The following is a 72089-nucleotide window of genomic DNA, read 5'->3' on the forward strand; positions in this document are numbered from 1 at the left end:
GTGGTAAGGAAAAACTCTCTCTGATGATTTGAGGAAGAAACCTCAAGCAGACCAGACTCAAAGTCTGCTTGGGCCAGGCTACCGACACACTTGACAATACAAATATACAGAAAATGTTTTTGGGAGTCCATGCTGGTGTACAGGACGGGAGGCCTGCAGAAAAAGACACCCACTCCCACTTCTGGATGGAGCCGCACCTCAGTCAGAGAGAGGAAAAAAAAATCAGAATCAGGCGGCAGAAAGACAACAAATAAGGTATAATTTGTCAGCATTAAGCAAAAAGAAAAACAGAAGAAATACTAAGGTGCTCGCCGGCCACCAGCCCTAAGCTTCACTAAAAGACCCAGACATTAGATAAAGTTGAGGCCACAACTGGCTGTTTACTAATAAAATTAATTTTAAAAGGGTAGGAAGTCAAACATTTTGAAGTCCATGACCTTCGAATGTTCATGCATCCATTTAAAGGTGAAAAGAAATGCTTTTTGAGTATTTGTTTGTGCATTTCTTGGTAAAAATTAAGTGTTATTCATACACTTGCAGAATGTCTGCGTGCAGTGTAGATAATATTATTTGAATCAAATTTGCTGCTAAATTGACATGTAAATCGCCATTGGCTGAAGTCAGTGGAGGGCACTTCCAGTTGACGTCACTGGTTGGGGTCTCCTCTGCTGGGGACGAGTGCAGTTTACTGAGCTCGCTCATTGAAGTTCTATTAGTCTCATTAAGAAACAGGTGGAATATGCTGGAAACCTGCGCATGTTGGCAAAGCCACAAACGGAGCAACAAGGGAGACAATATTTCCTTCCATAAGTAAGTGGTTTTGGTTATTCTTGTCATTTTGTCCATGACATTTGGTTGCTAAACAGGTGTATGATTCCTGCCCATGCCTGTGTAGTCTGAGGACACGGACGACACTTACACACAGAGATACTTTCCTGACTGACATGATTTAATGTTAATTAATTTTATTGGCTCAATATCCAGGTCAGAATGGCATTTTAATATGTATTTTGCGAGTGTTTTTCTGAGTGTGTTCAGTCGGGAATCCCCACTGAAAATGCATTAACATTTGGGAACTTCTTCAATATTTTGCACGGTTAGGAGGCCTCATGTCACTGTTCATGAAGGGACGTTTGCGTCTAGGGGGCAGCATTGGGAGTGTGGACTCTAATCGTCATATATAACCTCTTTGTTGGTGCCTCTGGCAGGGAATCTCAGAATGAGGCTCATCTTCCCCCCCAAACAGTGATGTCACCCGCCTGACCTGCATAAATGGTGGCAGCCGGTCGATGTCAAAGCCTCTCAGACCACGACTAAACAAGGTTTTCTGTAGATGTTTTATGGTCTTTCGGGTTTCTGGAACTATCTAAAGAACACATTTTTTTTGTGTTTATTTAGGCTATAAATGATCAGTGGGTGTTTCTGTTCCCCTTTAAAGTAATAAATAGTCATCTCTAGTTTATCCATTACTTAAGGTATCTGTTGAGGGGACTGTGTACAAAAAATGGCTGTAATTCCTAGATGGCCATTGCAATATTTTTGTTAAACCTCTTTAATTAAACCTGAATTTGTGGTGGCAGTAATTACAACTGTGTTGGTCCTGACTACAAATGCAGTTTAGTTTTATCTGCTTATTTTTAATTTGCTCCATTTCTTGACCCTCGCCCTCTTATATCGATTTTCATAATTTCCAACATTGAGAAAATAAAATGTTATTTTTCCGATTTGTGTTCCACCTGCTGTTGCGCGTGCGACTCTGCCAGCCAATGGAATCGCAGTTCAGAGTTCAGCTGGAAGCGGAAGTTGTTGGCTGCTTCTGTCCACTGTGTCTAAGCTACAGGCTAATTTTGCAGTTTGACGTGCATCTTCGTACTTTGGGACCATTTCATACCATTAAACAAAAACATGAAAACGTCTAAAATGTGCGAGACACGAAGCGCACACTACCAGGGAAATGATTTTCCCCCGGAGCGCCCTTGAAGAAGGGGGAAAACCGCTGTAAAGGAACCCGGAAGTGTTGATGGTAACGAGCTTGTTAGCTTGTTTGTTTAGAAATTTAATGGTCAGACCTGATCGTCTAAAGGCTGGCATTAGTTCTTGTGGCTGCTGTTAAGGCTGTTTACATAACGTGTGTGCCATTCTACAAATTACATTGTCATTGTCGACCTATTGTATTTAGTCCAGTTTGCATCGTTGTGATACGTGTTTTCATTAAGCTGCGCTGTTACACGACTAACATCGGGCTCAAAAACAATTTTTGTCATTTATCGAACGTACAGAAGTAAAGGCCTGCTTGATTGGCATTATTGTGATTAGCTTATACATTGAATGCATTTAAATGTATATTCTCCTGATTTATTTTGACAATGTAAGTCACTGAAGGGATTTTCTTTGGCATCACCATAGTTTTGTTACCTTAGTATTCAAATAAAAGTTTCACTATCTTATAATCAAAAGTATGATCAAAATTTGATTTGTCCTGAAAATATTTAGTAATTTGACCCATGTGGATTGAAATTGAAATGAAGTGGTTATGCAGTTCCTAGACACTCTGGGGTATTTGGCACTTATGTATGAAAGATAAGAAAACAATAATACACAGAACTAGCAAGTCATCCAAATTTATTCTGTGATGTGAAATAGTGTATTGTGTATTATAGTGTGGTTTATGCAACCGCAAATTTCTGTTATGTGTTCAAAAAACCCACGTGAAATATTTACTTTTAAATTTGTGCTTCTTATGTAAAATAATGTGATTTAATATATGTAACATCCCAGTGTAACACGAATGGTCAGTACACTGCAGTTTATATTAGGACGTGAAATGACACTGGGGTGCAATTTACAAGTGTCCAGCTTCCGGCTATCTGTAGGTACCTGTATTGATAATATAAAATATTATTAGTATGTAGCCATGTTAATTATCCTGTAGGGTTAGGGTCAGGGACAGGCAATTGTGCCATGAAGGGCCAAGACACTGCAGGTTTTCCTTGCAACCAACCACCTCAGCAGGTGATTTCATTGATGTGCAGGTGTCTCAGCAAGTGATTTCATTGACGATCAGGTGTTTATGTTTGGGGGAGAAGCTCATCAGAAAACCCACCTGCTGAGGTGATTGGTTGCAAGGAAAACCTGCAACTTTAGCTGAAGTTGTCAATATCAATTGTGTACATTCAGATATAAAGATTACCTGGGGTTTTTTTTCCACATAAAATTGTTTCTTGGTAGAGTACAAGTTGAACATTGTGCTTTGTGTCACTGTGAAAATGTCCCTTTGTATGTTCAGTGTCTGCAGAATGTTTGGATTGCACAATGAAAACTAGGCTTCATTTTTCATGTCATTGTTTGTTTTAAAGCACAGGTAAACAACAGTGTGCCATGAAGGGCCAAGAAAATGCAGGACTTCCTTGCATCCAGTTGCCTGAGCAGGTGATTTGACTGATAAGCTCCTCCTCTCATCTTTAAGTCCTGGGGGGTATTCCACAAAGAGTGATCAACCTAGACTGGCATAAATCCTGAACATAGGGAGTTGGGTGAACCCAACATGACTTAACCAGACTTATAGGTTCCACATACCAGTTATCAATTTGATCAGTTAACTCCAATTTGAATAAACAGGTGCCATGCTCATTCATGGGCAACCTACAAAAATATTATCAATTGATCATCAAAACCATGAATTATAATGGTGAAAAACTTTATTTTATGCCTAGGTTATTTCTCTGAGGGGGAGATGTATGTCCTCGAGGCATATGAGACTGGGTATGATTGTTACACTGCTCATTACAACGACACTGGAAGGTGATGGCGCAGCACGCTGGTTTAGTAGTTAGCACTCTTGCCTCACAGAGCTAAAGGTCCTGTGATCATTTCCTCCTGGCCCTTTGTGTGTGGACTTTCCATGTTCTCTCTATGTTTGCATGGGTTCCCTCCAGGTGTTTTGGCTTCCTCTCACTTCCAAAGATATGCAATTGTGGAGAAGTGGTGACTTTAAATTGATCCATATGTGACTTTAAAAAACAAGAATTGGTTGCACAAGTTTGAATATATTTTGGATCTTCTCTAAGCCACGCAGGGTCAAATTTTACATACGTGCTCACTTATATTTGGTTTAATGTCCCTTAGCTGCACCTTGACCAAATGCTTTTGGTAGCCGTCAAGAAGCTTCTGGCACAATTCTAGTTGGATATTTGACCACTCTTCTTGGCAGAATTGGTAGAGTTCTCTTAACCTGGTTGGTTTCATGGCAAAAACCCGACTTTTCAACATATCCCACAAATTTTCAATAGGGTTGAGGTCAGGGGTTTATATGGGCATTCCAGATCCCTGCTTTATGCAACCCAGAAATAGTTTTGATATGTGTTTGGGATCATTGCCCTGTTGGAACACCCATTTGTGGCCAAGGTTCAACCATTGATTTGAGGTGACATTGAAGAATTTGGAGGTGGTCCTCCTTCATTATTCCATCCACTTTGTGCAATGTACCAGTACTACTGGCAGTAAAACAGCCCCAGAGGATAATGTTACCACCACCATGTTTGACAGTTGATACAGTGTTCTTAGGTTTGAAAGCCTCACCTTTACTCCCCCAGACATACCTCTTGCCATTATGGCCATATAGCTCAATCATTGTGTTGTCTGACTATAAAACCTTGTCCATGTGGGCAGCTACAAATTTCAGTCTGGATTGAAGGTGTTGATTTTGGAACAGGAGCTTCTTTCTTGATTGGCACCCTAATTTCATAGCGATGTAATACTTGCTTCACTGTGGACAGTGGCGCTGGGGTTCCAGCAGTTTCCTGATTGGCGGGGGGGTGGGGGGGTGCTGTAGTGGTTTGCAATACTGCAAGATTTGGTATCAATTTGATTCCACATATATGCAGGCCCAGTATCACAGATACTGATACTTTATAATAATTAAGGTGGATGCATCATCAAATTGCTGAATCTGAATTAATTTTCATGACCTTCAAGTGTTTTTCTAATTTTTCCTTTGGATTATTAATTACTTAAAGCTCAGGATGGAGTTTGGGCAAAATTTATAGGTAAACAGAAAATACTAAAAGTTTTTGCTCAGAAACAATAAAACAGTAACAAAACAATTTTTTCCCCATACATTGTCATGTCTGAATTTTTTTTTCTTAAATAAACAAAGTGCATACAATTATCACTTGAGAACAAATGAAAACAAATTTATTTCAGGTAGTGTTCAGAAACTACAATACAAAAATTAGCTAAAATTTCTCCCTTCATTGTACTTTTATTCTGGATTTTTTTTTCTTAAAATGTACAAAAATGTCACTCCACAACAGATGTTATAAAACAAGTAGAATTTCAAATAGAATGTGTGTTCATGAAATACAGTACAAAAATAAGACAAAATTTCTCCCCTTCAGTGCACTTCTTTTGTGACTGCAGCAGTGCAAACAGAAGAGAAACTAAAGCATCAATCTCATTACACTGGAATTGATCGATATCAACACCAACATTGGTTTCTATATTATCTATATTTGGATTGATCTGCCCACCGCTACAGGCTTGAGCCTTGGTGGCCAATTTTGTCTCATTTGAGGGTGACAGATTTTATTCTTCCAGATCTTGGCAAATTGGTGATGCATCTGACTAACGTACTTAACGTACAGTTGTTTGAACTGATGATCTTAGAATCTGCAGTTGTTTATACCCCCATCACTCTCTGTATGAATGAGCACGAGCCAAGCCAAATCAAGCAGAATGTCAAAACAACCATATTTCGTTCCACATCTGGGAGGGAATAAAAATTGTGGGGGACAGCCATCCGAACACCCAGACTGGGCTCCCTGTGAACATATCCTGAACATAACCTACCCTGTAGCAGGGTATATTCAGATCAAATCTTACTATGGTCATTAATTTAAGATGGGAATTTTTGACCTGAAAATCTCAGTTTACTTCTTATTCTGATTTGACATATACCGATAAGTAAATAGGCCACTGTCGCCAACTGAACAGTTTCCTATAAAAAAAAATCGTTCGCACCTGCCTTCTCTTTGCATGCGTAATTTCGGAGCGACAGCTACGATTCACAGATTATCGCCTCGTTTCTGCTTAAAACTGCACTCCAGTCATCATCTATCTCAGCGACAGATATCTGAAGCTTTTGTACAACAATCATTTAAATGTTAAATGGACTGCATTTATTGAGCACTTTTCCATCTGCATCAGGTGCTCAAAGCGCTTTACAATTATACCTCACATTCACCCATTCACACAAACACACACTCACCGATGTCAGGCTGCTGCCATGCAAGGTGCTCACTACACACTGGGAGCAATTTGGGGATTAAGGATCTTGCCCCAGGGTCCTTAGTGATTTTCTAGTCAGGCTGTTTGAACCGAGGATCCTCTGGTCTCAAGCCCAGTGCTTAACCACAAACCATCACCTCCCCATTTCCACATAAATTCAGCATTAATTTATAATGAAAGACGGAGAAGCGATCAGAGCACCACAGCAGCACGTCTGAGTCTGACTCTTGACACCCAAAGTGATCAAAGGGATTAATGTGATTATTAACACTCAGATGACAAAGTAAAACCTCTTAAATCATTCTAAAGTCAGTTTTAAGCAGAACTGAGGCGATAATCTGTGAATCACTGCTGACGCGCCGAAATTACGCATGCACAGTGAAGGCAGGGCGGACCAATTTTTAGGGGGAACTGTTCGGTCTGCGAGACCAGCTTTGTGTAATACCCCCACCCCAAACATCTGTGGGATCACCTACTGAGGTGATTGGTAGCAAGGAAAACCTGCACTTTCTCAGCCCTTCATGCCCATTTCTAAGGAAAAATAAGATCTTTTCCACAGCCTGTCAGTTATTTTTTGTTTGGATTCATATTAATGCTCATACCTGCACATTGCACACAAGCAGGTGAAATGTAACATACATATACTGTATGCTCATCGTTTCCCTTTTGTTTCCCCAGCTCCCAACAGCCACCAAAACAATGAGTGCCAAATATGGTCTGGTGGGCTATAACAGTTCACGGAAATATATTTCAATATCTATCCCCTCATCCACGGAGGTGATGTCACCCCACATAAAGTCGGTTGAGGAGCTGAGAGTCTTGGGTATTAACCTGAGTAGCTTCAGTGCCCCAGCACAGTTTTTCATCTGTGTGGCTGGAGTGTTCCTCTTTTATCTCATCTATGGCTACTTGCAGGTACAGTTAACAACAATCACACATAGACATAAATTGAGATGTTGACACACGTAAATTAAAATGTCTTAAATTATGAGTGGTGCAGCTGTGACAAGTGTGGGAAATACAAGAGCATTATGTTGGAACATACATTCTGGAATAATTTTTTTTTTTTTGGGGGGGGGGGGTCAGTGTAACATGTGCACCAATTAGTTTTATACTTCAAAATCTATTTCAGAAAGTCACCACTGACTGCTGTGTGTTTTCTTTGTTTCAATGCCCAGGAGCTGATTTTTTCTGTAGAAGGATTCAAACCCTTTGGTTGGTACCTCACTTTGGTCCAGTTTGGCTTCTATTCTGTATTCGGGCTAGTGGAGCTTCAACTCACACCCGACAAGCGCAGAAGGTAGAGCTAATGCAGTGATCTCCCACATTTACTTTTCATTCATAAGTATGTTCCACTGCAGGGAGTATTAGCATACTGATGGGTTCATACCTGACCAGGCACTTTGCATGTCTCCACTGTAGAATCCAGTGCAGAAATGATGAATCTAGAATTTTATTCATCCATGCTTTGGATGGTATGTTGTAGACTTGGGTCTAAAAAAGCTGTGAGTACAATCCAATCAGCAGTGTTTTTCAGATGATGCTTGTAACAATTATGCCGCGTTCACACCGGGCGCAACGCGAGTGACAGCAGCGACAGGTTGCCATGTAATCCCTATGGAACGACAAGTTGTGGCGTCAAGCCACGCAGTGCGACGCAGTGGACGCGAATGAAGCGACGCGAGCGAAGTGATTTTGAGCGATTGGCGCATTTGTGGCGCGATATTGTGTCACGTTGCGTCGCCCTCCTCCCCAAGTTGATAAATCTGAACTTTTTCGTCTTGTCGCGCCACAATGACCAATCAGGGACTGAATATGTAGTGACGTGGAGATGTCTGGAGTTTGACTGAGTCTGGATGTGAACATGTTCTGTCTCTGGTAGCCAGCCTGTGAGCAGGACTTATTTCCCTTTTGTCCTTTATTTCACAATTATGACAGAGTTTGGGGGAAGAGCGAGGAGCAGCCACACAGCAGGGGCAGTGGAGTCTTTTTCTTTTTCAGGCGCGTGCGCAGATGTATAATAAAACAAATGGTGACTGGTTTCTAAACACAATTATGACAGAGTTTTTTGGAGAAGAGCGAGGAGCAACCCCACAGCAAGCAGCAGAGTTTTTTTTTGTTTTTTTAATTGTTTACATGTGCGCGCGTGAACAGGACAGGAGGTCCTCAAACTGGGTCCTGCAGAGGTGGAAGGACCGCTGAAAGAGGCCATCATCCAGACGCAGCTCCTGCAGCAAATAATGATACTCCCCGAATTGGGAACATCTCATGACGTTTGTCAGCTTTCCACAACAATTCGCTCCGTGTGAACAAGGTCCGTCATGTTAACTTGACTGACAACCGGAGCCAGTGAGCGGAATGGAAGCTCCTCCTATTTGATGACGCACTGGAGCGAATTTTTGCAGCGAAAGCAGAGCGACACACCGGGCGATGGTGGCGCGTCGGTTGCGTTTCCAACAGGAGAGGATTTGTGGCGTCTGGTCGCGCACGATGTGAACGCGGCATTAGAAGTATTACGTGCCACAGCACTGCAATTATTTCTCACCAACAAAATGCATGTAAATCAAACGGGGTGGGGGATACATTGTTGTTGTTTCAAATTAAAATCCTGGTGTTCCAATTTTTGAATCCACTTGATAACTTTCTGAAAGAACAGAAGCCAGCACAGACAAAAGAAATGAACTTTGTCGCTTATAATGCTGTATTCACATGGCGACAGCAGAAAAATCATTTATACTTAAACCTTTTTCAGAAAGCAGGCACAACAGTGTTTTACACAGTGTTATTTAACAAGAACACCTGTAATGTCTAGCTGTGATTGTTGCTTAAAGAATCAACTTCTTGTGAAGTTTCAGCTAAATGTCTCGCTGTAAAGTCATGTAACTCATTCCTCCTATCTCATATAGATCCAGACATCGCTGTAGTAACTAAATTAAACTCTGAATGCCCATTGGTGACCATCCTTAAAAATAAATTAACATTCTCTCACAATACAAATTCTGTTTTTACAGTCAGCTGGACTCTGACCAACATGAATGCAGCATTACTGTCTCCAATCTTGCTCATTTTACCTGTTAATACACCCAATCATATTGTCCAGCGATGGTTAATAACATATCAGTAATAATTATTGTCGAACAAACTCACAAACATATAAACACTTGTTTCAATAAACATATCTTTTTGGTTTTCTTTTTGGGACTTTTTGGTCACATTTGTGAGCTTTGATAAATGGCATTTTCTAGAGCATAAATCATAAGTTTTTTGTTTGTTTGTTTTTTTCTCTGAGGTCAAGAGGTCCTGGGACATGTAGTCCAGTGTGGCTTGTATACTGAAAAATAACATTTTTCAGAATTTAATGGAGTCTTCCAAGGCCTAATATGTATCTGTGTTAAAAAAAATTGTCAAAATCCATTAATTAGTTTTGCCGTAATCCTTCAAAGCCTATATAATATGAATTTTGATCCAGAACCCAGATCTGGATCTGGATCCGCATCACCTCCAAAATTCAGTGGAGTCATCCATTCCCTAATATCTATCTGTGGTGAAAATTTGGTGAGAATCCCTGAAGTAGTTTTGACGTAATCCTTCAAAGCATATACAAATTGAAATCTTGATCCATAGTCCGGATCTGGATGCAGATCTCCTCCCAAATTTAGTGGCGTCTTCCATGGCCTAATATGTATCCATGGTGAAAATTTGGTGAGAATCCATGAAGTAGTTTTGACATAATCCTTCACAGACCATAAGTGAAACTTGATCCAGGATCCGGATTCAGATCACCTCCAAAATTTAATGGACTCTTTCATGGCCTAATATGTATCTGTGTTGAAAAATTCGTCAAAATCCGTGAAGTAGTTTTGACTTAAATCCTTCAAAGCGTATATAAAGTGAAATCTTGATCCAGATCCAGATCACCTCCAAAATTTAATGGGTTCTTCTTTGGCCTAATATCTGTCTGTTGTGAAAATGTGTTCAAAATCTGTGCAGTAGTTTTGACGCAATCCTACTAACAGTCGGGCAGACAGACAGATTAATGCAGGTGATTTTATTACGTCCACCAAGGATGTAATAACACCTACATGCCACTGTGAAGTGGATTTGCATTGGATTCACCTTTTTGTTCACCACTGCCATTTTCAATGAATATTTGAGTAGTGAAAAAACATGGAAACCCAAAATATTGAAATCTGTTTCTCAACTGTTGCTGCTCCTCTCCCCCACCCCCACCCCTCTTTGTCTTTCAGGATACCATGGAAGACTTACGTGATTATAGCATTTTTAACAGTGGGCACCATGGGCATGTCCAATACCTCACTGGGCTACTTGAACTACCCTACACAGGTCATCTTCAAGTGTTGTAAGCTCATCCCTGTCATGATCGGTGGAGTGTTTATACAAGGTCAGCTCACTGTACTGGATTGGCATTTAAAGATATACTGATAAAAGCAATGTACCTGCACATACAGACCCCACACTGACAGTAGCCTGCAAATATGAAATTCATTGTTTGAAATGGAGGTACAGTCCTAGACCATTCATCAGGTGTCAGTGTTCTGCAGGTGCATGGCAGCACAGCACGTGATGTCTTTATTTTCTTTACAGAAGCGTCTTTGAATTACATATGTTTTAATGTGTCTGAACAGTGTTTTAAGGATGTCATGAGTAATTTGCAGTACCACGTTCTACGCATTCTAGTTATTGTTTAAATCCAGATTTACTTATGCATAGTTGTTTATTTTGTCCCATATTTTGCAATGTATGGGGTAATGTGTTTCTCCCCATGGTTGCTAGCAAAACATCTTGGCTAGCAGAAAGGAGAGCACAGCCTCCAGCAGGGGCCAGACACAGCTGATATCTAACACAGGCTAAGTAAAGTTGCTTTTTTGATTGTTCAGGTCATCAAAGTTAACTGGATTTTAGCTGGTTTCCTCCTTGTTACATGTATGTCCTTTTTAAGTTGAAGATGTTCAAGACAATAGCTTTTTTGTTTTAAGTTGTTGCTTAATCAAGCTGACTTGGTTGGACTAACCCACTTGTTTGGGCCATTTGATGTCTGCCTTTTCATAATAATTAACATCTCTTTTAGTCTTTTTAATTCACTTCTGTGAGTTTTTTTTTTTCCTGGAATAATTTCAAACCAGAGCCACAATTCTTATTTGTATGGTTGAAATCTGAGGGTTCTGTGTTTACAAATTAAAAACAGGCTTTCCAGGTTCAAAAACTTTAAAAAAGTTAATTTTTATCCACTATATAAAAGACCGATTGAAAATTAAATTTGCATCATTACTGTAAGAGTGAGTATAATTATATTTTCTAAAAATATAACATTATAACATAGGGGAGGTGATGGTCTAGTGGTTAAGGTGTTGGGCTTGAGTCCAGAAGATCCTGGGTTCAAATCCCCTCCTGACTGGAAAATCAGGCTTGGGCAAGGGCTTTAATCCCCTATTGCTCCCGGTGTGTAGTGAGCGCCTTGTATGGCAGCACCCTGACATTGGGGTGAATGTGAGGCATTATTGTAAAGCGCTTTGAGCGTCTGATACAGATGGAAAAGCGCTATATAAATGCAGTCCATTTACCATTCCATTTACCAGCCAAAAAAAAAAAAAAAAACTATATAAATGCAGTCCATTTACCATTCCATTTACCAGCCAAAAAAAAACAAAAAAACTGACAGACTTTGTTTGCAGCACCTCATCATAGTTACTGCACAAGTTACAGGAAGAGTATTAGGGCTCAGAATCAGTCCTCAGATATTCTCACTTCTCTTGGTTCATTCTGTCATCAGCAACCTCCTCAAGGATTGGTGCCCTAAGTGTTGGACAGGTTTTGTGCATTTTCTCCTCTTCCTCTGTCTCTCCCTCTCTGCGCGGATAGATGTGAGGGCCGATTGGAAAAACAGAACGCGTTCACTTAGAATGCAAACAGGAAAGTGACTTGGAGGAGTGTGAGGATGGCTGGATGGGTTTAAGGGAAGGGTGTGGCATAGCGTCTGATGTGAGGCCCTTCAAAGGAAAGTCAGGGAATCAAAGCTGACTGCAGCCAACCTGATGCCGAGTCCCCTTGACGTCCTCAAGGCATCCATCTGTCAGCTTGTTTTTTGGAAGAATCTTTCATCCTGTTGTATTTTCCCTCCTTTTTTCTTTCTTTGGCCAAAGCTCATTGTTACATGCACAATTTCAGAAAGTTTTGGTTTTAGAAGTTTTACCAGTCCTGTATAATCTCTCAAATGTAATCCCTTTGTGATTTACTGTAGTTCAAAATGTGAAAGTAAAGTTCATAATTTCAAGAGATTGTGTTGTACACTTTCAGACATATGATGGGACTCGTTATTATGCTCCTCTCTTCCCAGGTAAACGATATAATCTGATCGATGTGTGTGCTGCTCTCTGCATGAGTCTGGGGCTCATCTGGTTTACCCTCGCCGACAGCAAAGTGGCCCCCAATTTCAATGTCACCGGTAATGTCTTCTCGATTTAACACCACACTCAGTAGAATGACAGAAATTATCCAATGCTAACTCCATGACTACATTGTCATGCTATAGCTTCATGGTTGTTTTGTGATTTTTTTAAAAAAAGTGAAATCTCAGGGAATTTAAATGTTCTCTAAATTTCTCCTTCATATTGAAATATTGGTATTATAAAGTTTCTTTATTTTCACGGTACATCACAAAATCACAGCTGATTTTATTGTTGGTAAAATATTTATTTGGGGGATTCCATGGCATATGTTGCGAGTTTCCTCCTTTAGATTTTACAGGCAACATGAGGGAGGAATCACATGTATAAAAGGTTTAAAGTTGGTGGATTTACTGGGAACTTAGAATTTCTCATTTTCAGCTTTGAAAAATACTTTTAATAAAGGGATGAAAAAAAATTGAGTTCCCACTGACTCATTTTAGCAAACCAAGGAGAAAACATAACTGTAACTCATGTTAGTGTTGACAGCTGACAGACTAGACCGGTATGTTTTCTTACCTGTCCAGCAGGTATCCACTAAACATTCCTGTGAATTTGTCCAGATGTTAGCCTGAGTCCTTCCCAACAGGATCTCTGGTGGCGTGCGTGAGGGCGTGTGTATGTGTCCGTTGCTGTCTTTCTGTTTCCATGTTGCGTTGTTTTTTTTTTTGTCATTTTCTGCCTGAAAGTTCTGCTGTGTTTCTCTGGCTCATTGAAACTAACACTAGCATATGTAACTAGCAGTGCATTTTGACTTTCAAATAGCACTCTTGAGCACTCTTGGAAACCATGTGTCATCATGTCGTGTTGCAATTTTTACCTGCGTAGTTCAACATTCTCAATTTCTTTCCAGGTAAGAGAATTGTCATCATGTTGGTGATATAAGATTTTGAATCCTAAATTTGAATGCAGTGGGAAAAAATTATAGTGGTGCCAAAGAATTTTTTTTATATTCTTTAACTTAAATTTTAAAAAATTCGAAAGAGTTGCAGCTTTAATGCAATCCTACTATTCAGTCAGCACCAAGTAGTCACTTTAGCTTCTTTAACTTTGTGTAGCTGCTTTTCATGCCCAGCATCTTTTGCATTACATGCATTAATGCATTTTTTATTGCCCCTGTTATAAAACCACACAAATCTCACTGAAAATAAAATGGCAGCTTTCCTTACATTATTTTATAAACAGTAGAGAGGTGAGGATTCATCAGTTATAAATTAAATTAATTAATTGAAAAAAAACAAGACATTTGAAGGCATCAACCTGGGCTCTGAAAAAACATAGATCAACAATTTTTCACCATTTTCTGACATTTTATGGCCGTAACAGCTAATTGATTAATCAGTTGATTATTTCTCAATCAATTATGAAAATAATTAGTTGCATTCCCAGTTTACAGAAGAATATATTTTTACTTTTTTCAAAAATGGGTAATTTATGTTATCCTGAAGTAAGCACATTGAATGCTTTGATTTTTGCTGTGTTCATCACCTTATTCTCTTTTGTTTTGAATGTTTGTGGCACACAGGAGTTCTGCTCATCTCTCTGGCGCTGTGTGCAGATGCTGCAATTGGAAATGTGCAGGAGAAAGCCATGAAGCTCCACAACGGCTCCAACTCTGAAATGGTATCATGTTTAGCTCACTGAATACTTGACAAAAACTCTGCTCAGTTAGATGAATGCACAATGTAGACAAATATTTTGGGTTGATATAGAGTGTGAGGCTCTGCATTGATTGAACCATATTGTTGTGTACCAATCATTGACGTAGTTTTGGATGTTTGATGTCGTTAACTGGTCGTATGGGTCTACGTTTACAGGTGCTGTACTCGTACTCCATTGGTTTCATCTACATTCTCACAGGGCTGATCTGTGTGGGTGGGCTGGGCCCAGCAGTGGCATTCTGCTCAGAGGTGAGTGTGCCAAAAGATGATAGGAATAGATACACCGATTATAATGCTGTAATTCACCGCCTGTGTTATACAGGTTAAAAAAAATGCTCTTGGAGAGTGTGTTTCTCTGCCAGGGTCAGTCAACCAACAGGAGAGGATCAGCCATAATTCTGACTTCATCCCCTTCCTAAATCTCTAGAAACCCCTGTGACAGTGTTGACAAAACAATAACATGAATCATTTTAAGGAAGATTTGGTTCACCAACAAAATGTGTTCTGTTCTGGCTTACCATCTCTCTACAACATTTCATCTCAATCTATCTATCACTTTGAGTTGCAGCGTCTGCAGACAGACAGGGGTTATCACATAACCTCTGGCCTCCTCTGTCAGTTGGCAGAGGTAACTAGAAAAACAGAGTTGAACTCAGTTTCAGTACATGTTGGAAAAAGCCAAATGTTTTCATCTAACCATCAGTGTTTGGATTTTTTATTTTCTTCATCTTAGAAGTAAAAGACAAAAATCTACCCAAATATATGTTTTTGACAGTTTTTTTTTTGTTTTTTTTGTTTGTTTTTTTTTATTTTTTTTTAGCAGAATTATACAAATACTAATTCAAATGTATGTTTTTGCTGGTCCACAGGGGGAAAAAATATAGCTGAGCAGAGCCAGAGAAAAGATTAGGGCCTCTATCTTGACAGTGGACTCATAATGCATGACACAAATTCTTTTGGGGCAGGTTCAAGTTCTTTCTGCTACCTAGAACTGAACATAAAATGAACTGGAGTGTCAACTGTCATTTCCTTTAAACCCGAGTGCAGCATGTACACACTGCTGTGGTATTAAGCAGACACAAATAGAAGGTGTGAGAGAATTTGTGGTAAGGAAACTGATCTGCAAAATGATCTTGTGTGCAAATTCCTAAATGAAAAGAACCCAAGACCAATCAGCTGTACTACTTTTAAGGTAAAGTCATAACTGTTCAGTTTGTCCTGTGTGCTGTAATGCAGATGAAGTCGACTTTCTTTTTCTGTCAAGGTTGCAGTGTGTAATTAGTTTGTAATATGTTTTTTATGCCAGGTGCCACTGTGATTGGTTACATTTTTGGTATGCTTACAAAAGCTATCCGTCCATTTTCTATACCCGCTTAGCAGTCATAGAGTATGAGGTGGCGTACACCCTCTGGTCATTTTAAAGTTTCCAATTGGGCACCGCAGTCTCGTGTGAGGGCAGGCGCTAAAGGGGGAAAATATGATGCATATGATGTAATTTCTCTACTTCTGGGAAAAAACCCCAGCATTTTCACTGAGTTTTTGGGCAAATTACACACGTACAAAGTGAAAATGCAAAGAAAAAGCAATGATGCGGTGGGAAAGTAGACATGTGTTGTGGTTTGTTTATGACATGGCACTCAAACATGTCAAGGCGGTTTTGCAGGCGAGAGAACGCAGCTACTGTGGTTAGCTGTGAAGGTTAATGCCGCGTTCATACCGCATGACACACAATGCCACAAATTCACATCTCTCGCCTGGCGATGGACGCGCCACCATCGCCCGGTGTGTCGCTCTGCCATTACTACATGCACACATTACTTTTAATGCTATCTTATGTGTCTAAAAATAAAGTTTTCTCATGTAACAAAAGTTTTTAACTTCAAATTTACAGTAATCAGAAATGAATCTTGAACTAAAGACACATTTGTGAGGATTTTAAGGTGGCCAAGAAAACGGAGATAATCAATAACTCCAAAGCTCCTACCAAAACTAGGAAAACTCAGAAGTAAGTGACGACTGAATAAGTTGATGCATTAATGTGCCATAAATACTCCTATTGTTCCCCCCATGGCCCACTTTCATCACTGCACCTTCTCAGTTTCAGTGGAATTTTATTGACATGGGAAACATATGTTTACATTGTCAAAGCAAGGGGTGGAGCAAAAAAAAGAAAAAGTCCTCTCTCTCTCTCTCTATCCCTCCCTCACTTTCTCTGTCTCTCTCTTCCTCGCTCGCCCTTTTCCTGCTGAGCAAACATGAAGCCTTTCAACTGTAAAATAAACTCTAAATTTCTAAATGTATCATCATCAGCACTCACACAAGAATCTCTGGGTAAACACTGAATAATTTTGGTTGAGTTTTTTTCCCATTCAGTGGAGAGAAAGTGAATCTCTGTTTGGCTGTCCTCTTCAGCTGTGCTCTGAGCTGCTGTTAAAGCATTTCACAGCCTTGGGATGTTGAAGCGGCTGATTTTTCAGTAACAATTCAGTTCATTTTTCGGAAACTCTGTGCTCGGTGGCACAGACCTTTTGAACCCGAGAGCTGGGTGAAAATTTGTCATAACCAAACTCTCGGCCGTGGTGCACGGAAGAAACAGCTCGGCTTCAATTTAGACACCAAGAAGACCCCGCACAGCAGTAAACAGAGCAGGGAGCAGGCAGCACTAAAGAGGTTTCACAGACATGGTTTCTCTCCAGTATCAAAAAATCCCGCAGCTTGGATCGGGAAATTCCGATAAGTGAATTACGTTTGTATCCGAACCCGATACCGATCTGGGATCGGATCGGCCCCAACCCTATGCACCATGGTCTGTCAATTTTCCAACTTGAATAAGGCTGTAGCATAACAAAATGTGGAAAAACTGAACTTCTGTGAATACTTTCCGGATGCAGAATAGGTTGGCAATACACATAATGTAATATTGTACAGATTGACACATTTTGGCTGAGTTATGGCCCTTGATTCACAAACCTAGACGCTGCCAGTTTCATGAGTTGGTGTCTGCATTCTGAAATCAACTATCACATACCTTAAAATGTTATCAGAATATATACTCAACAAAAATATAAACGCAACACTTTTGGTTTTGCTCCCATTTTGTATGAGATGAACTCAAAGATCTAAAACTTTTTCCACATACACAATATCACCATTTCCCTCAAATATTGTTCACAAACCAGTCTAAATCTGTGATAGTGAGCACTTGTCCTTTGCTGAGATAATCCATCCCACCTCACAGGTGTGCCATATCAAGATGCTGATTAGACACCATGATTAGTGCACAGGTGTGCCTTAGACTGCCCACAGTAAAAGGCCACTCTGAAAGGTGCAGTTTTGTTTTATTGGGGGGGATACCAGTCAGTATCTGGTGTGACCACCATTTGCCTCATGCAGTGCAGCACATCTCCTTCGCATAGAGTTGATCAGGTTGTCAATTGTGGCCTGTGGAATGTTGGTCCACTCCTCTTCAATGGCTGTGCGAAGTTGCCACGACGAACTGGAGTCAGGTCGAGACCTCGATGAGGACAACGAGCATGCAGATGAGCTTCCCTGAGACGGTTTCTGACAGTTTGTGCAGAAATTCTTTGGTTATGCAAACCGATTGTTTCAGCAGCTGTCCGAGTGGCTGGTCTCAGACGATCTTGGAAGTGAACATGCTGGATGTGGAGCTCCTGGGCTGGTGTGGTTACACGTGGTCTGCAGTTGTGAGGCTGGTTGGATGTACTGCCAAATTCTCTGAAACGCCTTTGGAGACGGCTTATGGTAGAGAAATGAACATTCAATACACGAGCAACAGCTCTGGTTGACATTCCTGCTGTCAGCATGCCAGTTGCACGCTTCCTCAAATTTTGCAACATCTGTGGCATTGTGCTGTGTGATAAAACTGCACCTTTCAGAGTGGCCTTTTATTGTGGACAGTCTAAGGCACACCTGTGCACTAATCATGGTGTCTAATCAGCATCTTGATATGGCACACCTGTGAGGTCGGATGTATTATCTCAGCAAAGGAGAAGTGCTCACTATCACAGATTTAGACTGGTTTGTGAACAATATTTGAGGGAAATGGTGATATTGTGTATGTAGAAAAAGTTTTAGATCTTTGAGTTCATCTCATACAAAATGGGAGCAAAAACAAAAGTGTTGTGTTTATATTTTTGTTGAGTATACTAAGCACTTGTACAAAAGCAGCTTTTGCCAGTAGGGGATATTGTGTTGTCAGAGAGCGCTCTTGTTTGTTGTTGTTTTTTAGGCATTTTTCCATTGATTAAAAATACTATCCTCCAAAAGGTCCAACACAGTCATAAATAAACTAAACCTGTAAAGGGGCTACACAATTCTCAAGTGGCTGCTGTGTTTGCTATAAAAAAGATACCATAAGTTTAACTCTTCATTAAGACCAGAGTGCTCAAGTGTATCTATTGTATATACGAGGTCTGTTAGAAAAGTATCCGACCTTTTTATTTTTTGCAAAAACCATATGGATTTGAATCACGTGTGATTGCATCAGCCAAGCTTGAACCTTCGTGCGCATGCGTGAGTTTTTTCATGCCTGTCGGTTGCGTCATTTGCCTGTGAGCAGGCTTTGTGTGAGCAGTGGTCCACCCCTCTCATCGGATTTTTATTGCGAATAAATGTCTGAATGATTTGGAGCTTTGCTGCATCTAATTTTTCCAGAAACTGTGAGAGACCTCCAGGTGGACACCATTCGGAAAATTCAGATGGCTTTCAGGGACGATTTTATGGGGATTACACAGATTAAGGAGTGCTCCAGCTGGTTTAAAGACCGCCCACAGCGTCTGAGAGCGCAGCGCACTCCGAGCGCCGATCGACAGGCTGACACCCCGCTGAAACAACCAGATCATTTCCAATGTGAAGGCTTTGTTGATCCGGGAAGTCGTCTGACTTCCACAAAAATGGCATAAGACGTGGACATCAAGACTTTTTCGGCACATTCCACTGTTACAGGAGTTTTTTTCATGGAAAAAGAAGCGGAGGGATGCACCACCGTGCCGCTCATGGTGCGGGAGAAAAGCACCTCCGTGTTGGTCTCACAGGACGGCTTTCAGATAGCTTTCAGACGGCTTTCGGTGGCTTTTCAGTCGTGTGACTATCCGAGAAATTGTGCATGAGCTGGACATGCCAGAACATGTCCTGTGAGGCTTCATCACGGCGTTGTTTTGCGTCAGGCGGCTCCACAGCGACGCTTGGAATTCCTCTGCATGTCTGTCTAAATGTGCCAATAAAGTGCAGATGTCCACGTCTTCCGCAATTTCTGTGGAAGTCAGACGACGTCCCGGATCAACACAGCGTCCAGTTTGGAAATGAACGGCACATTACACTGTTACGGGAGTTTTTGTCATGGAAAGAGGAGTGGAGGAATTCCACGCGTCGTGGCGGAGCCGCATGGCACAAAGCAACGCCGTGATGAAGCCTCACAGGACATGTTCTGGCATGTCCAGCTCATGCACAATTTCTCGGATAGTCACACGACTGAAAAGCCACCGAAAGCCATCTGAAAGCCGTCCTGTGAGTCCAACACGGAGGTGTTTTTGTCCCGCGCCATGAGCGGCTCCGTGGCGCATCCGTCCGCTTCTCTTTCCATGAAAAAAACTCCTGTAACAGTGGAATGTGCCGAAAAGTCTTGATGTCCACGTCTTCTGCCATTTTTGTGGAAGTCAGACGACGTCCCGGATCAACAAAGCCTTCACATTGGAAATGATCTGGTTGTTTCAGCGGGGTGTCAGCCTGTCAATCGGCGCTCAGAGTGCGCCGCGCTCTCAGATGCTGTGGGCGGTCTTTAAACCAGCTGGAGCACTCCTTAATCTGTGTAATCCCCATAAAATCGTCCCTGAAAGCCATCTGAATTTTCCGAATGGTGTCCACCTGGAGGTCTCTCACAGTTTCTGGAAAAATTTGATGCAGCAAAGCTCCAAATCATTCAGACATTTATTCGCAATAAAAATCCGACGAGAGGGGTGGACCACTGCTCACACAAAGCCTGCTCACAGGCAAATGACGCAACCAACAGGTGTGAAAAAAAACTCACGCATGCGCACAAAGGGTCGAGCTTGGCTGATGCAATCACACGTGATTCAAATCCATATGGTTTTTGCAAAAAAATAAAAAGGTTGGATACTTTTCTAACAGACCTCGTATATCCAGTATTCTTTTCTGCATTTTTTAAAAATAATTTCACCAACTCTCAAATATTTGGAGACCCTCTCAATACCCCAGAATTAGAGATGCTGGTGAACCATAATCAATACACTTAAAGATGAGCCGTGGAAATAATAGTTTGAACATGCACTATTACATGATGTTTTTGTGTTGCTACCATTGCGTAACCCCCCTAAATCCATCACAAAATAAGTTTTCTTGTGGCACCATCCTGACACACTGGTTGAAAAGGTTTTTGTGTAAAATGTGTTCACTTGCAGTATGTGTCCTCTCTTGCCTTCCAGCATCCTGTGAAGACCTACGGTTATGCGTTCTTCTTCTCTCTTACGGGTTATTTTGGCATCTCCTTCGTACTGGCTTTGATCAAACTCTTTGGTGCCCTGGTTGCTGTTACAGGTCAGTTTAATAGTAGACTATTCTTCTTGCTAAGATTTTGGTATATACCACATAGCTATTTAAAGGGTAGATTACATTAAGTCAGTCAGTTCATCTAAAATGATAACCACTTATAGAGGGATATTATTTTTTTATTAATAATATACAGCAAATGGTATTAATGATTTTACCCTGAATGAGTTTTCCTCTTTTGCAGTGACCACAGGCCGAAAGGCCATGACTATCGTACTTTCCTTCTTCTTCTTCACAAAGCCTTTTACTTTTCAGTAAGTATCAACACCTTTTGACTTTTTTTGTTCTTGCTTAAAGTAATTGCACACTGTGACTTGCAACCTTTCTTTTGAGTAATAATTTGGCTCTCTTGCTCCCTGATTTTCATCTCCTCAGTCTATTTTCTGAGTTTAACTCATATACCGCTTGGTCTTCTTCTTGTTTTTGCCCTCTAACGTTTCTGTGCTGTCAAAGGGGCCTCATTTTCTGTGGTACCTCTTCTCCTCTGTGTCTCGATTATGACTTTATTCATGCAAGATACAAAAATGCCCTTTTTCTAGCTTTGCTCTCCCTCCAGCTGATACGAGCTCTTAACAGTGACCACCCTCTCAGTCCCTTTTGTGATGACACTTTACACTCTTTGACATCAAGGTTTCATTTACACTGTATGTAATACTACTTATTACTTTGGCTAAACATAAAAACTCACTCTTTTACCTCCACAAGTAAAGAGAAAGTCAGAAACAACGTATTTCCTTATTGTCATACATCTAAAGGGAGTTTGTCAAGAAACACCCATTTTAAAAAGCCTTCACACTAGAAATGACAAAACTACCTGAAAATGTTTGTAACAACATATTCAGGAAACGATTTGAAGCTGGTTATTCATGTCATCCCAGTAAATTTAATAAGCCCTTGGCCTGGTTTCATAAAGCAGTCTAATCTTGTTTAGTCTAATAAACTCACTTAGTTGACTGATTTACTGACTTTAGTCGGATCAACTTTGATGTTACTCGACTACAGTTTTTAGCCTGGTACAGAGGAGGCTAAGCTTATTTTAGTCTACAAAACGTCAGTGTCTTACCTCAAAAACAGGCGGCTGTCATGTACCACCACTTGCTGGAACACTCAAGACCACCCTTACGTCACTCATTTTCCTTCAAAAGGAGAGCTTCCTCAGCTTTTTTTCTGTCTGTCATGATGTGCTTGTGACAGTTCTCACATGAGCCACTGAGCATCGCTGTTACAGTGAGCAACGTTGTGTGCACAAAAAGGCTTGACGGAAGTGTAGAAGAAGAAACTGAAGAGTGAAACTGCTAGTATAAGAGCTAAGTACATGGTTCTGCAGTTCGTATGGGTCAATAAATGTTAATAAAGCCAGTTAATGAAACAAAGGCTGGTTAGTTTATGACAACGGCCAACCCAGAAGTAAACAAAATGGTCGCACATTGGAGCCGTCTCTTGGCAGCGGCACGCACGAGGCCGTTATTCCCCTGAAAACTGTCGACTAAAGTAAGATGGCTAATCTACAAGTTTAATCGTTGTGAAATGGTGATTAGATGGATAATGTTGGGCGACTAACTGTAGTTGACTAAGTAAGTTTAGCAAAACAAAAGATTAGATTGCTTTATGAAACTGGGCCCAGGTGTGGCTTCACACAAGTAAGGTCAAACCTTACCAACCTCTAGAGCAGAGCTCTTCAACTCCAGTCCTCGAGGGCCGGTGTCCTGCACCCTTTAGATATGTCACTGCTTCAACACACCTGAGTCAATTAATGTCATTAGCTGCCCTCTGGAGACCTTGAATGCACACTGAGGAGGTAATTTAGCCATTTAATTTAGGTGTGTTGGACCAGGGACACATCTGAAAGGTGCAGAACATGGCCCTCGAGCACCGGAGTTTAAGACCCCTGCCCTAGAGCAATCAAACAGGTGACAGCGGTAAGGAAAATCTGACTCTGATGATATTGAGGAAGAAACCTCAAGCAGACCAGACTCAGAGGTGAGACCCTCTGCTTAGGCCATTCTAACAGTTAAAATATTTTGCAAAGTTTTACACAACAGAACATAATACAACAAAAGATGAATTTGATGAGAAGTCCATGCAGGCCTCCAGTCCACAGGCAGGAGTCATCCATCATGCCATTCAATGGTCCTGTTCCCGCGGCAGAGTCCATTCCACGTTCCTCGTCTGTTTCAGAAATTATGCAGCAGCCAAATCCAGCACATGATGTCATCCGCACTTCAGACAGAGAGAAAAAAGCAGAATCAGTCGGCCAGAAAAAACTACACCTTAGGTAAAATTCATCAGCATTAAGCAACAGGAAAGCAGAGAAAATACTAAAGTTACTAGCGGCCGGTGATCACTAGCCCTAAGTTTCACTAACAGACGCAGAATTTAGATAAAGTTGAGGCCGAGACATGCTCCGTTTACTAATTAAATTAATTTAAAAGGATAGGAAGCATAGTTCCTCCCGAGGAACTATGATTCCTATCCTTTTAAACTCACTTGGGAGGAGCTCAAAGTCGAGCCGCTGCTCCTCCACATCGAAAGGAGTCAGTTGAGGTGACTCGGGCATCTTTTCCGATGTCCCCTGGACGCCTCGATGGAGAGGTGTTCCGGGCACATCCCATTGGGAGGAGGCCCCAGGGAAGACCCAGGACACGCTGGAGGGACTACATCTCTCGGCTGGCTTGGGAATGCCTTGGGGTTCCCCTGGAGGAGCTGGGGGATGTGTGTGTGGATCGGGAGGTCTGGGCGGCTTTGCTTGAGCTGCTGCCGCCGTGACCCAACTCCAAATAAAGCGGAAGAAAATGGATGGATGGATGGATGGATGGATGGATGGATGGAGGAAGCATAGTACCATGCTATGCTGGTATGCTAGCCACACTAGAGGGAGAATAAATGTGTCTTAAGTTTAGATTTGCAGATCTCTACAGAATCTGACTGTTTTATTGCCATAGGGAGATCATTCCACAAAACAGGTGCATGATAACAGAAGGCTCTGTGGCCCCCACTTTTTATTCACCCTAGGGACACAAAGTAACACTGTGCCTTGAGAACGCAGAGCCCGGGCCGGTACGTAGGGTTTAATTAGGTCAGCTAAGTAGGAAGGTGCTAGTTTGGGAATAATTTTAGAGGTTAATAGCAAAACCTTAAAATCCAACTTCACAGGGACAGGAAGCCAGTGAAGAGCTGCCAAAATGGCTGCCAAAATGGATAAAATCACTCACTACACTCACGCTTTTAATATAATGACTTACAGGCCCCCTGCTGGAATGGTGTGTGAGTCCATAATGTAGTTAGCAACACCCATTGTTCAGTGTTGTTAGCTAATATCCGTAGCTTTTCCAGAAATATTTCTCCTGCCAACATTCCATTTAGGCAGCATTCATCTGTGACTCAGAATACATAAGCATACCAAACAGCATATGTCAGCTCTCCACAGTTTCTCTGTGATTGAAGTTGCACGCACAGCTGCTGTAAGCAGGTAATTTTAATTTGACAAAAAAAGACAGTGGCTGAAGACATTAAAACCACTACAGTTTTCACTCATGGTACCAACATGAGACTTAACTCACTTTTGGTAAGAGCAACATAACAGTTAACTAAACTGACTAAACCAATTGAACTACAAAAACACAATAAATCAGTAACACTAACAACACTGTTAAACTAACATGAACCGCGATAACAATATTTAAAACCTCAAAACACCAAACTCCCATGGGGGGAGTGCCTCACAGATTGAAAATCACTTATATAGGTAAGATAAACTTTATTGATCTCACAGAGGAGAAATTCACGTTACGTCAGCTCTTAAAAAACACAAGATGGGTGCAAGTAGAGGAAAATGTTCATCAAGCAGCGTGTGCAAGGATAAGCAATAATAATACTTGTAACAGTACAAGACATAAGAAAATGAGGTTGAAATAGAATATATATATATATATATATATATATATATATATACTACTATTATCATCATCATTACTATTACTACCCTTTCACCAGACAATAATCAATAGGGAAAAGTGGCTTGACCTGCTTGGTCTACTGCCACCGTGAGCCGGATAAACGGCAGAAAATGAATGAATGAATGAACATGGGTTTGCTTTGTTTCTTTTTTTTTTCTTATACTTTTTATGATGTTGAAAAAGACTTTTATTTGCTAGTGCTGCTTATATTGCAGTTTGGCATGTTTTATTTTGACACCTTGTTTTCATTCAGGCCTGTGGGCAAAAATTCCTTACTTTCCCCCAGATGATGTTTAAATTATTTAAAAAAAAATGTAAAGCAAAGTGATATATGCCCCACCCCTTTTGTTTTGATCCAAATGATAATCCAAATTGTGACTAAAAGCCTTGATTCAAATCATGAGCTTTATGGTCTGTTATGCCTCGTGTCCACATCCCCATTAGTTTCCAGTTTGCTTCCAGATAAAAATCAGGAAGCAAACGGCATCCAAAGCCGCAAAAATGGGCAGAGCTGAAGTGTTTGGTACAAGTCTAATGCCATCAGCTTGCAGCGCATTCCCTGGACATTGCAGATGGCCAGTTGTTGTGAGCTTGCAGATGCCCAGTTGGGTTTCCGATGACTTCTGTTGGCATCAAAATATTGAACAGGCCAAAATGTTGTTCTCAATTGTCCCACTAATCCTGATACTCTAGATAATGTCCGGCTCGCTTCATGATGGCCATCTATACTTGCAGATGAGTTGCGGTGGGCTTTGCGATTGTCCTGTGAGTTTGCCGTTTTGCATTTTTTTTTTCTGTTGGGAACCAAACCACAACCTAACCAGACACATGGGGACAGGGGGTTTTTCAGCACTATTAAAAAGTAAATCATGAAATTATTTTGAGTTTGCTGACCACAGCTGAGCACTACAAACATTGACATTTTTGACTGAGTTGCCACACATGCAACAGCACTGAAATTCATCCAAGTACAGCATTTCTTGTCTGAGAATGTTTGTTTTTATATCACAGCTGTGTGCCCAGGCAGATCAATCTTTGGAATCCTCTTAAACTGGCATTGGCATGCTCTCAAATGCTGTTATCCTCTGTGTTGTATTTTCTTGCATCAGCGTTTGAACTTCCTACTATTTCTTCTTGATTTTTGGCCCTTCATTTAAAATATCTAACCAATCCTTCTGCCCTTTCTCAGGTACATCTGGGGGGGCCTTCTGGTGCTCTTTGGAATCTTCTTGAATGTTTATAGTAAAAATCAAGACAAAATTAAACTGCCATCTTTGAAGGACCTCAGGAGCTGGCTGCTGATAGGAAAAAAAGTCAGATTTATATCACAAAATGTATAGAAGGGACCCACGGTTGTAGCAGAAGTCCTGCACTGACATACTTTACATCTGAAGATGTGCTGTTCATCCACCCGTCTCAGCGTGCTCCAGCCAAGAGCCTTATCACCGACAACACAGAGCCAAGGATGATGATGATGATGAGATTTGGGCACCTTGAATTACGAAGGTCCACAGAGCTACTCTATTCCCCATGTTCCACTACATAGCTGGTGTAGAACATAGTGAACTTACTCAGACTTTTTGCAAGGGGACCAATGGCTGATGAGCTTTTTTTAAAGCATCTCACACAATGAAGAATAACACAACAGACTCTAAAGGGGAGACCGTACTGTCACTAATCAAATTGCACAAGTTTGCACTGGAAAGGAGGGAAGAAGTGGACCAGTTATAGGGTAGAAAATACATTGACACTATAACCTGTTGGGTGCGAAAAGAATGTGTGTGGCCACCCTCAAATGTTTGCCCTGCATGTGCTGAAAAAAAACTGGCATTTTATTGAATTATCTTGACAGAAGTGACTTTTTAATAGTTTATTTGTAACTTATATCTTGTGCCCTAAATAATGGGAAAACATCAGTTAACGTGGTGACATGTTAGAGAAGTAAGGGGCAATTTACTCCCCTTTGCGTCAACGGTGTAAACTGCCATTATTTGCTAACAGTGTGTTTGGGTCAAAGGGTACAAAACAGTTTTACAATAAAACAAATGGACACATTTGTCTTAAAGTTTATCCTGTTTCCTTCCTCCCGTGTGCTTGAGCCAACTCTTGTTCTCCTCTCGCGCTGCTTAAGAGTTCAGAACGTGTTGAAAAGTTCAAATTATGTACATATGTGTCGATTGAATTCTTGGGGGGGGGGGCTGCAAAACTGAAGACAAACGGCAGAGTTGTGTTGAGACTTTCCTGTGCATTTAGATTGTTCCTGTCTACAACATGCATGTGTTACATTTACTCAAATGCAAAGCTTTGTCATAACTGTGCTTATGCCAGACATAACATCACTAATGTTGGCGCTAAACAACTGTTTGCGTACAGTGGTGTTTCTCCCGTGCATGAAGGTTTGTTGAACTACTGGTAGAAATCTGTTTGAAAACTCTTTTGTCCTTGATGATCACAGTGCATGTGTCCCTGCCGTTTCTTGGCGTGAAATAACGGAGACTTGCCAGCTCAGTAGGAGGCGGCTGAGAGTGGCCCTCTCTGTGATCTTAATAGAGGCGCAGATATTACAGTCTCACTTCTAGGCGGGAAACCCTACACTGGGCCAATTAGTAATTTGGTATTTCATAAAATGTGGCAGTTTGTGTGTGATGACAAACTGACAGCGATTCCGTCTCCTCCAGGGAACCTTTGGCAGCTGCAGTATCCATGCTCGGAGGGGATGGGGACGTTTTTCTTCCAAATCACGTGGCAAAGAGTCACATAGATTGGGACCACATACTGTAGAGTGTTGGAAAAGAGAAAATGATTTTTGGATGCACTTGTGTTTGGCTGCAAGTTTGAGTCTGAGCGGGTAAAGGATTCTGTTTTCCAGTACTTTTTGTGCCCAAGCGATCCTCCTGAATAACTGCTGTTTTTCTATGATTGAAGAGCAAATAGAAGATTAAAGGGTCAAGGTGTGGCATCAAAACATTAGTGTGGTGTGATATTGATGTGCAGCACAGAGCATTGTTTCATCGCTACAGGAGAGGCTGTTCTCATCCTGCTCCCTGAAAGGTCATTATGGGATGGGAAAGCCCGCTTGACCCCAGGCAAAGTACATCATTTGTCTTTTAGTACCAGGAGAACACACCTGACAGAGCAGCCTGACCACTGTTAGAACAATAAACATTTTGCCCATTTTTCAAAACCACCTTGCAACGAACATTTTGTTTTCTTTAATTATTAAATGATTTCAGGTGGTGTGTTTTTAGCACACTAAGATTTGTTTCCTGCATGTGGAAAGTATGTACAGACTAAGAACAGAAAGGTGTATTTCTTGTCCTTCCTTTTCTCTCACCTGTTCTGTATTTCTTGCAGCCTATAAGCCAGCTAGGGAAGTGTACAGAAACATTTCTGATGCTTTGAAGGTCCCAATGAGCCCAGTGACCTCCATCATCCATTTTGATTTTCTGTTCCACCAGGACTCTTCCTAGAACTGGCCGCCTGTCTAAAATGAGCTATTGGGGTAGAAGGGCCTTAGTCAGGGAGGTGACCAAGAACTGGATGGTTACTCTGTCAGAATTCCAGTATTCCTCTGTGGAGAGAGGAGAACCTTCCAGAAGGACAACCATCTCTGCAGCAATGCACCAATCAGGCCTGTATGGTAGAGTGGCCAGACGGAAGCCACGGCTCAGGCACATGGTAGCTCACCTGGATTTTCCCAAAATGCACCTAAAGGACTCTGAATACAATGAGAAACAAAATTCTCTGGTATGATGAGACAAAGATGGAACTCTTTGGTGTGAATGCCAGGTGTCATGTTTGGAGAAAACCAGACACCATCCCTACAGTGAAGCATGGTGGTGGCAGCATCATGCTGTGGGGATGCTTTTCAGCAGCAGGAACAGGGAGACTAGGCTGGACTGAGGGAAAGATGAATGCAGCAAACCTTTTCATGATGTCATTATGGGGTGTTGCGAGTAGAATTTTGAAGGAAAAAAAAAAATCAATTTACTCCATTTTGGAAGAAGGTTGTAACATAACAAAATGTGGAAAAAGTTCCCGATGCACTGTGTATGTGGCCTGTCCTGTCCTGTGTGTGCCCTGGCTCACGCACTATTACCTACTGTGATTGTATCTAGCCCCCCCTCGCACACGGTCTCGGATCCACAGAGCCATCCGTTTAGAAATGATCCGGTGGTTTGTGGCTCTCGATGGCGGCACGGAGCGCGGCGCGCCGAGCATCCTTAAAGCCGTCCATAAAGCTGTAGTAACAGTCTTTATTCTCTGTGAAGCCTGTAAAATTTTCACCGAAAGCCAGATAAATTTTTCTAATGTTTTCCAGCTGCCAGTCTCTAACAGTTTCTGAAAAAATTCTGATGGAAAAAAAGCCCAAATCATTCCGCCATTTCCTGACAATGAAAATCCGCCGAGGGGGCGGGACCACTCCTCACTCAAAGCCTGCTCACGGGCGAATGACGCAACCGACAGGTGTGGAAAAACTCACGCATGCGCACGAGGGTTCAAGCTTGTCTGACGCAATCACGTGATTCAAATCCATATGGTTTTTGAAAAAATAAAAAGGTTGGTTTCTTTTCTAATAGACCTCGTATGTGTTGTACTCAGTTACTCAAAAAGTGAGGAAGCTCACATTCAACTGGCACCATAGCACTGATTTAGGTCCTGTCCACACAGAGATGCATTTAGGAATATCCACAAAGGGTTTGGCATTTCTTCCACACAAAACCACCGTATTTGGTGACTGAAAATGCTACTTTTTAAAAACGGGTCCCAGAGTGGATAAATCTGAAAAAGCTACCTTGGCATTTTTGTTTGGACAAGTGATGTCATAGCCCCACCTGTGTAATCTCTGCCGGTCGCAAGACACCATGTAACAAGAAAAATGTTTTTAGAATTAATTTTCTCACTGAGTGTACCGGCATCTCCTACTCATAATGAACAATATGTTGTTAACAGGGTAATTTAACTTTTTCCACAAGCAATTTCCACAATAAGGAATTAAAGCATTTTCACGCATTGTCTCCCAAAACAAAAGTGTTTTATTTGGATATGTTTTCGTCAGGCTGTGATGATGAATCTGGCTGAAAGGACTCAGCAGGTCAGATGAAAAGACTTCAGATTTAATCAGTGTGTCTCTTTGTAAAGTCCTTCCTTGCTTCTGCTGCTGCTGCTTCATTTTTTTTTTTTTTTTTTTGTAGGAACATTACAGCACCACATACAGGCCTCGCATATATACTACACCATTTACAGTCGTTTTCAGTGGTTTCGTGTGGATCCAGATATTTCTTGAAACTGCCGTGTTTATGGAACACTTTTTGAATACAACCATGTGAAAGATCGTACAGAGAGGGTTTTCAATCATGTGACCGATTTGCTGTGGGACAGTTACCGTCTCCATCTTGGATTACTATGTGGCTGGCGCATGAAAGAAAATGAAGAGAATGAACAATTATTACGAACCTTTAAACCCTCGAGGTAAAGCTATTTATTGTGATCGATGTGTAGCAGTTGGTTCAGTGGATCCGTTTGTTATACTGGATAGTGAATTTAATGACGATGTAATGAAGTGGTTGGCAGTTTCACAGCGTAAGCTTTAATATGGCCAGAACCAAGCAGACCGCCCATAAATCCACCAGAGGAAAATCTCAGAGGAAGCAGCTGGCTACCAAAGTCGCACAGAAGAGCGCTCCGGTTACTGTTGGTGTGAAGAAGCCATTACAGGCCTGGCACCGTGGCACTGAGAGAGATCTGCCGCTACCACAAATCCACCGAGCTGCTGATCCGCAAGCTGCCGACCAGTTCAGCCTTGCTGGCCTCCTGCAGAGCATCACAACGGCTCTGAAAGCGGAGGTCGGTCTTGAAATCCTGAGCGATTTCTCTCATCAGGCACTGGAAAGGCAGCTTGCGGATCAGCAACTCCGTGGATTTCTGATTGCGGCGGCTCTCTCTCAGCGCCACGGTGCTGGGCCTGTAACGGTGAGGCTTCTTCACAACATTGGTAGCTGGAGCGGTCTTCCGGACAGCTTTGGTAGCGAGCTGTTTCCTCTGAGCTTTTCCTCTGGTGGATTTACGGGTGGTCTGCTTGGTTCTGGCCATATTAAAGCTTCCCTCAGATCTGCTCTGTCTACTCTGCTGAGCCAGCTCTCTCTGCGCCACTTAGAAAGCTCGTAACACTCCACTGCTCGATGCATAACTGCTGGCAGCCTGTAAAATGACCAACCTGCCTCATTTTTATCACCTGTTTGAACAGATGACGACAGCACAAAAGTTGACCATTGTAGAAGCTTCTGCAATTTTTCGCCAAATGCACATAGCGTATCACAGCTGCCACCACACCGTAATCCAAAATGGCCACGGGGTGCAAAAATCGCGTGACCGATACGTCAAATGAAAACTCTCTATTGGGAAAGTTCCATTTCTGTGTGGACAAGATCTTAATGTAATACAAGATGTAATTTAAACAACACATGAGTTAGACATTTAGCTTGACATCCACTGTTGCAGAATGTCACCATGTCACATGATATTAAAACCTCGTGGGAGCAAAGCACCTGCAGTCGCTCTTCTCAAGTTACACCAACTAACAACCACCTCTCTGTGGTTATGCTAAATGGACTGCATTTATATAGCTCTTTTCCATCAGCCTCAGACACTCAAAGCGCTTTACAATGATGCCTCGCATTCACAATCACACTGATGTCAGGGTGTTGCCATGCAGGGCACTCATTACACACCGGGAGCAACTTGGAGATTAAGGACCTTGCCCAAGGGCCCTTAGTGATTTTCCAGTCAGGATTGAGGTTTGAACCGAGGACCATCTTGTACCAACCCCAATGCTTAACCACTAGACCTTCACCTCCTTATCACCTCTGTGATGACTGAACTTCGCCCTCAGGTCTGACACAGGCTGTTCCTGGTTCCACCTGCAGGCTAAAGCTGTAATCATAGTTCTTTCCTTCTTTAAATCAGTAAACTAACCCCCAATTCTGTAATATTTGTAAAATCTGACAACAAAAACTGTACTATTTTAGTTGAAACTGAAGTAGTTATGAAACATTGAGCAGGGTTAAAGCTATGATAAAAGGTAAAGAATCTTGTATCACCAATTCAGTGCAATATCCAAAAGCTTTCAGTCACCATCATTCAACATATTCTATGCAAATAGATGGGTATTTTGAACATTTCATCTGCTTCAAAATTAGCAAATGCCATGAGATTAGCCATTGTTGTCTCGTCTCAAACACTATGGGAGGTAGTCCTTGTGCAGCTTTCTGGATCTTTGTACTACATCCCAGCAGATGAACTTGTACCATCAATTCAACAATAGTCAATGAAGGTGCTGGCACAGAGTGTGGTGTAGACGACCATCAACAGCAAGTGTGTTGAGAATACAGGAAAGAGGTATAATCATTGTCCTGCTGACAAAAAACCTCTGGGATTAGGAACATTACATTGACAGCTGTTTTAACAGGCTTATTGTCATGTGGTCCAAAGAACGTTTCTCATAATTACAAGATCTCATAATTATGAGATCTTTTCTCGGAATTACAAGATCAGCGATCTAATTTTATCGCGTACTACAACCAAAATCTGCCCTATACTCTTAAACCAACCCTCATGCGATAGAAGAAAAAGTAGGGCTAATAAATTATACACTTTTCCTATCAATTTTACTGCCCTGGAAACTTTGCCAATAAAATCAGGGCGATACAAAAAAAGACATTGAAAATACCAGGCTTTGTATCGCTGTGCTTTTCATCCAATCAGGGGCCCCCATTTCTCATCCCCACCAATGACACACCCTCATTTTGTGTTACCCTGGTGGCAAGTGCAGGATCCTGATACAGGATCCAGATCATTTCATTCAAACAAGATGTCTGATCAAGATGAGAGAATTTTAGCCTTCCTACGAGGGAGAATTCTACAAGTTGAGTCTCATACTGAAGTTGTGAAACATCAAGACGTTACGTATACGTGAACGTCTTGACACTCATGACTTTATAGAGAGACATAAGAACATTCCATAATTTACATATCTACATGATTTACCTGCGTTAATCACAATGATTATTCTTTAACTATTTTGATAATTATATAGATCAGACCTACTGTGTTATTTATTATTAGCACAAGTGTTGAATGAACGTTGTTGGTGTAGTGAGTAAATGAGTTGTTATTAAATGGAGTTGACGATAATTATATGGTTCTTGTTCTTTATTTTTGTTGTAATATGTGATAACTATCTTATCACATGTCTGTTTATGTATCATGCCCTGTACCATGATCCAGGGTTAGGGTTAGAGAGCATGATACATAAGCAGACATGTGATAAGGTATACGTATGAAACACGTCCACATCAATAAGGAAATTAATTGGGTGATATTTATTTCTTAAATCAAATGTAACAGGTTCAAATGCCTTGCTTACTTCTTTCATCCCTTCTGTACTTTTTCCATGTACATTCCATCTGTAGCTCCTTTGTCCTTCACTTCCTTTTCTCCTTTCCTTCCTTCCTGCCCCGCCATAGCCCCCCCTCCCTCCCCCCCTTTTCCTCCTGTACCTCAGACTCATTACTATCCACCCACCCACACCCAGCCTGTGTGAGGAGCTCTCCTCATATAATATGATGGCCATCTGCTCAGCTGAGCCACGCTTCCCAAAAAGCCCTGGGGCTAGATGTTTATCTGTCGTCCCCCCTCTCAAACTCCTTTAAGGATGCAAAACATATCAGTGATCATCGCTGCTACAATTAGCACAGGTGCTGCTGAGCTGTAAAGTGATCAGGAGAAATGGGAGGAAACATAATTGAAGTGGATTAGAGCGGAGAGGTGGGAGGGGAAAAATGAAATAAGAATTCTGGAGGCTTGGACAGCAGCCCTTTTCCTATACCGCTGTTTGAGATTCACTGTGCTGTGATTAAAATTAGCGCACAATGCTGGCGGAAGTCCTGGCAAAGGGTTTAGAAATTTAACAGCCGTCTATTGTTTTTCTATCTCGCTGTTCTATGAACGTGTTCTTCTCAGGCTGAAATATGGACTTGGAGAGTGTGATTTTTGCATGGGATAACCAATATCAAATCTTTTATACAAAGCTGACATGTATTTTTCAGCTTCACGTAAAGAGCTTGTGGCACTGTGTAATGATTCCAGCAAACCGGCGTTCCTGGACCCTTACAAACATGGAAGCAAATGTGTTCCCAAGCACATGCAAACACGCAGACCCATATATACAGCACTGTAGGCTCGTGCACGCATACTGTTTTTCTAGACGCTTTTGGAGAAGGAGAAGGACTGAAATATTCTGCAGCAGTCACTCGTGAAGAGGAATTCTTAATAATAAATATCCAGCCAATAATGAATGTGCTGCTGGCTGCAGTTGTCTTGAGGGCATAATATCTAATTTCCTCCCAATGTTTCATATCCCTACTCCTGCATGTCGACACAGTCCATCATTACACCCCAATGCAGGTTCCTATCACTTTTATTTATTTTTCAAATCAATATATAAATCAAAGCCCGGACAGATGAGATCCAGTAAATTACAGAGTGCCGGACAAATGCAGCACGTTAACCGTGCACCATGGGAGAAGAGTCTCGTGGGTGCAGCCTGGTCTGTGCTGTGCTTGAGGAAAATCTACTAAATGTCATATTAAATCAAAGCTAACTGAATATTACTCAGCTCTGTTTTTAATATAAGTGGGAAAGCTCCTCACATGGAAATGTTGTGGGATTTCGTCTATCTGGAAACATGATCACTGCATCTTCACAATAGGGGTTGTAGAGATTAGTTGACCTTACTGATGTGCAATGATACTTTAAACTAGTCACTGATCACTATGACGTACCCACAACATTGAAAGCAGGGTCATTCCATCTCAAGTCACCCAGAGGCTCCCAGGTCACCCCTCAGTTCTGTTCTGTCAGTTTGAAGTGTTATTCCTATTACAAAGTTATGGTGAAATGCCAAATATTAGGTCTATATCCTGCAAACAAATGAAGTTACAGCCTTTGGAAATTTTTTGAGTTTTTCACATATTGTGAAAACGGTGTTTTCTACCAACTTTACATGTTAATAATGAGCTCCCTATATGCCTCACAGCTTTGAAACTGCTCATGCCAGGTCAACTTTTGGATACACCAAAAGTGCCATAATTTCCTAATTCTACACCAAACGTTTTGGATACACCAAAAGTGCCATCATTTCCCAACTCTACACCAAACGTTTTGGATACACCAAAAGTGCCATCATTTCCCAACTCTACACCAAAACTGCAATAATTTCCCAACTCTACACCAAAGCTTTGAAGCTTTGTAACTTCAAAGCTTTTCAAGATACAGACCTAATATTTGGCATTTTACCCTAACTTTGGAATGTGATTAACATATAAAATTGACAGAATAAAGCTGAGGGGTGACCTGAGAATTATTTGGGTGATTTCAGATAGAATGACCCAGCAGTAATGCCGGAGAGTCTCCCAAGCTGCATTCAGGGCAAGCAGAATGTTCACAAATGTTTGCAAATGACAGTAAACAAATGTAACAGTTAACAAATGTTCTACGTGTCCGAATGCAGCACAAGTCTGTAAGACCTCCAACACCTCTCATCAGCACCTTCCACTTCCTGTTACTGTATTTCATACATGTGCGGGGGTCTGACATGGGCAATGACAATGATGAAGAAATTTCACAGGCCATACAATTGTCACAGTACATGCCACATTACTGTTGCTAGGATGCATTTGTTCACTGTCTTCACCTTTGGGCGGCTGCGCTAACATATGACTTTCTAAGTGTGGTAAACAGTAGATAACATGGATTGCAGTTTTTGTAGGATTACAATGCAACAACAGAGGAAGAACAGTGTGGGTTCAAGCACAGATTTCTAGATGTCTGAACCACAAACATCACAAAGGATTGATGGTTGAATTGGAAAATAACAATTTTCCAATTTGCAGCCTTCATAAAATTGGCCTGGACATCTTTTTTCATTGGGGGGAAAGGAGAGTTATGTATACACAACAGGCACAAGTTGTGTTTTGCTTGAGTTTAGCTTCTTCATTTTATCTTGACATTTCAATGTTTCTTCTCCTTTCACACTTAAAAGGAATGTACTGTATATATATATATATATACACTCAACAAAAATATAAACGCAACACTTTTGGTTTTGCTCCCATTTTGTATGAGATGAACTCAAAGATCTAAAACTTTTTCCACATACACAATATCACCATTTCCCTCAAATATTTTTCACAAACTAGTCTAAATCTGTGATAGTGAGCACTTCTCCTTTGCTGAGATAATCCATCCCACCTCACAGGTGTGCCATATCAAGATGCTGATTAGACACCATGATTAGTGCACAGGTGTGCCTTAGACTGTCCACAATAAAAGGCCACTCTGAAAGGTGCAGTTTGGTTTTACTGGGGGGGATACCAGTCAGTATCTGGTGTGACCACCATTTGCCTCATGCAGTGTAACACATCTCCTTCGCATACAGTTGATCAGGTTGTCAATTGTGGCCTGTGGAATGTTGGTCCACTCCTCATCAATGGCTGTGCGTAGTTGCTGGATATTGGCAGGAACTTGTACACGCTGTTGTATACGCCGGTCCAGAGCATCCCAAACATGCTCAATGGGTGACATGTCCGGTGAGTATGCCGGCCATGCAAGAACTGGGACATTTTCAGCTTCCAAGAATTGTGTACAGATCCTTGCAACATGGGGCCGTGCATTATCCTACTGCAACATGAGGTGATGTTCTTGGATGGCACTACAATGGGCCTCAGGATCTCGTCACGGTATCTCTGTGCATTCAAAATGCCATCAATAAAATGCACCTGTGTTCTTTGTCCATAACAGATGCCTGCCCATACCATAACCCCACCGCCGCCATGGGCCACTCGATCCACAACATTGACATCAGAAAACCGCTCACCCACACAACGCCACACACGCTGTCTGCCATCTGCCCTGAACAGTGTGAACCGGGATTCATCCGTGAAGAGAACACCTCTCCAACGTGCCAAACGCCAGTGAATGTGAGCATTTGCCCACTCAAGTCAGTTACGACGACGAACTGGAGTCAGGTCGAGACCCCGATGAGGACGACGAGCATGCAGATGAGCTTCCCTGAGATGGTTTCTGACAGTTTGTGCAGAAATTCTTTGGTTATGCAAACCGATTGTTTCAGCAGCTGTCTGAGTGGCTGGTCTCAGACGATCTTGGAGGTGAACATGCTGGATGTGGAGGTCCTGGGCTGGTGTGATTACACGTGGTCTGCGGTTGTGAGGCTGGTTGGATGTACTGCCAAATTCTCTGAAACGCCTTTGGAGACGGCTTATGGTAGAGAAATGAACATTCAATACACGAGCAACAGCTCTGGTTGACATTCCTGCTGTCAGCATGCCAATTGCACACTCCCTCAAATCTTGTGACATCTGTGGCATTGTGCTGTGTGATAAAACTGCACCTTTCAGAGTGGCTTTTTATTGTGGGCAGTCTAAGGCACACCTGTGCACTAATCATGGTGTCTAATCAGCATCTTGATATGGCACACCTGTGAGGTGGGATGGATTATCTCAGCAAAGGAGAAGTGCTCACTATCACAGATTTAGACTGGTTTGTGAACAATATTTGAGGGAAATGGTGATATTGTGTATGTGGAAAAAGTTTTAGATCTATGAGTTCATCTCATACAAAATGGGAGCAAAACCAAAAGTGTTGCATTTATATTTTTGTTGAGTGTATATATATATATATATATATATATATATATATATATATATATATATATATATATATATATATATATATATACAAGGTCTGTGAGAAAAGTATCCGACCTTTTCATTTTTTCAAAAACTATATGGATTTGAATCATGTGCGCTTGCATCAGACAAGCTTGAACCTTTGTGCGCATGCGTGAGTTTTTTTTCACGCCTGTCGGTTGCGTCATTCGCCTGTGGGCAAGCTTTGAGTGAGCACTGGTCCACCCCCTTCGTCGGATTTTTATTGTCAGTGAAATGGCTGAGAGGGTGCCGCTTTGCTCCATGAATTTTTTTCCAGAAACTGTTAGAGACAGCCAGTTGGAAACCATTCGAAAGATTCAGATGGATTTCGGTGAAGATTCTGTCGGTATCACACGGATTAAGGACCATTAAAACTGGATTTAAAACGGCCCACGGCGGCGGAGGGCGCAACGCGCCCCGAGCGGCCATTGACAGGCTGGAACGAGCAGATCACTTCCAAATTTAAGGCTCTGTTGATGCAGGACGTCGTGTGACTAGCAGAGAAGTTTCAGAAGAGGTCAGGATCAGCACTTTATCGGCACATTCCACTGTTAAAGGAGATTTTGCAATGAAAGACGTGCGGACGGATTCGCGCGTCGGGACGCAGCCGCTCACAGCTGCTGGACAAACAACACCTCCGTGTTGGAAGTCTCACAGCACAAGTTGGAACTTGCCCAGCTGTTAATTTCTCGGATACTCACTCGACTGAAAAGCCATCAAAAGCCGTCTGAATCTTTTGAATGGTTTCCAACACAGAGGTGTTTTTTTTTTTGTTGCGTGCAATGAGCGGCTCCGTGCCAACGCGCGAAATCCTCCGCACGTCTTTCATTACAAAATCTCCTGTAACAGTGGAATGTGCCACAAAAGTGCTATGTCCAGCTCTCTTGCCATTTCTGTGGTAGTCACACGATGTCCCGGATCAACACAGCGTTCAGTTTAGAAATGATCTGGTCGTTCCAGCCTGTCGATGGCCGCTCGGTGCGCCGCGCGCCCTCCGCCGCTGTGGGCCGTCTTTAAAAAGGTTTTAACACTCCTTAATCCGTGTGACGCTGACAGAATCTTCACCGAAATCCATCTGAATCTTTCGAATGGTTTCCAACTGGCTGTCTCTAACAGTTTCTGAAAAAAAAATCATGGAGCAAAGCGGCAGCCTCTCAGCCATTTCACTGACAATAAAAATCCGACGAGGGGGGTGGACCAGTGCTCACTCAAAGCCTGCCCACAGGCAAATGACGCAACCAACAGGCGTGAAAAAACTCACGCATGCGCACGAAGGTTCAAGCTTGTCTGATGCAAGCGCACATGATTCAAATCCATGTAGTTTTTGAAAAAAATAAAAAGGTCGGATAGTTTTCTCACAGACCTCGTATAATTGTTATTGCTGACTTTGCATTGCAACTTGTTGATTTTACTTGTTTCTGTCATAGATATGGATTAGTTTGTAAGTTTGTATGTGGCTATAAATGATCCAGCATTCCCTTCTTCCAACCAATTAACTATTAATGACATCATCATCTGTTGGTCTACCTTATAGATTGTATATACAATGGACAAATGGCAAATGGTGCAATCTTAGTGCCAGACATCCGCCTAACTGTCTGGCATTACAAAAATGGATCAAGTAGAAGATTGTCATTACCTGCGTGACAAGAATGAAGCCCAAACACACACACAAACCCCTTCTTGCAGTTATCAAAACAAGTGAAGCTAAGGCTAACAGGTTAATTTGATGCATGTTTTTGGACTGTGCTGTGGTTTTTATACAGGATGGCGTGGGTGCAGGTATTAAAAACTATGGCCGCATATTGGTAGAGCAACTGTTGTACCATCAGTAGAGCTAATGTCACCAGAATACCCATTAAATAGTGCTAATATGATGCTAACATTCAAATTAAATAACCTATATTTCACTCAGTAGAAATACTGGAACACTGACTTCTGTTGGTCTGTTAGTATAATTAAGTGGACAGCAAGCTGTATGATCTTAGACATTTGCACTGAAATGCTCAGAAAGCACAAACATGGTTGAGGTCACAACAGCTAGCAACCGCTGCTAGCGGGACCCAGAATCATTTCACTGTCACATTATTAATCAAACTGGCCACACCCCGACTTATTCATACCTTTATGGCTTAAGATAGCTTAAACTGATGTATTATTTTTTAAAAATCCCACCCCTGCACAGTAATGAAGGGAGAAACCAGAGACCAAAACTGTTTTTTGTACCGGGCTATAAGCATGTTTATTTTTGTTGTAAAGTCAGGCTCTGTAACGTGTCGTCTTTGCAGCGAGGATTTGTCATAACGCTAATAGATCTTGATTTTGCATCTTGGAATAAACAATCAGGAATTACAGCAGTTTCTGGCAAAAGAGTTTTTATATGCACTTAAACTGTCTTTCTGCACTCTGCACCCATTTACATCCTTCCCCACCAGGCATTCACATAATTGAACTGGAGGATGCAAAACAGAGCAGCAGCGCTCTGGTGATCCTCTATACGCCGGCCTCAGTATGTGAGTCACCCCCTTTCTATTCCATGCTCAGCCACATGGAAAAACAGGAGGGTTAGGAGGAGAACGGTGAAGAAATGGGGGCATGAGAAGCGAGAAGCAGGTGAAATAGAGCATGGAGAACCAGGGAGAAGAGTCACCGGCCTCATAAACCTACAGCTGCCATTTTGAATCCTCACTGCGGAGTCACAGAGGTGCAAGAGGCAAACCAGTCAGCTTGGGCGTAGACCTGTAACATGAAGGGCAGGCTCAAAGGGCGCACACTCACGGCTACACCTGAGCGTAGCAATCACTGCTATCAGTGGGGAATATGCTACCATCAGGCCCCATAACATCACGGGGCACCTTGGTGCTGACGCCACATGACATGCATATGTGCAGAGGCAGCGTGAGGCGATGCCCGGCCAGGCAGCAGCGAGGGTTTGAAGGAGATTCCTGCTGACAGTGGTCCAAGGGAGGGGAGGAGGTGCTCCACTGGAAGGTGAAACAGCAGGATCTCCGCAGTACATGGTAAAAGAGAGCGGGCCACCTCGGTACTGATTATTAGAGAAAATACTGTCAAACAAAACACATTTCAATGAGTAGCTTGTTAGCTCATATCACATATGGTTACATTTTTGGAAAACAGCCTAACCAGATTTTAAATTTCAGCATGCATTTTTCTTCATGGAGGATTCCTGCAACAGTCTATTGAGAAAATGTGAAGTCTTGAAGTTTAAAGCAGAATTGATGTGAAAATGAAACATTTTCAGTCCAGTAGAAGACCTTTCCAGATCCACTGTGGTTAATCTGGAATTAAACTCGATAACAGCTATATTAAATGTAGGCCGCCATGGTATACTGGCCTAGATGGTGTAAGAATGAGATTTTTTTTTAAACTTAATATTTTCGTTCGTGTTGTGTGTATTTTCCAAAAATCATTCAATTGCAGTTACTGCATGTAATGAAAAGGTAGTGTCCGTCTGTGGTCTGTTGCATTTGTGATATGTGTACAGAGCTGGTAGACACTATTGAAGTCCACGGACTTTTCCACTAACTCTGCAGCAGTACGTTGCACCCTGGTTGCAGCACTAAATACTGTTATGCAGCAAATGGGCAGCAGGTCAGTTTTGGTGGATGTTGGACCTGAAACACAACTGAACTGCCAAATAGGTTGTTAGTAATCATTATACCCTGTTATCAGGAATATTAACAGCACAGCACACTTACCAAAACAATCCAAAACAATCCCAAAAGGTATTGCAAGAAATTTTTATTTTTCCCCACAAGAATTTTTTTTTTTTTTTTTTTTTTGCAAATTAAAAAAAAAATCAACTAAAGGGTAATTTTGGGCTCCATATGTGCAATTATAAATAATGTTTCTAAGTGTAAATACATATCGAAAAGTGATTACTAAACTATGGGCAGTGTTGCCACAGTTACTTTGAAAGTTACTTTATTAGTTACTTTTTAGTTACTTCATACAGCTACTTCATTAGCAGCTTCATGCAGTTATGTTATTAGCAGCTGCCATCAACTTGTAAGTAATAAGTGATGTAACTATTAAGGTAACTAGTAATCTAACTTGGTTACTCTTAAGATTGAGTAATCAGTAAAGTAACTAATCAGCAAAGTAAATAATAGTTACTTTTCTGAGTACTCAATCTTAAAAATAACCAGGTTAGATTACTAGTTACTTTATTAGTTACATTCAGCAGCTGCTGACAAGTTGTCCGCAGCTGTTAATGAAGTAAGTGTATGAAATAACTGTAAAATGTAACTGTTAAAAGTAACTAATAAAGTAACTTTTCAACATAACTGTGGCAACATTGGCTATGGGTTATGCCCACTATGCTAGCTTGTGATATACAGCTGTCAAGATTGCTATGCGACAGGTGGTAGGCCAGGGATAAATGCACGACACAATTGAAAAATGCTCCCTGGGCTGGAATGTCATTTCAGAATGGTTGGTTCGGCCTCTGCAGTCTAGGAGGGTCAAATCTTAGTAGAATGCAGCCTTCAAAGAAGGCAACCCCTGAACTGAGACACAGCCTATGAATAAAGTGGGCCGCTGGAGTACAATTTTATTGTGTATTTGTAGGAAAATGTAATTGGGTAACCATGAGTTGTATGTTTATTTTCGTTTTATGGTCATGATTTTATTGAAAGACTGATTTATAAAGACAGCAAAAGGCAAAATTTCCAATCAAGCTTTGCAAGATAGAAGACTATCACAGTAACCATGTGTCTGTTTGAAGCGATTATATGCAGCATCTCTTAATGCTACTCTGGGAAACAAGATCCCATTTAAAAACAATAGCAAAGCAGAAGGCAGTTTCTCTAATATGGAAACTATAAAGAATAAATAATCCAGTTGTCTGCAATGCCCAACGCGAAGCAATTTAACGCATCAGTGGTAGCCGCCTATTAATTTCCTGTAGAAGCAGAGAGGGGGAGCCCAGGAGCACTGATTGGAGGGACAACGCAGCAGCTTCATGTATCACTTTGGAGCCAAACAAGACACACATGCAAATAAATGCATGTACACGTACCCACACAGGCAAACACGTGCATAATTATGCTATTGTTTCTCACAATGTCAGTAGTTGAGGAGTGAGGCAACACTATATGCCTAATGATAGTGAATTAATATGGAAAACGTACAGACAAAGAGGTCCATATGTGACTCTCTGTCCTCGGGGTGTTGCATTGGTAATGACTCCCCGAGGCAGGACGTCCTTCTACTTCTCCTATGGCGTCACTGAAAATTTCAATCCGCATTAATTAGGAAGATACCAACCAAATGACCCCTCCCCTGCATTCCAAATACAAAAAGAGGACACAGTGGTGCCAGTATCAGTGGCACTGATCCAAACAACACCCCTCCTGCCGTGGGGGAGACAGTGATATTATAAATCCAATGGTATTTGGACATGCGCCACCATTAGTCCCAAATGACCACTGTCGTATCAGCAAGCATCCACAGCCAGAAAACCTGAAATATATAACAAAAAAACAACAGCAAAAACCAGAATGACAGCAGTGCTTCAGAGTGTTACAAATTTCAAATAATTCCATACACTGACAGTAAGGGGTCCGGACAAAGCATCGCCTTTAATCCACAGGGTTTTTTTAAAATCCCCATCAGCTGTACTTTTATAAGGTTGCTGATTTCTCTGCATTTCTCATGGGCTATTTTGTTTGCTCTAAATTCAGCCAATGCACCCAAAAAAAGACAGACATTTGGCAAAGCTACAAAAACACAACGGAAGCACTAACATCTGGAAAAAAAATTACCTGTTGCTGAATTGATGCAGTTATTTTTGGATTTGTGACTGCTTTCTGTATTTTCTGCTTTTGACTTATTTGAAAGTGTTATTGACCACCCATACTAAGACTCAAGCTTTCAATGACTTCCTGGATTCGGCCATCAAAAGTGTATCTTTACATGGTGAAAGTGACAAACGCAGAGAAATTCAGTTATCTCAACATTGATATTCATGTCTCTGTGTCCTTGACATTTGATGTCAACAGATATCTGGCAATAGATTATGGAGTCACAAGGTCAACAGACAGATGTGCTTGGTGATGAGGAAGATCCAAGTCTGTACGGTCCTGGTGCTTCCTGTCTTACTGTACCGATACTTAAGGTGATGACTAGATGTCTCTGATACTGGTGTCTGGAGGATGCTTGGTATTAGGCATGTGAATCTCATCACTGACAATGATTCGATACACTACCAGCGATATGATACATATAGCGATACATGACGACACTGACGATACGATGAAATACGATTCACCCTTGTTCCCGATTCAATGCATTTTGATATGTATTTGATGTCGATTCAATTCCTCACACTACGATACGATGCGATTCAACATGATGCAAAAAATTTATACCAAAAACTTAAATAGAATATACGAAGCTGCAATTCAGTATGATACAATGGTATTGTTCTGATTTCACTGAATCCACAACATTATCCACATAACAACAAAAATACATATTATCAATAGAAATTAACATGTTTTTCACAAGAAACTGATAAAAATGCATAAATAAATAAAAAGTCAAACCTCACAATGTTGACAAAATTTAAATTTTTTTCTTGGTACTGCCCCTAAATCTAGGTCCACACTGATATCTACTGGGGTGTTTCATGGTCCATACCCATTTCCTAGATTACTTTGAGAAGAAAATAGATGACATTAGGTTGAACATATCCCAGCATGCCTTAACCCAGCCACTACACCCTGCTATTGAGGTGGGTGCCACTACTGAGGTATTACCTAGATTTACAGAATTTGATAGTATCTCTCTAGATATGCTGACAAAACTCATAAGGTCAACAAAAAGCACAACCTGTTTATTTGATCCTATACTAACAAAACTGTTTAAGGACCTGTGGCCCACTCTTGGGCCGATTGTGCTGGAAATTATTAATCTTTCTTTAACTTCTGGATCTGTTCCTAAACGTTTCAAATCTGCAGTGATTAAACCATTACTTAAGAAACCTAATCTTGACCCTAGTGTATTGAAAAACTATCGGCCGATATCAAATCTATCATTTTGCTATAAAATTCGTGAAAAAGTGGTGTCACGGCAGCTCATAGACTGCCTTACTGAGAATAATCTCTTTGAGCCACTGCAGTCTGCTTTTAGAAAATATCATTCCATAGAGACGGCTCTCACTAAAGTGGTGAATGATCTTCTGCTTACAATGGATTCGGACACCACTATGGTTCTGCTGCTGTTAGATCTCAGTGCTGCATTTGATACAGTGGATTATCATATTCTACTTGATAGGCTGGAAAATCATTTTGGGATTACTGCCCTTGCATGGCTGATGTCATACTTGACCAGTCGTTCTCACTGTGTTTTGTACAGTAACACTACCTCTAACCTTAGTGACATGAAATTTGTTGTGTGGGCCGCTGAAGAGGAGGTACTGCTGGCCCACCACCACCAGATGGTGCCCTGCTTGGAGTGCGGGCTTCAAGCACAAGAGGGCGCCGGAGCCACTGGGAGTGACAGCTGTCACTCATCCTCAGCACCAGCTGTCACTCATTCATCTCATCACCATCACCATAATGGCCGGACGGCAACTCCACCTCCTCGCCGAGAGATCTTCTACTACTAAGAGGTAATCTTCTCTGCTGTGATTACTGATTATCTAATATTGTTCTGTGTGCAGTCGCGTGCCCGTGAAGACCCAGAAGAGGGACAAACGGGAGCTGCACGAGTAAAGACGTACCTGGAGGTGGAGGTTATCCCTCCCGGAGGAATTAATTGTAAAGGTTGCTGGGTGTGAGGACTCACACTCACCACCTTCTGTTTCTTGTCTGCCAGCAGTACCAGGGCCGACAACGGAGGACAGAGACCACCTGGGGACTCAGGGCTTGGCGGCTTCGGTGTTCTTCAGGCCGTTGGTGGTGGAAGCGGTGTGGGCCCCGGCTCTTCGTTCATCCGAGGTCTCCTATCTTCAAGCCTGCCCACAGTCCTCCTGTGTACAATTGGCATCATTATTCTTGTTTGTATTCCGTTGTGTTCTTTCACAACATTAAATTGTTACTCCTTTTCTTATCCATTGTCCGTTCATTTGCGCCCCCTGTTGTGGGTCCGTGTTACGACACCTTCCCAACAGGATCTCTCGGCCATTCGTCATGGATCCCGAGGGGCGTCAACCACAGCTTGAACAGCCAATGGGAGAACAAGGAGCGCAGGCGTCAGCAGGAGGCGTGGTAAGTGATCTGCAGCAAATCCTTACCGCTTTCACTGCTCAGTTACAGCTGGTAACCGAGCAAAATGCAATCCTCAATCAGAGGATGGAGGCTCTCACCGCCAGAGTGGAAGCACGCGAGTCGAGCGTCGCTGCAGTGTCTCCTCCTGCTGGCCCGGGGCCTAATGTAGATGTTCCACTGGCCGTTCAACTACCCCCCCCACCGTCCCCTGTAGCTTACATAAGTCCTCCCGAACCGTACGGAGGCTGTGTGGAAACGTGCGCAGACTTCCTAATGCAGTGTTCACTCGTTTTTGCACAGCGTCCAGTTATGTACGCATCAGACGCCACCCGGGTGGCTTATGTAATTAATCTGCTTCGAGGTGAGGCACGCGCTTGGGCTACAGCGCTCTGGGAACAGAAGTCATGGCTCCTGACGGGAATTCAAACATGTGTTTGATCATCCCAACAGAGGCGAGACCGCCTCGACCGTGCTGCTGTCACTGAGACAGGGGCGTCGGAGCGCAGCTGATTACGCTGTCGACTTCCGCATCGCGGCTGCGAGGTCGGGTTGGAATGACATTGCGCTCCGCGCTGCCTTCATAAGCGGACTGTCTCCAGTACTGAAGGAGCATTTACTGGCTAAGGACGAACCGCAGGATTTCGACGGGCTTGTCACTCTGGTTATACGCTTAGACAACCGCTTGAATGAACACCGTCGGGAGCAGGCCGGGGGGCGTGGCCGGGCACAAGCCGTCCCTCTCTCTTCCGGGTCTGAAAGGGTGACGTCGTCCCCACGCTCCATTGCCAGTGGGCTCCGTGTGGCTACAGCTCCCCCTGCTGACGAAGCCATGGACACGAGCAGGGCCAAAGTGAGCTCTGATATCAGACAAAGGAGACTGGCCCGCGGGGAATGTTTTTACTGTGGCTCATGTGAACACATGTTAAAAGACTGCCCCAAACGGTCAAACACCAATGCCCGTCCTTAGAAACTGGGCTAAGGGTGGGCCATAACATGTACACGGGGAAACCCCGCAAATCAGCACGAATCCCAGTGATAATCCTGAGTGGGGATTTAACCCTTCACGCCCCAGCACTGGTGGACACGGGGTCCGAAGGGAATCTGTTGGATAGCAGATGGGCAAAGGAAGTGGGGCTCCCTCTAGTGGCTCTGCCTTCGCCTTTGAAGGTACGGGCACTAGATGGCACTCTACTCCCGTTAATCACACACTGGACCCAGCCCGTGACCCTGGTTGTGTCTGGGAATCACCGGGAGGAGATCGTGTTTTACGTGACACCTTCTACCTCCCGAGTGATTTTGGGTTTTCCTTGGATGGTGAAGCACAATCCCCGGATCGATTGGCCGTCTGGGGCCGTGGTGCAGTGGAGCGAAACCTGCCACCGGGAGTGTTTAGGATCCTCGGTTCCTCCCGGGATCACGGCTAAGGAGGAGGTTAAAATCCCTCCCAATCTGACGGCGGTGCCAGTGGAGTACCATGATCTGGCTGACGTCTTCAGCAAAGATCTGGCACTCACTCTTCCTCCGCACCGACCATACGATTGTGCCATTGATTTGATTCCGGACGTTGAGTACCCGTCCAGTAGACTGTACAACCTCTCACGTCCGGAACGCGAATCAATGGAGACCTACATCCGGGACTCCTTGGCCGCCGGGTTGATCCGGAACTCCACCTCCCCGATGGGTGCTGGTTTCTTTTTTGTGGGCAAGAAAGACGGCGGACTCCGTCCATGCATCGATTACAGGGGGTTGAACGAGATCACGGTTCGCAATCGATACCCATTGCCCCTCTTGGATTCGGTGTTCACACCCCTGCATGGAGCCAAAATATTCACCAAACTTGATCTTAGGAATGTGTACCACCTAGTTCGGATCCGGAAGGGAGACGAATGGAAGACGGCATTTAACACCCCGTTAGGTCATTTTGAGTACCTGGTCATGCCGTTTGGTCTCACCAATGCGCCCGCGACGTTCCAAGCATTGGTTAACGACGTCTTGCGGGACTTCCTGCATCAGTTTGTCTTCGTATATCTGGATGATATACTCATCTTTTCCCCGGACCCTGAGACCCATGTCCGGCATGTACGTCAGGTCCTACAGCGGTTGTTAGAAAACCGGTTGTTTGTGAAGGGCGAGAAGTGTGAGTTTCACCGCACTTCTTTGTCCTTCCTGGGGTTTATTATCTCCTCTAACTCCGTCACCCCGGATCCGGCCAAGGTTGCGGCGGTGAGGGATTGGCCCCAACCAAAAAGCCGTAGGAAGCTGCAACAGTTCCTCGGCTTTGCAAACTTCTACAGGAGGTTCATTAAGGGTTACAGTCAGGTTGTTAGCCCCCTGACCGCCCTGACCTCCACTAAAGTCCCCTTCACCTGGTCGGACCGGTGCGAGGCCGCGTTTAAGGAGTTGAAACGCCGATTTTCGTCTGCGCCAGTTCTGGTGCAGCCTGATCCTACTCGCCAGTTTGTAGTGGAGGTGGACGCCTCAGACTCAGGAATAGGAGCCGTGCTGTCCCAGAGCGGGGAGTCCGATAAGGTTCTCCATCCTTGTGCCTACTATTCCCGCAGGTTGACCCCCGCTGAGCGGAATTATGACGTGGGCAATCGAGAACTCCTCGCGGTGAAGGAGGCTCTGGAAGAGTGGAGACACCTGTTGGAGGGAGCTACGGGGCCTTTCACGGTTTTTACGGACCACCGGAACCTGGAGTACATCCGGACCGCCAAGCGGCTGAACCCCAGGCAAGCCCGCTGGTCCCTGTTCTTCGCGCGCTTTGACTTCCGGATCACATACCGCCCCGGGACCAGGAATCAACGATCCGATGCACTGTCCCGGGTGCACGAAGAGGAGGCCAAGGCCGAGTTGTCGGACCCCATCGACACCATCCTTCCCGAGTCCACTGTCGTGGCCACCCTCACCTGGGACGTGGAGGAAACCGTCCGGGAGGCCCAGGCAAGGAACCGGACCCGGGAGACGGTCCGAAGAACAAACTTTACGTCCCACCAGAGGCTAGGGCTGCCGTCTTGGACTTCTGCCACGGATCCAAGCTCTCCTGTCATCCCGGAGTGCGTAGGACCGTGGCAGTAGTCCAGCAGCGCTTCTGGTGGGCGTCACTGGAAGCTGACGTCCGGGACTACGTCTAGGCCTGTACCACCTGTGCCAGGGGCAAGGCGGACCATCACAAGACATCGGACATCGTCTCGGATCGTGGTCCCCAGTTCTCCTCGCAGGTCTGGAGGAGTTTTTGTAAGGAGCTGGGGGCCACCGTACGTCTCTCGTCCGGGTATCACCCACAGACGAACGGCCAGGCAGAGCGGGCGAACCAGGACCTAGAACAGGCCCTTCGCTGTGTCACCTCCGCGCATCCGGCGGCCTGGAGTAACCATCTGGCCTGGATCGAGTACGCTCACAACAGCCAAGTATCATCTGCCACCGGCCTCTCCCCTTTTGAAGCGTGTCTGGGCTACCAGCCCCCATTATTCCCACTTGTGGAGGGAGAGGTCGGGGTACCCTCGGTCCAGGCCCACCTGCGGAGGTGCCGCCGGGTGTGGCGGACCGCCCGCTCTGCCCTGTTGCGGGCCCGGACGAGGGCCAAGACCCATGCAGATCGCCGGCGTTCCCCGGCCCCTGCATACCAACCGGGGCAGGAGGTGTGGTTATCCACCAAGGACATCCCGCTCCAGGTGACATCCCAAAAACTAAAGGACCGTTTCATTGGGCCATTCCCCATCGCCAAAATCCTCAGTCCGGCCGCAGTGAAGCTGACACTCCCGGCTTCACTGCGGATCCATCCGGTTTTTCATGTCTCTAAACTCAAGCCATACCACACCTCACCACTCTGCACCCCTGGACCCGACCCACCTCCTGCCCGGATCATCGACGGGGAGCCGGCATGGACTGTTCGTCGGCTCCTGGACGTCCGTCGGAAGGGCCGGGGTTTTCAGTACTTGGTGGACTGGGAGGGTTACGGACCCGAAGAACGCTCCTGGGTGAAGAGGAGCTTCATCCTGGACCCGGCCCTTCTGGTCGATTTCCACCACCGACACCCGGACAAGCCTGGTCGGGTGCCAGGAGGCGCCCGTTGAGGGGGGGGTCCTGTTGTGTGGGCCGCTGAAGAGGAGGTACTGCTGGCCCACCACCACCAGATGGCGCCCTGCTTGGAGTGCGGGCTTCAAGCACAAGAGGGCGCCGGAGCCACTGGGAGTGACAGCTGTCACTCATCCTCAGCACCAGCTGTCACTCATTCATCTCATCACCATCACCATAAAGGCCGGACGGCAACTCACCTCCTCGCCGAGAGATCTTCTACTACTAAGAGGTAATCTTCTCTGCTGTGATTACTGATTATCTAATATTGTTCTGTGTGCAGTCGCGTGCCCGTGAAGACCCAGAAGAGGGACAAACGGGAGCTGCACGAGTAAAGACGTACCTGGAGTGTGGAGGTTATCCCTCCCGGAGGAATTAATTGTAAAGGTTGCTGGGTGTGAGGACTCACACTCACCACCTTCTGTTTCTTGTCTGCCAGCAGTACCAGGGCCGACAACGGAGGACAGAGACCACCTGGGGACTCAGGGCTTGGCGGCTTCGGTGTTCTTCAGGCCGTTGGTGGTGGAAGCGGTGTGGGCCCCGGCTCTTCGTTCATCCGAGGTCTCCTATCTTCAAGCCTGCCCACAGTCCTCCTGTGTACAATTGGCATCATTATTCTTGTTTGTATTCCGTTGTGTTCTTTCACAACATTAAATTGTTACTCCTTTTCTTATCCATTGTCCGTTCATTTGCGCCCCCTGTTGTGGGTCCGTGTTACGACACCTTCCCAACAAAATTTGGGGTTCTGCAGGGGTCTGTCTTAGGCCCCCTGCTTTTCTCCCTTTATATAGCACCCCTTGGGCACATATTGCGACGTTTTGGGATTACCTTTCACTGCTATGCAGATGATACTCAGTTATATATGCCGATAACTGCTGGTAATCTCGTTCACATAAAATCCTTAGAAGACTGCCTTGCAGCAGTGAGAGGTTAGATGTCTAGAAACTTCCTACTTTTAAACTCTGAAAAGACTGAAATGATGGTTCTTGGTCCAGTGAGACATCCCATCCTGTGTATGGCTGATGCTGAGACCCTGATCCATGCGTTCATCTCTTCTAGCTTGGACTACTGCAATATTCTATTTTCTGGTTTACCGCAGTCTAGCATTAGGGCTCTCCAATTGGTTCAGAATCCTGCAGCCAGACTTTTGACACGAAGCAGAAAGTTTGACCACATTACACCCATTTTGGTGTCTCTTCACTGGCTTCCTTTCCCAGTGAGGTCAGATTTTAAGGTTCTGCTATTAACCTATAAAATTATTCATGGACTGGCACCTCCCTACCTAGCTGACCTAATTAAACCTTACGTACCGGCCCGGGCTTTACGTTCTCAGGGTGCAGGACTACTTTGTGTCCCTAGGGTGAATAAGAAGTCTGCGGGTCACAGAGCTTTCTCTTATCGTGCCCCTGTTCTGTGGAATGGTCTCCCTGCCTCAATAAAACAATCAGATTCTGTGGAGACTTTCAAGTCCAGACTTAAGACGCACTTATTTTCCCTTTCATGTGGCTAGCATACTGGTACAGTTTTGTTTTACGCTTTTTACTCTTTTAATTCATGTTATTAGTAATTGGAGCATGCCGCGGCCTCAACTTCACCTAAATTCTGTGTCTTTTAGTGAAGCTTAGGGCTAGCGGCCGGTGATCACCTTAGTATTTCTTCTGTTTTTCTTGTCGATTAATGTTGGCAAATTATACAGTATTTTTTGTCTTTCTGATGCCTGATTCTGTTTTTTCTCTATTTAAGGTGCAGCTCCATCCAGAGATGGGAGTTGTGTTTGTGTTGGCGACCCTCCTGTCCTGTGCACCAACAGCAATTCTTGTATATTCGTCCGTGAATTGTTCTGTAAATTATTTCTGTAACTTATGTTTGTAGCATGGCCCAAGCAGAGGGTCACCCCTTTGAGTCTAGTCTGCTTGAGGTTTCTTCCTCAGAGGGAGTTTTTCCTTACCACTGTTGCTCTGGGGGTTGGTAAGGTTAGACCTTACCTGTGTGAAGTGCCTTGAGGCAACTCTGTTGTGATTTGGCGCTATATAAAGAAAAATAAATTGAATTGAAATAATACCCTATCTTTCCACTAGCTTTCTTAAAAATCATTTCAGAATATTTTACATAATCCCGGAAGCATAAGAGACCCGTCCAATCACCATCACTGACATCACCTCTTACCTGACATCTACATGTTCTATAATAGATTAACTGCATGGGTTTCCATACCATGATACAGTATTTGGTCATCCCCTTATACCTTATAGTGAGCATCCATGCCTCAAAACCAGACAGTAAAATCAGAAGCACCTAAAGACCCTCATTCTCCTCTAAAGGTGTCATTGCTGCCAAATACATCTATCCACTGACCTCATAACTCCATAAGCTCTTCCCAGGGGTGTCTCAATGTGAAAGGCAGAAGACCCACAGACATGAATGTCATTACTGAGATAAGTGACTGCCTGTGTAAGTTCAGTACTACTGCTACGTATAGATAAACATCTGACGGCTTACTCCCAGAAGTAAATGAAAGTCTAAATCTTAGTCTTGAACCAGGACAATTGTAAACCCAGACAATATGATTCTTTGCTCAGCTTCTCAAGTGTGTCCATTGATTTTACAAACATCATAGCATCGTCTACAAACTTAATTGGTTGTGTCTAACTTGAATTAGGATGCATTAAATGCCAGCAACAGATTTCGTTGTATGTCTTGTGCAATGTCAAGAAAGGCATTTTTAGGTGTTGTGGTTGTTGTTGTTGTTGTTGGAAAAAGTCTCAGGGACTCATTTGCTCCCATTCCAACAACCTCTTTCTTTCTTCTTTCTCTATGCATTCCACTTTTACAATAAATTTTAAATCTGTCAACTTAAAGATTTTCTGTCCACCAATTTTTCATCGTATAAGCAACAGAGTCAGTGGATGAACTTGGTGCCACCCCGATCGCTATTCATTTGACCTGGCTTATGGAATCAATGCACTTTGTTTGATGCATGGTTTTCATTATCACTATCGTCCATCATTACCGTCCTCTTATTACAGTCTTGGGGACATTCGAGACAGTTCAGAAGAGCTGGGGAGAAGGGACCACTGTTCACATGGCCGTTTCTTTCTTTTGGGGGAGTAAAATGTGCCCCACAGACATAATCTCTGTGTTTTCCTGCAATTAATTAATGAATCCCAAGCTAGTTAGCAGTAGGCAGCACTTGCTTCACCATGGCGACTGGGAGAGGGCAAAAGGGGTTGAAGCCAGACTCGCCTCGGTAGCTGCAGGCTTTTAGTTGTGAGCCACTGGATTTGGACTATTTTTAACGAAATCCTTTCATGGATAGATAAATCTGATTTTATGCAAGAAGAGTCTCCTGGGTTTCAATTAACTGGGGGTCATGCTGCAGATTTGTCACAAAAAGAACGAGGGAGACAGAAAGAAAAGGAGGGAGAGAAATACAGAGAAGAGGACAAGGAAAGCCTTTTAATTAATACGGTCTAATTAAACATTTGTGAAATGCATTAACTTCGCTGTATTTTTTGGCGATGAGCAACACTTGGTGACTTGTATGACTGTCCCCTTCTCTGAAAAAGTTGTTTTGTGGTTACATCATGGCTTTAAATAATGCAAAAGATACTTTGGAGTCCCTTTTAACTGCAGTTTGTCTTCCCACAATTGAAGATTCAAAGAAAATTTGTAATTGGGAGTGCTACATTTTTTTCACCCTTCAACAAGAATTCCTCTGGGTGCCACTTGAAAACATTTGACTAAGTGCAAAGATTTGGTGGCACGGGGCAGAGTTCTACCGGAGAAACTAATTTGATTCCTAAAACATGCGAGATGACAGCTTCCCGCTGCACAGCGGAGGTAGATTTGACTTTGAGTCATGACGCGCTGTTTAATCACGGGCCACGAGGCATGGCAAGTCGCTAGACCTGAGGAGAGTCGCATAAAGTGTCAAGCATGCGGGGTGAGAGAGACAGAAAGAGGGTGAGAAAATCCATAACAGATTAAACCGTGTTTAGTCAAAACACACAGTATGATATGCACGTCTATCACCTCGCCACTCTCGCTGGCACACTGTGAGGCATTTTTTTTTTTCCCCCAGCCAGCCCAGCTCACTCATTGTTAAACTGCCCACAGGGCACTACTTAATGTGAAGTTGATCACAGGTTGGAGTCACTTACACATACACATGCGCGCCACCTCCACCCAGTACGCTCCACCCCTGCTGCCACCATGACATTTCTTTACCCCGTTCAATTCCCAGCGGGTGCAGCCATGAAAAACAGTATTATGTCCATCAACTACCCCCCCCCCCCCCCCCCCATGCCTTGTGGAGAGATTATTCAGTTTGCCAGCGCGTGGAAAAAATGTTTGTCCATTTTTCTCTCCAACAGACGAAGAGCAACAGATGAAAGTTAGCTCATGCGCGTGTTTGATTGAGAAGTTGAAAATTATTTGACTGTTTCATGACTGTTTCATGCGTTTGTTGCTAATAATTTAATTTAATTTAATAATAATAATAATTTGTTACTTCTGCAAAATGCAGCAGGGAAAAAAAAACTGCGCCCGGATTGACAAAATACACAAAGGTTTTCCATCAAGTTGCCTCTACAGTTAGACATGTACTCCTCAAATGAGTCTCCATAAGGGCCCATTTCACACATAGTGCAAATTTGGTTGATTTGCGCATAAAGTGCGCATGAAGCAGGAATCGTATGCAAAATGTGTAAAATTGTAGCGGCCTTGTACACCTGTTGCTACAACTATTTATGCACACCAGCGGCTGAAAGACAGAATGTGCACTGTACGAGCCCATCAATCCCTCTCGCAGCAGGTGTTGGCCAAATTCCAGCAGACACACACGAACATCTATCACCGCTCACTTGGCACTGAGAAAATGTGTGGCCATTCACACTGTTAGCATGAAAACAGTCTGCAGACAATCATTGTCGAGCTGGATGTGAAATGTGTGTAAGTGCCCCATGACTGTGAAGTTGCACATGTGGCGTGCCAGAGTGTTGGCTCCCACCACAATACGTGTGGTTTGCGCACCCCCCCAACAGGCGAGGCATCTCTCATCTGATCACAGAGTGATATCTTGGTCTGTGCGCTGACAGGACAGGGGGCGTGGCTGGCTGCCCACAGCTGTTGGAGCATGTGTGTGCTTGTGTGGAAATACATAAAAATGTACCGTCAGTCCATTTGGACATGCAGCAGGTGATCTGAATGTCACGTCTGACAGGACACGCGTGTCGGGCCGTGAGGGCTGTGAGCGGCACGCTGCAGGACCAGGACAAGCCAACAGTATGGCAAATATACCACTTTCAGTCACGTATCAGCAGAAATACGCCGTACCAAATGCCATTTGCTCAGTTATCACAGCGCTTTTTTCTTTTTTTCGAAATACATTTCTCTGCTTGTTGATTTTAGCATTTCATGCTCCTGTTACAAAACAGTGATTGTAGCGCATAGTAAAGTTTCTCTCTGGTATCAGAGTGTGTGGGTTCAAATCCTGTGAGTGGCTTTTTTTTTTTTTTTTTGTTGTTTGTTTTTTAAACCAGGGTTATTTAGCACAAGGTTCTGTATGCATCCCTTTTATGTATTATTTATATCAACCCCAGTGATTCATTAATATACAGCTGGTTTTTATTTTATTTTCCTTCACATTAGCGGTGCGATGTGGTGCGGGTGTACCTGCTCGAAAGACACCATTGCCTGCCACGAACCATCGCACCGGCATCATGCACGCCTGTTTCGTGGTTTGCTCATACGAGCTGTACCACCGTGAGTCACCCTGAATTGTACGTATTCACACTATGTGTGAAGGGGCCCTAAGTAACATTCCAGCAATTTTTTTAACCTTTATTTAACCAGGTTATTCCATTGAGATCAAGATCTCTTTTAGCAAGGGAGACCTGGACAATTATAAAGTATCCAATTCTCCTAACCCGCATGTCTTTAAATATGGGAGGAAACCAGGAGCAACCGGAGGAAACCCACACAAACACAGGAGAAACATGTGAACTCCACACCAGAAAGGCCACAGGTGGAAATTTATCCCATGACCTTCTTGCTGTGAGGCAACAGTGCTAACCACTAAGCCACCGTGCTGTCTAATACCCAAGAAATGCCCATGGATCTTCAGAAGAGACCTAGTACCAAAGACGATTAAACTCGCCCTTTTGGTTAGTGGATAACATCCAAGTCTAACAATCATACAGTAAGACAGGAAACACCACAACCCTAAAGCTCTTGGCCCCTTGATCTCCTGCATATCTGCATCACTAAACAACTCTGTCCAGTGACCCTCATGACTCCATTAGCCTATTCAGGCATTACCAGTCTAAAAGCAATGATCCACAGATAGATACGTCACTGCAGAGGAGATGTAAGTGACAACGCAAATGTCAAAATCAATTGGACGACATGTTAAAAGTACAAAGTTGGTGTAATATCTGATTGAGCTCATGTATGAATTGCATCTATAAACTAGACAAAATCCATTTTTGCAACCCAACTAATTTTACTACAGCCTTGAAGTACCTCTGTTTGATGATGACTGCAGTTGTAAATCAAAGGTCTTGTTCTCTTCACAGTCCTCTGAACAGCTTCGTCAAGTCACATTCCCATTTCCTTTTCATGCCTTGGCTGCTTTCTTGCAGGCATCACATCCCTCTGAGATCCCCCACAGTTACAGCAGTTCAATGTGTTCTTGCCTTCACAATGTCCCTATCCATGTTCACCACCACATCTTCTCCATCTCCCTGCTCTCTTGCATTACCACAAAATGTCCATACCTTTTACAGTTGACATTTTGTTCAACATGTTCCTAAGGGCCCTGTCCCACTGGCGTTTAGGAGGATTTGCGCATGAAATGAGGAGACAAAGCTGAGCGTCCGCAACAAGGTGGGCGGAAAATGACAAATGTCCGGGATGGATCAGTGAATACATGAGAAGAAAGTGGATATAACAGGGAACAGAAGCGAAGGCGACCGCGGAGGCGCCCCCATGAGGGGCACAGCGGCCGTGATGCACTCGCCTCATCCGTGCCCACTCTGTCTGCATTAGAGGGTGACATTTTTGCGGGAATTCCCATGGGTCACGTGATTCCTGCGGATTCCCGCGGGATGGGAGTCAGAATTTTATCAATCCCATGATTGGGACGGGACGGGAATAAAAATGAACGGGAGCCGGCAGGAGCAGGAATGCCAAAAATAGATGATGATTTTCATCTATTTAATGCCGCATTCACACCGGGCACGATCAGACGCTACAAATTCGCGGGGGTCGCGTGGCGAAGGACGCGCCTCCTTAGCCCGGTGTGTCGCTCTGCTTTTGCTGTGAAAATTCACCCTGGTGCATCATCAAATAGGAGGAGCTTCCATTCCGCTCGCCGGCTCCGGTTGTCAGTGAAGTTAACATGACAGACCTTGATCACACAGAGCGAGTTGTGAAAAGCTCCCAATACAGAGAGTATCATTATTTGCTGCAGGAGCTGAGTCTGGATGACGGCCACTTTCAGCGGCCCTTCCACCTCTGCAGGACCCAGTTTAACTGTCCCGTTCACGTGCGCACATGTAAACAATTAAAAAAAAAAAAGAAACTCCACTGCTTGCTGCAGCTTGCTCTTCCACCAAAAAACCAGTCACCATTTGTTTTATTATACAGCTGTGTAGTTAATAAGTAAAATAATCTCCATGAACGATTCGCTTGCGCGCGCACGTAACATAAAAAGAAAAGAAACACCGGTCCTGCTGCCTGCTCGCTCCAAAAACTCTGTCATTAATTGTGAAATAAAGGACAAAAGAGACATAAGTCCTGCTCACAGGCTGCTACCAGACACAGGACATGTTCACATCTTCAGTCAAACTCCAGACATCTCCACATCACTACATATTCAGTCCCTGATTGATCATCACGGCGTGAGACATACGGGAGTGGGATGGGAGTGGGACTAATTTTGAGTGGGAGCGGGATGGGATTGGGAGTCATCTTTACAGGAGTGGGACGGGATGGGATTTTTTTTTTTTACTCCAGTCCAGGATTGGGACAGGATGGGATTTTTGTTGTGGGAGCGGGATGGGACGGGAGTGAAAATCCACTCCCGTGTCATGCTCTAGTCTGCATGCATGACATACCATTTGCGACCGTGATGTGGCCGTGCTGCGCACGCGTCATATCTGTTTTGCACGCTGTCCCGGTCCGCCGCCAAGCCGCGCCAACCCGTCGGTTGCGGTTATCAGCGGATGACAGGGGATATGTGGCGCGTTGGTTGTGTATGTCCTGCGTATGTCTTCAGTATGTGTTCAGGCAGTGATGCGGATCTCATCCGCAGCAGGATTTTTGAGCCGCTCAAAAATCCTGGCTGTGGACATGCGTGCCTCTGCGGATGATCACGGACGTGTTCGGATGGCGGCCGACTCATACAGGAATGTTACACAGTTATTGCGGTTGTTTGGCAGATGTGGGCCACTTTTGTGCGCATTCCATCCGCAAATCCCCTAAACGCCAGTGGGACAGGGCCCTAAAGTCCAGTACCAAAGGTTATAGAAGCAGGATTGTGACCAGAGGGTCATAAGTTCAGTTCCCCAGTCAGACAGAAAACTCATTAAGGTGTCCTTGAGCAAGGTCATGAAGCCCCAATTGCTCCTGGTATGGCAGCACCCTGAAATTGCTGTCAGATGTTGTGGGGCATTGTTGAAAGCACATGGAGCATCTCAATGCATCAAATATTAAGCAAGTGCTACATAACTGCTGCTTATTCATTTACTAAAGCATCACTCACATCACTCATCTTCTACTGCTTAGTCCAATTAAGGGTCGCGGGGGGCTGGAGCCTATCCAGCAGTCATAGGCCCGAGGCGGGGTACACCCTGCTCAGGATGCCAGACTGTCGCAGGGCCACATACAGTAGTGTTCAGAATAATAGTAGTGCTATGTGACTAAAAAGATTAATCCAGGTTTTGAGTATATTTCTTATTGTTACATGGGAAACAAGGTACCAGTAGATTCAGTAGGTTCTCACAAATCCAACAAGACCAAGCATTCATGATATGCACACTCTTAAGGCTATGAAATTGGGCTATTAGTAAAAAAAAAGTAGAAAAGGGGGTGTTCACAATAATAGTAGTGTGGCATTCAGTCAGTGAGTTCGTCAGTTTTGTGGAACAAACAGGTGTGAATCAGGTGTCCCCTATTTAAGGATGAAGCCAGCACCTGTTGAACATGCTTTTCCTTCTTGAAAGCCTGAGGAAAATGGGACCTTCAAGACATTGTTAAGAAGAACAGCATAGTTTGATTAAAAGTTGAGTGGAGCGGGGAAAACTTATACGCGGGGTGCAAAAAATTATAGGCTGTTCATCTACAATGATCTCCAATGCTTTAAAATGGACAAAAAAAAAAAACAGACATGGTGGGAAGAAAACGGAAACACGTCCATCAAAATGGATAGAAGAATAACCAGAATGGCAAAGGCTCACCCATTGATCAGCTCCAGGATGATCAAAGACAGTCTGGAGTTACCTGTAAGTGCTGTGACAGTTAGAAGACGCCTGTGTGAAGATAATTTATTTGCAAGAATCCCCCACAAAGTCCCTCTGTTAAATAAAAGACATGTGCAGAAGAGGTTACAATTTGCCAAAGAACACATCAACTGGCCTAAAGAGAAATGGAGGAATATTTTGTGGACTGATGAGAGTAAAATTGTTCTTTTTGCATCCAAGGGCCGCAGACAGTGTTTCAACAAGACAATGACCCCAAGCACACTAGTAAATGAGCAAAATCTTGGTTCCAAACTAACAAAATTAATGTCTCGCAGATGTGAAGAAATCATGAAAAACTGTGGTTATACAACTAAATACTTGTTTAGTGATTCACAGGATTGCTAAAAAAGCAGTTTGAATATAATAGTTTTGAGTTTGTATCTTGAATGCTTGGTCTTGTTGGATTTGTGAGAATCTACTGGTACCTTGTTTCCCATGTAACAATAAGAAATATACTCAAAACCTGGATTAATCTTTTTAGTCACATAGCACTAATATTATTCTGAACACTACTGTATAAACAAACAAACACATTCACACCAGCACGCACACCTACGTACAATTTAAAGTTTCCATTGATCTCTAATTAATGAGATTATTAATCTCTCATTAACTTCTGGATCTGTTCCAAAATGTTTCAAATCTGCAGTGATTAAACCATTACTTAAGAAATCTAATCTTGACTCTAGTATATTGAAAAACTATAGGCCGATATCAAATCTATCATTTTGCTCTGAAATTCTGGAAAAGGTGGTGTCACAGCTGCTCGTGGACTACCTTACTGAGAATAATCTCTGAGTCTGCAGTCTGCTTTTAGAAAATATCATTCCACAGAGACGGCTCTCACTAAAGTGGTGAATGATCTTCTGCTTGCAATGGATATGGACACCACCATGGTTCTGGTGCTGTTAGATCTCAGTGCTGCATTTGATACCGTGGATCATATTCTACTCGAAAGGTTGGAAAATCATTTTAGGATTACTGTGATGCCCTTGCATGGTTGACATCATACCTGACCAGTAGTTCTCACTGTGTTTTGTGCAATAACACTACCTCTAACCTTAGTGACATGAAATATGGGGTCCACAGGCGTCCATCTTAGGCACCCTGCTTTTTCTCCCTTCATATAAATCCCTTGGGCACATATTGTGCCATTTTGGGATTACCTTTCATTGCTATACTGATGATCAGTTATACATGCCGATAACGCTGGTAATCTCATCCACATAAAATCATTAGAAGATTGCCTCGCATCAGTGAGAAGTTGGATGTCTACCAATTTCCTGCTTTTAAACTCTGATAAGACTGAAATGATGATTCTTGGTCCAGTGAGACATCGGCATCAATTTGACCAGCTAACGCTTAGCCTAGGCTTGTGTGTCATACATCACACTGACAAAGTGAGGAACCTTGGGGTGATTTTTGATCCTACATTGTACTTTAACCTCCACATTAGAGATATTACGAGGACTGCTTTCTTTTACCTGCGAAATGTAACGAAGATTCGTCCCATCCTGTCTATGGCTGATGCTGAGACCCTGATTCATGTGTTTGTCTCTTCTAGATTGGACTACTGCAGTGTTCTATTTTCTGGTTACTGCAGTCCACCATTAGGGGTCTCCAGTTGGTTCAAAATGCTGCTGCCAGACTTTTGACAGGTAGCAGAAAGTTTGACCACATTACACCCATTTTGGCATCTCTTCACTGGCTTCCTGTCGCTGTGAGATCAGATTTTAAGGTTCTGCTACTAACCTATAAAACTGTTCACAGGCTGGCACTCCCTACTTAGCTGACCTAATTAAACCCTACATACCGCCCCAGGCTTTGCGTTCTCAGGGTGTAGGACTATTTTGTGTCGCTACGGTGAATAAAAAGTCTGTGGGTCACAGTGCCTTCTCTTATCGTGCCCCTGTTCTATGGAGTGATCTCCCTGCATCAATAAAACAGTCAGATTCCATAGAAAATTTGAAGTCCAGACTTAAGACACACTTATTTTCCCTTTTGTATGGCTAGCATACTGGCATAGTATGTTACTATGCTTTTTACCCTTTTAATTTAATTTTATTAGCTGGACTGTGCAGCGCCCTCAACTTTATCTAAAATCTGGGTCTTTTACTGAATCTTTGAGCAAGTGGCCGGCGATCACCTCAGTACAACCCCTGGCAAAAATTATGGAATCACCGGCCTCGGAGGATGTTCATTCAGTTGTTTAATTTTGTAGAAAAAAAGCAGATCACAGACATGACACAAAACTAAAGTAATTTCAAACGGCAACTTTCTGGCTTTAAGAAACACTATAAGAAATCAGGAAAAATAATTGTGGCAGTCAGTAACGGATACTTTTTTAGACCAAGCAGAGGGGAAAAAATATGGACTCACTCAATTCTGAGGAATAAATTATGGAATCACCCTGTAAATTTTCATCCCCAAAACTAACACCTGCATCAAATCAGATCTGCTCGTTATTCTGTATCTAAAAAGGAGTGATCACACCTTGGAGAGCTGTTGCACCAAGTGGACTGACATGAATCATGGCTCCAACACGAGACATGTCAGTTGAAACAAAGGAGAGGATTATCAAACTCTTAAAAGAGGGTAAATCATCACGCAATGTTGCAAAAGATGTTGGTTGTTCACAGTCAGCTGTGTCTAATGTCTGGACCAAATACAAACAACATGGGAAGGCTGTTAAAGGCAAACATACTGGTAGACCAAGGAAGACATCAAAGCGTCAAGACAGAAAACTTAAAGCAATATGTCTCAAAAATCAAAAATGCACAACAAAACAAATGAGGAACGAATGGGAGGAAACTGGAGTCAACGTCTGTGACCGAACTGTAAGAAACCGCCTAAAGGAAATGGGATTTACATACAGAAAAGATAAACGAAAGCCATCATTAACACCTAAACAGAAAAAAAACAAGGTTACAATGGGCTAAGGAAAAGCAATCGTGGACTGTGGATGACTGGATGAAAGTCATATTCAGTGATGAATCTCGAATCTGCATTGGGCAAGGTGATGATGCTGGAACTTTTGTTTGGTGCCGTTCCAATGAGATTTATAAAGATGACTGCCTGAAGAGAACATGTAAATTTCCACAGACATTGATGATATGGGGCTGCATGTCAGGTAAAGGCACTGGGGAGATGGCTGTCATTACATCATCAATAAATGCACAAGTTTACGTTGATATTTTGGACACTTTTCTTATCCCATCAATTGAAAGGATGTTTGGGGATGATGAAATCATTTTTCAAGATGATAATGCATCTTGCCAGAGAGCAAAAACTGTGAAAACATTCCTTGCAAAAAGACACATAGGATCAATGTCATGGCCTGCAAATAGTCCGGATCTTAATCCAATTGAAAATCTTTGGTGGAAGTTGAAGAAAATGGTCCATGACAAGGCTCCAACCTGCAAAGCTGATCTGGCAACAGCAATCAGAGAAAGTTGGAGCCAGATTGATGAAGAGTACTTTTTGTCACTCATTTAGTCCATGCCTCAGAGACTGCAAGCTCTTATAAAAGCCAGAGGTGGTGCAACAAAATACTAGTGATGTGTTGGAGCGTTCTTTTGTTTTTCATGATTCCATAATTTTTTCCTCGGAATTGAGTGATTCCATATTTTTTTCCCTCTGCTTGGTCTAAAAAAGTAACCGTTACTGACTGCCACAATTTTTTTTCCTGATTTCTTATAGTGTTTCTTAAAGCCAGAAAGTTGCCATTTGAAATGACTTTAGTTTTGTGTCATGTCTGTGATCTGCTTTTTTTCTACAAAATTAAACAACTGAGAACATCCTCCGAGGCCGGTGATTCCATAATTTTTGCCAGGGGTTGTATTTCTTCTGTTTTTCTTGTTGCTTAATGCTGGCAAATTATACTGTATTTGTTGTTTTGTCAATTGTGTCAGTAGCATGGCCCAAGTAGTGGGTCACTCCTTTGAGTCTGGTCTGCTTGAGGTTTCTTCCTCAGAGGGAGTTTTTTTCTTACCACTGTCGCCTGTGTGCTTGCTCTGGGGGTTGGTAAGGTTAGACTTTACTTGTGGAAAGCGCCTTGAGGCAACTTTGTTGTGATTTGGCTTTATATAAATGAAATAAATTGAATTGAATTCCAATCCACCTAACTTGCATGTCTTTGGATGTGAGAGGCAGCCGGAGCACCTGGAGAGAACCCACGCAAACATGGGGAGAACACGCAAACTCCACACAGAAGGTCCACAGGTGGGAATAGAACCCATGACCTTCTCGCTGTGAGGCAACAGTGCCAACCACTAACCCACTGTGCTGCCCCTAAAGCAATCTGTGTTGCATAAATAAGTCAGAACCATCAGCACCATCAAACAACAAACTGCCACATAATCGTCCATCTTTGACTTGCACTGACACCATCCACTGTGAGAGAGCAGGAAGATGGTTACAGCTTGACGAAGGAATGGTCAAGTGTGTGGAGAAGACGAGCAAGCCACTAATGTTGAAGTTAAACTAGCTCAATAGATAGATTTGCTTGGTATCAAAATACAGTAAACGTCAGGGTTGCTGCAACAAGAAATGAATCATTAGTGACTAAATTACTACTTTTTAAGGATGAAACAAAGCATTTTAAAATTTGTACATTTTTTTGGGACACCCTATATAATAGTTTGTAATTTTTAAGCCCATATAGTGACACATTAAATACAGTGTATGAAAATTATATAAAATATTATACAAATAATGAATGTTTATAAGTTCAATGGTACGAATATTTCATGAGGTGGAAGATGGAATGTTCTATTGAATAGAACATTCCAACTTTCACTGAAACATTCAGTATTTGTTTTATATAATGACAAAAATAGATCCTTGTTATTTGATGTTTTATTAATTTAGAAACAACAGAAAAGGGACTTACATTTTGGTATTCGTCACTGCTACTTTGACGTCAGCAGTCCAACACGAACTTTAAATACGAGACCAAATTGTTCTCAGTCAACTTGGAAAAACAATTAGATATTCTACCGATGTAGTCTGTGATGCCGTGCACTGACTTTGTTTACTTCCAAAAAAAAAAGACTTTGTGTGCTATTTCAGTCCAGCGAACAATCACATCAAAATTTTGTCCAGCTTTTCATCCTAACTTCATCCTCTTCATGCCTCCAGACGGGTTACAGTGTAGTGGATGTGTTTTTTGTTGTTTTGTTTGTGTGTGTGTGTGTGTGTGTGTGTGTGTGTGTGTGTGTGTGTGTGTGTGTGTGTGTGTGTGTGTGTGTGTGTGTGTGTGTGTTTTAGAAGAATTATCACCGTCAATTAGCTCCTTCAAATCGTCGTCCATCAGCAACTCCACCATGCTAGTGGCGGAGTTTGTTTGATCTCTCACACTACTTGCTCACACATCAGAGCGCTCACACTACTGGGAGCGACATTTATGTCGCCCCCAGTAGTGTGAGCGCTCGCGGTGGTCAGGTCGTGCAATAGCACATTTCAATAGCACATTTCATATAGCACCAAAATTGCTAAAAAGAGCTATTGCATGGTAAATGAAACACAATGGCAAATGATATGAATAATCCATGTCATGTGACATACAAGCCACCAATCAAATGACAAGGATCCACTCAGCAGTTATATAAAAATTAACGTGTACACAAAACAAAACAGTTCATAGTATGTCATGAAATTGTTTTCTCTAATTTGGAAGTTGAATGTAATTAAACTGACAGAATTTATTAGCATGCAATATCTGTTCGAGGTATATATATATATATATATATATATATATATATATATATATATATATACATTTTTAAATTTTATGTGAAAACAGTGTTACTGTTAACAACAGTTAACACAGCTGCTACTGAGAGTACAACCACGCCATGCACAATGCATGCTGGGACCACCTTGAAAGATTGCACTAAATGTAACACAACAGAACAAAAAGAAAAAAAAAAAAGATTTTTAAAAACAAAAATCAAGACATATTCTCATATTTATATTTTATCAGGGAAGCATGCCACAATGAAAATGAAAAAGTAGTAAAATTATTATATTGGTACAATAAAGCAAGAAATATAATCAAATTTGTGTGGGATCTTACATCTTTCTGTTTTGCTGCCAGTTTGGTGCTTCATGGGTAATCCAGGAGGCCAGGGAGTGTCTCCAGCTTTCTCCAGCTGATCATGCGGGTGTGGCATATATATATAGAGAGAGAGAGAACCTACTGAATTGTTTCCAAGCTGTAAGCTTCGATGGTCTCAGATGAAGCCCAACCAGAAGAAGAAAAACATTGCCAATCATTGATCAGCTGACTTGAGTCTGACCCAGAAGAGGGCAGATCCCAGTCAAGTCCTTTAGAGGAGAAATAAACATGTTTTACAGCCTGGTGCAAAAAAAACAGTTTTGGTCTCTAGAGGTTATTTCCCAATTCATGACAAATGTAGAAGTGTGATGTATTTTTCCAAACCTCTTAGTTTCAGATGTTTTTGAGCTCAGAGGGCACTTGATGCTGCCGCTAACTGTTGTGTAAGGCTGTGTTTGTCATATTGAGCATTTTATTACAAATACCTAGAATAATGTGGTGTGTGTGGTGAAATGGCCTGCTGCAATATTGTACTAAGTGAAATTTTCATCTAATGTTGTATGCTAACGGTGTTAGCACTTTTAACAGCTATCGGTGGCTTGATCTGTTAGGTCTCATTAATGCACAATTACTAATAAAATAAGCAGCACATAACTTTTAATGCCTGCAGAAATTATGAGAACCACGGGGAAGCCCCAAAAATATGATTTCATAAACACCCAAACTGAAGTTAGCCGTTAACCTGGATGGTTCTGAGTCAAAGCTGGGGCGTGTGCAGGCTTTGTAAGCGCTGTCAGTGTGGTGACACACATGTATGCGCTTCATATCGGCTCGGATTTGTGTTTCATATCTCAGATATTACATACAGCTGAAGAATGTCTCGATACACACTAGAGAACTGTGGGATTTGGGAATGTTTACAATAAATACAAAACCATTTGTATTGTAAGTGTAAAAGGCATTTAAAAAACTGCTTTTGGAAAATGTCATTTAAAATCCACATTTAAGAACAAGGCCATATGTTGGAAATTATAAAAGACTTCTCACTGCTCTGCTATGTGGGTTGGTATCCTTCAAGTTGTGCCACAGCTCTCTCACTAAAACATGCTTGGCTGCAACATAATCCCCACTTTGGAACATTTCACCTCATCTTCACCCTTCCCTCATCCTCACATGAGTCTTGCTCGATAACCACTCGTTTGACACAAAGTCATTCCAGCATTACCCAAAGATCCTTCAATGAGACTTGGTACTATATACGTCATCTAAGCAGCTATGACATTTCGGACTTGTGGTGCATTTCTTTGTGCATAGTCCAGCACACAGGTCTCTCAGTGTTGAGAACTTCAGCAGCTGCAGCAGATAGATGGTTACCTTCTAGAACTGGGAATAGATGGTTGTCTGCGTGGGTGGTTCTCATCCGGGATCCACAGCAGTTCTGTGTTGTGGTGCATGCAGCACCAACTCATGCTCCCAGTCTTGACTTCTCTCTTCTCTGTCCAAATCTCAGACTCTATATTTGTCATCCTCAGTGACCTCATATTGCCTTCACTTCCCACTGAGCTTGTCGTATTTGGTTCCAAAGTGGGAAGTGGCAGCCATGATGCTCAAGTAGCAGATCTTTCTGAGCATGCTCAGAGAGTCAACAATTTCCTTCCCAACCTTGATGAGTTTTTCTCTCTTTCCCAGAAATGACTTCACATGATGTATGAACATACTTCTGGCAGAAGTGGCAAGCAGAGGGTGTTGGTGGAGACACATTATCCAAATTAATTCCTAATTTAAAATCCTCTGCCTTTTATTAGAAGCTGCAGGCATCCTTGGTAGCAGGAAACTGAGGGAGGATAAAGGAATACATTCAGATTGGGGAGAGAACAGACAAGTCAATGAAGGATGGGTGAAGGAGGAATAAAAAGGAGTGTGCTTTAATAACCTATGCTACCTCCTTCTGACCACAAAGCGGGTAACAAACGGTGAGAATATGAAGGGGAGAAGGATATAAGCATGCATGAATAGCTAAAGTCAGTCCAACCCATGCGAGAGCGTCCACAGAGAAAAATAAGAGGAAAAGCAATGAAAAAATCTCCAGAGTTTTTCAGCATGCGTGGCGATCTCCTAATTAGTGGCCTCACATCCTTGCAAGCCTGAGAGAGAGGAGGAGGAGCCAGCAGGCATCACTGCTGGATATTCGTCCAGAAATTGGTATGATAATTGTCCCAGGTGCTTGTGGGAAATGTAGGCCTGGAGCATGTCTGCTGAGAATGGTGCTGGAGGTCTTGAGATGCTCAAAATGACCAATTAGTCCACTTTATATAGGCTAGAGTGAATGCTGTGGTCAGACAACATGCCCTGTTCATAATGTATGCCCGTTAGTGAGGATTATACCTCAAAGTTTTCTAGGGCTTAAAACAGATGATCCAATGAATCGCCATGCTCAAATTGCAACTTCCGCACCATTTTGAGAAGTGTAAAATTGTGAAGTATGTGGGTCATCAGCCTTGTATTCCACTTGGCCTGCCAAAATAAAGCGCAGTGGTTCAGTTCCAGGTACAATCACTCGATGCCATTCATCTGTGGACAAGCAACACCTTTGTTTTTGCCATGTTGCTTCAATTTCATCAATAAGCAAAGCTTTGTGGTTTATTTGTTTGCCTGTTTGTTTGTTTTAGGGGGGCAGGGTCATTGAATTATATGCCCTGTTGTCCTCACCCACATGAGCTGCCACGCCCCGATCTTGGAATTAGTTGGTTTGTTTGATTGGGTAATTTTGCTGCTGTTGTAACAGATTATAACAGTACTAGCATGTTGCTTATGGAGATCCACGGGCTCGAGGTTTGATGTTTACAGAATTGAGATGTTTATAAAATTGGTAGCTGACGTTTTTCAAGGGTGGTAATACAACCCCAATTCCAATGAAGTTGGGACGTTCTGTGAAATGTAAATAAAACAGAAATAGTAAGTCCCCTTCGGCTGCTCCCTTGTTTGCACTTGGGGTCGCCACAGCAAATCCAAGGTGGATCTGCATGTTGAATTGGCACAGGTTTTACGCCGGATGCCCTTCCTGACGCAACTCCACATTACATGGAGAAATGTGGCAGGGGTGGGATTTGAACCCGGAACCTTCTGAACTGAAACCAAGCGCATTAACCACTTGGCCAGCACCCCTGCAATACAGAATACGATTTCCAAATCCTCTTCAACCTACATTCATTTGAATACACCACAAAGACAAAATATTTAATGTTCAAACTGATAAACTTTTTTGTTTTTGTGCAAATATTTGCTCATTTTGAAATGGATCCCTGCAACATGTTTCAAAAAAAGCTGGGACAGTGGCAACAGAAGACTGGGAAAGTTGATGAATGCTCAAAGAACACCTGTTTGGAACATTCCACAGGTGAACAGGTTAATTGGAAACAGGTGAATGTCATGATTGGGTATAAAAGGAGCAACCCCAAAAGGCTCAGCCGTTCAACAAAATCCAGAAATGCTGCTGCCTTCTCTGGGCCGAGCTCATTTGAAATGGACAGACGTAAAGTGGAAAAGTGTGCTGTGGTCTGATGAGTCCACATTTCAAATTGTTTTTGGAAATCATGGACGTTGTGTCCTCCGGATAAAAGAGGAAAAACACCATCCAGATTGTTACCACTGCAACGTTCAAAAGCCAGCATCTGTGATGGTATGGGGTTGTGTTAGTGCCCATGACATGGACAACTTACACATCTGTGATGGCACCATTAATGCTGAAAGGTACATCCAGGTTTTGGAGCAACACATGCTGCCATCCAAGCAACGTCTTTTTCAGGGACGTCCCTGCTTATTTCAACTATACCAAGCCACATTCTGCACGTGTTACAACAGCATGGCTTTGTAGTAAAAGAGTGCAGGTACTAGACTGGTCTGCTTGCAGTCCAGACCTGTCGCCCATTGAAAATGTGTGGGACATTATGAAATGCAAAATATGACAACGGAGACGCCGGACTGTTGAACAACTGAAGTCCTACATCAAGCAAGAATGGAAAAGAATTCCACTTACAAAGCTTCAACAATTAGTGTCCTCAGTTCCAAAACACTTATTGAGTGTTGTTAGAAGGAAAGGTGATGTAACACAGTGGTAAACATACCACTGTCCCAGCTTTTTTTTGAAACGTGTTGCAGGCATCCATTTCAAATGAAAAAATATTTGCACAAACACAATAAAATTTATCAGTTTGAACATTAAATATCTTGTCTTTGTGGTGTATTCAAATTAATATAGGATGAAGAGGATTTGCAAATCATTGTATTCCTGTTTTTATTTACATTTTACACAACGCCCCAAACTTCACTGGAATTGGGGGTTGTAAATTGTGCAAAGTTTGTATGATGAGTTGGAATGGTGTGTCAGTCCAGAATGTTTTTAGAACCTTAGATCTCAACACTTTTTGAGGAAGACTCTGGCGCCAGAGTCCTCTTCAAAAAAAAAAAAAACTATAAACACTATTAACCAACAAAAAAAGAAGGGGAAAAAAGGAAAAAGAAAACATTATTAGCTAACATGCCAGGAGCAAAAAGATACATTTTTAGTGCGTAAATCTACCAGTGAGAAGACAGAGTTCTTGTTTGCCTCCTCTCCACAGTGCATCCCCACTTCAGCCGCCTGTGCACGTCAAGACCCAGACTCATTGCTAGCACTAAGAGGTGAGACTAGATGAGAGGACTAAATATGTATAAAAGTTGAATATTATTTACGAAGGTCTGTCAATAAAGTATAGGTCTTTTTATTTTTTTCAAAAAACTATATGGCTTTTCATTCATATATTTTATCCGGATATTCCACTGTGTAAAGGAGATTTTTTTTAATGAAAGACGTGCGGACGGATTTGCAGCGTCGGCTCGCAGCCGCCGCGATGCTCTGCCACAGGAAAAACCCTCTTTTGGAAGCCTTAAGGACAAGTTGGAACATGTCCAGCTGTTAAACAATTTCTCATATACTCACTCCACTGAAAGCCATCAAAAGCCGCCTGGATTTTACAAATGGTTATCAACACGGAGGTGTTTTTCCTGTGGTGCTGCGTTGCGTCACAACGCGCGGACCCGTCCGCACGTCTTTCATTAAAAAAATCTCCTTTAACAGTGGAATATCCGGATAAAATGCTGAAACCGACTTCTTCTGAAACTTCTCTGTTCTCTCACGACGTCCTCGATCATAGAGCCTGAAATGTAGAGGTTTTCAGCTTGAAACAGCGGACGATGGCGCCTGGGAGCGCTGCGCGACGTCCCGCTCCGTGGGAAGTCCTAAAGCGACAGTATCACCTCAAAATCTCTCATCAGCCGTTAAAATTTTCACAGAAAACCAGCTTAATTTTTCGAACCGTGTCCACTTCGATGTGTCTCACAGGTTTAGAAAAAATTTTGATCAAACAAAGCTCCAGTCTCTCAGCAACTTCTCAGACAAAGGAATTCCGACGAGGGGCTGGACGACTCCTTCCACAAGGAGTCCTCACAGGCGAATGACGTCACCGACAGGCGTGGAAAAACTCACGCATGCGCATGAGGGTTCAAGCATGTCTGACGTAAAAATATATGAATGAAATCCATATAGTTTTTGAAAAAAATAAAAAGGAGCTATACTTTATTGACAGCCCTCGTATGTTAAAATTTGTTAGTTATGCCAAAGACATTTTAAAACAACAGAGATGTTTAAATGTTAAAAAAACAATGTTTAAAATATGACAAAAGATAAAAATTGAAGAATAGAAAGTTCTTTAAAAACATGTTTAAAATGTTTACAAAGACTGTAAAGTGTGTAAATGCGTAGACAGTTCCTTGAAAACACACAAATACGAGGGCTGTCCGTAAAGTATAGGTCCTTTTTATTTTTTTCAAAAACTATATGGATTTCATTCATATGTTTTTACGTCAGACATGCTTGCACCCTCGTGCGCATGCGTGAGTTTTTCCACGCCTGTCGGTGACGTCATTTGCCTGTGAGCACTCCTTGTGGGAGGAGTCGTCCAGCCCCTTGTCGGAATTCCTTTGTCTGAGAAGTTGCTGAGAGACTGGCGCGTTGTTTGATCAAAATTTTTTCTAAACCTGTGAGACACATCGAAGTTGACACGGTTCGAAAAATTAAGCTGGTTTTTCAGTGAAATTTAACAGCTGATGAGAGATTTTGAGGTGATTCTGTCACTTTAAGGACTTTTCACGGTGCGAGACGTCGTGCAGCGCTCTCAGGCAGCGTCATCAGCCTGTTTCAAGCTTAAAACCTCCACATTTCAGGCTCTATTGATCGAGGACGTCGTGAGAGAACAGAGAAGTTTCAGAAGAAGTCGGTTTCAGCATTTTATCCGGATATTCCACTGTTAAAGGAGATTTTTTTAATGAAAGACGTGTGGACGGGTCCGCGCGTCGGGACGCAGCCGGCGCGGTGCGGCGGCACAGGAAAAACACCTCCGTGTTGATAACCATTTGTTAAAAT

At 42.8% G+C, this 72089-nt stretch overlaps 1 protein-coding gene and 1 long non-coding RNA gene across 3 annotated transcripts; one reads left to right on the forward strand and one right to left on the reverse strand.

The window, feature by feature from the left end:
- The first annotated feature begins 1784 nt into the window (after positions 1–1784).
- slc35b3 (solute carrier family 35 member B3) lies at positions 1785–27019 on the forward strand. 2 transcript variants are annotated; one of them, XM_034171032.1, is made up of 11 exons: positions 1785–2023; positions 3357–3429; positions 6964–7200; positions 7464–7585; positions 10533–10687; positions 12641–12748; positions 14275–14372; positions 14567–14659; positions 20872–20983; positions 21180–21249; positions 26141–27019. In XM_034171032.1, the coding sequence occupies exons 2-11, from the start codon at positions 3379–3381 to the stop codon at positions 26289–26291; spliced, it is 1197 nt and encodes a 398-aa protein (XP_034026923.1). In that variant the 5' UTR covers positions 1785–2023; positions 3357–3378; the 3' UTR covers positions 26292–27019. The 2 variants fall into 2 exon arrangements, with proteins under 2 accessions (XP_034026923.1, XP_034026929.1); XM_034171038.1 differs by lacking the exon at positions 3357–3429.
- Positions 27020–31637: 4618 nt separating this feature from the next.
- LOC117519615 lies at positions 31638–49091 on the reverse strand. The gene is made up of 3 exons (XR_004563375.1): positions 49079–49091; positions 43037–43043; positions 31638–31766 (listed from the first exon to the last, which is right to left on the reverse strand). It is a non-coding gene; the product is annotated as an uncharacterized LOC117519615 (long non-coding RNA).
- Positions 49092–72089: the final 22998 nt, after the last annotated feature.

The sequence above is a fragment of the Thalassophryne amazonica genome, chromosome 1 (genome assembly GCF_902500255.1).
Source record: "Thalassophryne amazonica chromosome 1, fThaAma1.1, whole genome shotgun sequence".
In the NCBI taxonomy this organism is placed as follows: Eukaryota; Metazoa; Chordata; class Actinopteri; order Batrachoidiformes; family Batrachoididae; genus Thalassophryne; species Thalassophryne amazonica.

What these genes read in the sequence shown, in the direction of transcription:
- slc35b3 (XM_034171032.1), top strand. Translation starts at nt 3,379, where the DNA reads ATGAAGGGCCAAGAAAATGCAGGACTTCCTTGCATCCAGTTGCCTGAG. An exon ending in TGCCCTGGTTGCTGTTACAG is followed by an intron (nt 20,984 to 21,179) that starts GTCAGTTTAATA and finishes CCTCTTTTGCAG; the next exon opens with TGACCACAGGCCGAAAGGCC. An exon ending in ACAAAGCCTTTTACTTTTCA is followed by an intron (nt 21,250 to 26,140) that starts GTAAGTATCAAC and finishes GCCCTTTCTCAG; the next exon opens with GTACATCTGGGGGGGCCTTC.